This window comes from Oryctolagus cuniculus, chromosome 12 (assembly GCF_964237555.1).
Source record: "Oryctolagus cuniculus chromosome 12, mOryCun1.1, whole genome shotgun sequence".
Taxonomy (NCBI): Eukaryota; Metazoa; Chordata; class Mammalia; order Lagomorpha; family Leporidae; genus Oryctolagus; species Oryctolagus cuniculus.
Genome location: NC_091443.1, coordinates 113,512,733 through 113,584,821, shown reverse-complemented (window position 1 = coordinate 113,584,821; position 72,089 = coordinate 113,512,733). Strand labels below are relative to the sequence as shown.

The 72,089-nt window shown below is 42.1% G+C and overlaps 1 protein-coding gene and 2 pseudogenes across 1 annotated transcript; all 3 read left to right on the top strand.

The window, feature by feature from the left end:
- The first annotated feature begins 5,951 nt into the window (after positions 1-5,951).
- Positions 5,952-11,742, top strand: LOC100342606 (CLIP-associating protein 2-like; annotated as a pseudogene).
- An 11,085-nt stretch (positions 11,743-22,827) lies between these two features.
- Positions 22,828-46,728, top strand: LOC100345552 (zinc finger protein 717). Its single transcript, XM_017339248.3, has 4 exons — positions 22,828-23,124; positions 42,169-42,295; positions 42,540-42,632; positions 44,604-46,728. Exons 1-4 carry the CDS (start codon positions 23,110-23,112, stop codon positions 46,562-46,564), a joined length of 2,196 nt encoding a protein of 731 aa, XP_017194737.3. The 5' UTR covers positions 22,828-23,109; the 3' UTR covers positions 46,565-46,728.
- Positions 46,729-63,636: 16,908 nt separating this feature from the next.
- LOC100343116 (CLIP-associating protein 2-like) lies at positions 63,637-69,289 on the top strand (annotated as a pseudogene).
- The last annotated feature ends 2,800 nt before the right edge of the window (positions 69,290-72,089 follow it).

Genomic DNA, 72,089 nt, shown 5'->3' with positions numbered 1-72,089 from the left:
GGCACATGGTCTTCTGGCCACCTGACCCATGCTTTCCCACCAGAATGCCCCTCCATGTAGCTGGCTTCTGGTGCTTGGTATGAACCCATATTTCCCTTTCTCTTTTAGATAGGGCCCTCACTCTCCTATGCATTTCTCTCACTAAACAAAAAGCTTAAAACTTCACATGCTGCCTGTCCTGCTTTCAATACATCTCTGTTTGAATGCATCTGGGAAAGCATCACAATTTGGCCCAAGTACTAGGAACCCTGCCACCCAAGTGGGAAACCCAAATTGAGTTCCTTCCCCATGGGTTTGGCCTGGTTCACTGGTTAACTTCCCACATGGCTGCAATGGCTAGGGCTGGGCCAGGCCAAGACCAGGAGCTAGGAGTGTCTTCTTACATGCTGTCAGAGGTCCAAATACTAGGGCCATCTTCAGCTTCCTTCACAGATGCATTAGCAGGGAACTGGATAGGAAGTGGAACAGCCAGGACTCAAACTGGCACCCATATGGGATGCCAGTTTCACAAACAGTGGCTGAAACTTCAATGCCACAACACTGGCCCCAGAAGATAATCTTGAATCAGGCATAAATCATGGCTGACACTGGTGTAGTGGGTGAAACCACCACCTGCATCCTGTCATCCCATATGGGCACTGGTTCAATACCTGAATGCTCCACTTCTGATCCAGTTCTCTGCTGTGGCCTGAGAAGGTAGTAGAAGATGGCCCAGATGTGTGGTCCCCTACACCCATGTGGGATCTAGAAGAAGCTCCTGGCTCCTGGCTTCAGATCAGCCCAGCTCCAGCCACTGAAGTAATTTGGTGAGTGAACCAGTGGATGGAAGATCTTCTCTCCCCAACCCTGTCTCTGCCTCTATGTAACTTTTCCTTTCAATAAATAAATGAATCTTTAAAAAATCAGGTGCACCCTGGTAAGTTGCATGAACTAGCTTGGCCTAGGTCTGGAAGGACTTGGTGCCTAAATCTAGGAAGGAAATTGGTGATACAGGTCTTTAAAATATGCACTACATTTAAAGAAATAAGTAAATAAATAAGTGAACATTCTTGAGAGAAAGATGTGAAATGGCCATGATGGACCAAATTGAGGCACAGATAAGACTTTACCTTCAGGAACATGGATGGGACCCTCTTCAAGAAAAGAGAACAAAGCTCTGTAATTATCTGAGTTTAGAATCCACTTCAAGCCTACAAACACACATATATAAGCAGGTGCTGTGAAGCAGGAGGCACTAAATTTCATAATGGAAGTACCACGTGATTATGAGAGTTCAGGTGGGCATGCAATGAATGTGTGTGCAATTGTAGTCTCATTTCCTACTAAAGCATACTTGGTCACTCTAAGAGAAATAATGTGGTGTTTAAGAGAAATAATATGGTGTTTGAAAAAGTAGAGATGACTCTATAGCACAGGAAGGAGGTAGAAGCTGAAAAAATATGGCATGGGTGACTCCCAAATGCTATTTCCTTTCCCCCATACTTTCCTCCTTTGGACTTCTCCTTACCCATATCCTGCCTTCCAAGGCCTCAGAAGTCCTGATGCCAGTGCCCCAGTGGCAAGCCATTTCTTCAATGGAAAATAGGAAAGAGAAGAAGGGAAAAGTAAAGTCTGCTAAAGGTAAAATACACCACTTTTCCTTTTTTATATGTGTACTGATGTGGAACTGATTCTTTTATGTCACCTGAACTCTCCCTGGTTTATATTTTCTGTTACCTATTTTGTTTTCATTTAAAAAAATTTAGACAGAGAGAGAGAGAATTTTCCGTCCACTGGTTCATTTTCTAGATGGCTGCAATGGCCAGAGCTGGGCTGGGATTAAGCCAGGAGCCTCTTCTTGATCTCCTACAGGGTCTCAGGGGGCCAGGTGATTGGGCTATCCCAGGAACATCAGCAGAGAGCTGGACAGGAAGTGGAGAGGAAAGATCATGAACTGGCTCCCATATGGGATGCTGATTCCACATGTGGCAGCTTTACCTGCTACATCACAGAGCTGTCTGCCACTGTTCTACTTTTCTAAAGAAAGACCACAGAAAAATCAACCACAAGAAATGAGCCCACAAGAAGTGGCTTGAGGCACAGCCTGCAGTGCCAGCATTTCATATGGGTATTCTCCTGATTACTCTACTTCTGATCTAGCTCCCTGATTCTGTACTTAGGAAGGCAGTGGAGGATGGCACCATGTGGGAGACCTGGATGGAGTGACTGGCTCCTCACTTTGACATGGCTCAATCCTGGCTACTGTGGCCTTTTGGGGAATGAACCAGTGGATGAAAGATTCTCCCTCTCTCTCTCTCTCCCTCTCTCCCTCCATCACTCTCCTCCTCTTCTTTCCTCTCTCCTTTTTCTTTCTATAACTGTCTTTTCAACAAATAAATACAAATAAAAAAAGAAAGCTTTAAAAAATCTGAGCCCATTTTTCTTTGAAAGGTCCTATTCCTCCTGTCTCCCAAGTGCCCAATGCTGAGGTTCTCTTCTTCCCCTCCTGCTTTCTATAGAAACAGCCCCCACAGCAGCAGGTTGATGCAGCCCAATGGTGTAGGCCTGCAAGACAGTCATAGTCCTTAAGCCAGGAACAACCAAGGCATCCACACATAATAATGGCTGCAGTTGGCCTCATAGTAAACACCGAGCACTTCAGGATCATAGCATACATGCCTCCCTGCTGCCACTGCATGCTTCTAGGGGAACAACTGTATGAGGTAAAACGGTCTTTGAGCACAGTTAGATATAAGACAATAAGCAAGCCAAGAAAATTTCTTTTCCAACAACCAAAAATGTCCTTACTTAGGCTATCTAATGTTGTTCTCAAGAAATCATCCCAACTCCAGCTTTAAAAGAATCATTAGATCATCAGTTGTTATTGTTCAGAGATCCTGTGAGCTGGAAATGTGGAAAATGATTGAGTAACTGTGTGGTGCAGGGTCTTTCCTGCGGCTGAAGTCAGACATCCACTGAGCTGCAGTCATCTGAGTGCTTGACTGAGGCTGATGGACTCACTTAAAGCTCATTCACATGGTTGACAAGCTGTCACTGGACTTTGGCTATGTCCTGATTTCTACATACATGTGCCTCTCCACAGGGTTTCCTGGGTGTCCTTGCAGCATGAGAATTTCCCTCAGAGGAAATGATCCAAGGCAGATTGGAATGGTCTCTATCACAGCCTCAAAAGTCTCATTGTTGTACCTGAGTGAGTGTAAACAAAGGAGCACCACACATTGATAAAATTTGATGGTCCTTTATTGCCAGCATGGAGAATGGGTGCATGCCCTAAAGAACTATCGACCCTGCAGCGCAAAGCCACAGGGTTTATAAAGGCAAAAAATGCAAAATTGGGAGGGGAATATATGGTTGCTAGGATCAGGGGGGAATACATGGTTACTGGGGTCAAGCTGAACTAAAACCTATGTGAAACTAGTGTCAATTACAATCTTGACAATACCAATTACAATCTTAACAATTCCAATTATAATCTTGACATTAATCCAGGTATTGGTTTTAATCATATGTAGGACATAGACAAATTACATTTTTATCAGTAACCCAGGTGCAGCCTATCCACTTCCAAGCTTGAGCGATCATGCTAGGGGGTTTTTATGCTCTGCCAGGTGTGATGTAGTGAACTGCTATTGTCCAACTGTTTTAGATCATAGTTTCAGACCAGAGTCTCATGGCGTGGGGGGTACTTTCCCAGAATGGAGTCTCAGGTTCTCCAAAATAGAGTCCCTACTATCAAGGTGTTACTTCAACATGTCATTTCTTCCATAACATACTACTGTTTCTATGGGGCTATCTCAGATTCAGTGAGTGTGCAAAGGGTGTGAATACTGATAAGGATCATTGGGGATCATCTTGGAGATAGCTGCAATAGCACTTAAAAGAACAAGAAGCATATAAGAAAAGTAGATAGGAGGGAAAGAGAGAGAGGATGGAAGAGAAGCATATGTTCCAATTCATAAAAGCTGAAAGCAGAGAGAAAAAAATGCACCCAGTTCTTCCTTGAGACCTCTGAGCCCACTGTGATGTCTATTCACCCTAGAATGCCTGAAGCAGGTCCAGATTCCAAAGTAGACTCCAGATAGTTCACAAAAAGCTAGGATGCAATGAGAAAGCTCCTCTGGGTCTCAGGAATCACAACTGCCCTCCCTCCATCTTTGCGTACCTCAACTTTATAGAAGCTATGATGTGACAGCTACCTGAGGATGAATTTGTGGCTTAACATGCATGATCTCAAAATCTAAAAAGTGGTGATGCCTCTGAGGAGGGAATGATGCTATTGTCACCATGGATGCATCAATGTAATGGACATCAGCATTCTAGTGAATTTGGAGCACTAATCTTGAACAGAACAGGGAGGAAATAAGTGGGAACTTAGAACTTTCCTTGCTCTTGAAAGTAAATACAAGGAAAGGGAGTTGCTATATTCTGTGAGGATGGTAGAGTTTAAAACAAAGATGCATCTAAAACTTTGGGGAGGAAAGTAAAGATGAGAAAGCCTGGCCACTCCTCCAGTACTGTGTCCACTGTGGCCCTGTCCTAACTAGTCTTCAGTAATGCCCTTGCAACATTTCCATCTCCCATGTTTCTGCCTCCCTCTTCTAAATCACAGTACTTATTACTGGAAGTTCAAAACCTTCATTCCAGTACCTGATGTATTATTACAGCTCTGAGTCTCCCAAATCATTTTCAAAACTGCATGCAACTCTGGCCTTCAGTTGTAGATGGAGTGCCGAAGCTCAAAAGAGAGAAGGTTGAAAAATCTGTGAACATTGAGTGGCCATTGTTCACACTAAAGCTCAGGGGAACAGACCAAGGCTCTTCGCTCAGCCTCATTACTGATCCCTCGCCCCTGGCATTCCTGTCTCAGTTTGGACATCTCTGCACAGCCTCTTCCCTTCTCCCAGTGTGAAAACAATGTCCACCACAGGGGAGTTTGCTCAGGACATTCTGGAAATTTCCCAGCCCCCTACACAAGGAGCTGACATGCTGGGGGACTGAACAAGGCCTGGAGAGCACAGGTGACCATAGCCTTAGGCTTTTCCATTGGCTGCCTTCATTCAGACTCACTCTCCCCAGAGGCCCTGAATGACTATAGGACTTTTTAACTATGGAAAGAAAGAAAACACAAATGCAGTAGTAATGGGAGCATTGCTGAAAGTCTCAAAAAAATTTTAAACATGTGAAATAATTATTTTCCCTTGACACTTTTTTTATGAAATTTGCTAGATGTCTGACTTTCTGAAGCCTAATTAAATATAAAAATCAGGGGCTGGTGCTGTGGCACAGCAGGTTAAAGCCCTGGCCTGCAGTGCCAGCATCCCGTGTGGGAGCCAGTTCTAGTCATGGCTACTCCTCTTCCAATCCAGCTCCCTGCTATGGCCTGGGATAGCAGTAGAAGAAGGCCCAAGTCCTTGGGCCCCTGCACCCACATGGGAGACATGGATGAAGCTCCTGGCTCCTGGCTTCAGATCGGCACAGCTCCAGCCATTGTGGCCATTTGGGGAGTGATCTAATGGAAGGAAGACCTTTCCCTCTCTCTCTCTCTCTCTCTCTCTCTCTATCTGTAACTCTACCTCTCAAATAAGTAAATAAATAACATCTTTTTTAAAAAATCAAAGTTTAAAGTTAACTTACAAATAAATCATTTCAAAAAATAGAAACAATAAAGGCAGCGATGTTGTACCTTTCCCCTTTTTAAACCCAACACCTACAGTTCAAGCTAACTCAAACTTCAAACAATAAATTTCACTGCCTAGCACAGAAATGTCTCAGAAGTGGGATGGAGCTCAGCAGGTGCAAGTTTGACTAGTTTGGGGGTAGCTGCGCACCTGGCACTGCTCCCACCGCCTGCCTAGCGCCAGGAGCCACACCTCTGTTGCACTTTCTGTGGGTTCCCAGTGCCTACCCACACTGGAGGCTGGGCAAAAGTTGGCCCCTCACTGGCTGCAGCCATGGAACCCCATAGCATGGAGTATTTCAGTGCCCAGGTGTTGCAGAAGGATGTTGGCAGCAGGTTGCAGGTCATCCAGGAACTCCTGCTGTATCTCAATACCCCCAGTGCCATCTCAGACCTGGAAGATGACCAGAGCCACCTGGCCAAGATCATTGATGCGCTCATTGGCTGGGTGAGATCAAGCAATGATCAGGTATCATTAACGGGATTGGCAATTTAAGTGCCTTTTTCATAAATTTTCAACACAATTTAAATCTTATATAGCAAAGATTATTGAAATTTTAATAGAATGGGAGATGTCAAAAATAAGGTTTGAGATGAAGCTCAAATAGTGATATTGAAGTTTATGAATGAAGTAGCACCACCTATGTGTGTAATGGCACTGTTGGTTTCTATTTTTTTTATAGGCAGAATGGACAGTGAGAGAGAGAGACAGAGAGTAAGGTCTTCCTTTGCCGTTGGTTCACCCTCCAATGGCCGCTGGTGCGGTGCAGCCGGTGCAGTGCGCTGATCCGATGGCAGGAGCCAGGTACTTATCCTGGTCTCCCATGGGGTGCAGGGCCCAAGTACATGGGCCATCCTCCACTGCACTCCTGGGCCATAGCAGAGAGCTGGCCTGAAAGAGGGGCAACCGGGACAGAATCCGGTGCCCCAACCAGGACTAGAACCCAGTGTGCCGGCGCCGCAAGGCAGAGGATTAGCCTAGTGAGCCGCGGCGCCAGCCGACTTCAGTTTTTAAACACGAGAATTTTCTATCTCAACAAGGTATGTGTCTGTGTCTTATTGAAACATTAAACAATTTTGGGACTCAGCCATTAGTCCTCATCAAGTTGGTATAACATTGTGTGTACTATTTGGAGATTCTAATAGTCAAGTGAGAGAAGCTGCAATATTGGTTATAGTGGAGATTTATAGACATGTGGGAGAGAAAGTGTGAGTAGATCTTTAACAAGAGGAATTCCTTCTGCTAGATTAAAAATGATCATTTCTAAATTTAAAGTAGTGCAAAATCCAGGTGGTATGATTTTTGAGTGTCTGCAAACATAAACGCTTTGATGATGAAAAAAATCAGGGGATGGAAATAGACCATCATCAGCTGCTTCAGCCTTCAAGGTTCCTGAACCTAAAATGTCCAGAAATCCTGTTAACAGTGCAAGGAAACCTGGTTCAGCAGGTGTCCCTTAGCTTGGAGACGCTTCAAAAGGAGGTGTTGGAGCCATTGACAAAGATGATTTTGTGGTTTTTTTTTTTTTTTTTTTTTTTTTTTTTTTTTTTTTTTTGACAGGCAGAGTTAGACAGTGACAAAGAGAGACAGAGAGAAAGGTCTTCCTTCCCTTGGTTCACCACCCTAATAGCCGCCATGGCCAGCATGCTGCACCAATCCAAAGCCAGGATCCAGGTGCTTCCTCCTCGTCTCCCATCCAGGTGCAGGGCCCAAAGACTTGGGCCAGATGAGGATGATTTTGTAAAAGCTTTTACAGATGTCCCTTCTATTCAGATCTATTCTAGTCAAAAACTTGAAGAAACATTCAATAAAATCAGGGAAAGTTTGTCAGAGGACAAACATGACTGGGATCAGTGTGCCAATGCACTTAAGAAAATCTGGTCACTGCTGGTTGCTGGAGCTGCACAATATGATCACTTTCTCCACATTTATGCTTGTTGGGTGGGTCATTTAAACTTGCAGCTAAGGATTTTAGATTCCAAGTGGTTCAGGAAGCTTGCGTTACCATAGCTGGAACAGTCATGGCAACTTCTGGATGTGCAGCAATCATGTTCATCATTCAGAATACACATGTGTCCAGACTTGTGCCTTTAATAATATGCAATTGCACATCAAAATCAGTCTGTGAGGATAGGTTCATTTGAATTTTTAGATTTCTTGCTGCAAGAGTGGCAGACTCATTCCTTATAAAGACATGCAGCTGTCTTGGTCAAAAAAATTAAGAAGGGGGACTGGTGCCATGGCGCACTTGGTTAATCCTCCACCTAAAGCACTGGGTTCCCATATGGGCACCAAGTTCTAGTCTCAGTTGCTCCTCTTCCAGTCCAGCTCTCTGCTGTGGCCTGGGATAGTAGTGGAAGACGGCCAGAGTGCTTGGGCCCCTGCACCCTCACAAGAGACCAGGAGGAAGCACCTGGCTCCTGGCTTCAAATTGGTGCAGCACCAGCCATAGCAGCTATTTGGGGAGTGAACCAATGGAACGAAGACCTATCTCTCTGTCTCTCTCTCTCTCACTGTCTATAATTCTACCTGTTAAACAAAAATTTAAAAAAACTATTAAGAAGGGAATTCATGATGCTGATGCTGATGCTGAGGCAAGAGTGGAAACAAGAAAGACTTACATGAGTCTTAGAAACCACTTTCTGGTGAATCTGAAACATTGTATAATTCCCTTGAACCAAGTATCAGAAGAGTATTCATGCCTACTTAAGAAGTTCCAGCAGTGTCGAATCTCTTCCACAATCAGACAGGTCCTAATCTAGCTCACAAGAAAGTTTCAATTACCCTTTTTCTTCCAAATGGTCTACAGCAAATCTGTCAGCTGTGGCTGGAAGAGTATCAGCAGGTAGCAGCAAAGCCAGTTCCCTTCCAGGAAGTCTGCAGTGTTCATGAAGTGACATTGATGTGAATACTTTTGCTGGTGCCAAGGCACATCATGCTTCTGGGAAGTCTGTGAAAGTGGGCAGTTGGGTGCAGGTGGGTGCAGGTGCGCTGAATCCAGGTTCCTATGCTCCCTAGGGCAGGTGAGAGCAAAGCTTTCAGCACCGCATTCTGGCATGGGAAATGCCAAGATGGACTCTAGAGGACAAAGCTGAATGAAAATGGTCTCCAAATCACAGCCTGGTAGCCAGTCGGGGTCTTCTGGAAGAGTTCTGTCCACAATAGCTCTCTATACTGTGAGCTCTGGTGTTCAAAGAGTCCTGGTCAATTTTGCCCTAGTGCAGAAAAGAAACAAGGTACCAAGTGGCCAGGGTTGTAGCAGAGATGCTAGCCCATCAAGACTCTGAGTTGCCCAGAATAGTCACATTCCATGACCAATGTGAGTCAGGGATGCAGCTGGGGAGAAAATCAGGAGAGCAACCAGGACACAAATCCTGTTTGATTTTTCAACCCCTGGGTCTGGGGTATGGGATCAGTCAATCAAGCTGACCGTCATCTTCAGTCAGTGATATGAGAGTCCTGAACACAGGTTCCAATGTGGAAGAGGCAGTAGCAGATGCCCTGAAAAAACCTGCTCAAAGATATGAATTATATGGAATGTTTTCAGATGATGATGCCAACAGCAATGTGTCTAGTTCTTATTAAGAAGGCTTATATAGTTCTCAAAATGGTAGTAGTCCAACATATATGAGGCAGATGGAAGATGCTGCAAAAGTCCTTAATAGATGTGCTAGTTCCAACTGGTCAGAAAGGAAGGAAGGACTCCTGGGACTGCAGAACTTATTTAAAAAAAAATCAGAGACCCTTAAGTCGAGTTGACCTGAAAAGATTATGTGAGATTTTCACAAGAATATTTGCTGATCCTTATGGCAGGGTGTTCAACATGTTTTTGGAGAGCCTAGTGGATCTGATACAGGTCCACAAGGATGATCCTCAAGATTGGTTATCTGTGCTGCTCACACAACTAATAAAAAAAGAAATGGGTGCTGACTTGCTTGGGTCTGTTCAGGCAAAAGTTCAGAAAGGCCCTGATGGCACCAGAGAATCTTTTCCAATTGATCTTCAGTTTAATATTCTAATGAGATTTACAGTTGGCCAGACCCAAACACCAAGCTTCAAGGTGAAGGTTGCTATACTTATATACATAAAAACTATAGCCAAACAGATTGGCGCAAGAGATTTTATAAATTACCCTGAAACTTGCCTGGCAATGTCTCAAGTTATCATTTGGACAACAGAACCCAAATGTTCTGATGTTCGGAAGGCAGCACAATCAGAGCTGATTTCTTTATTTGAACTCAATACTCTGGAGTTTACAATGTTATTAGGAACTTTACCAAAATCTTTTCAGGATGGTGCTACCAAGCTTCTTCATAATCACCTTTGAAATACCAGCAACAGAATGCAGAATTCCATGGGGAATCCTTTGATGAGACCAACACCATGATCGCCAGCCAACTAGTCCATTCCTCTTACTTCTCCTACCAGTAAATCACAGAATACATTATCTCCAAGTGCATTTGAGTATGATTCAGAAAATATAAACTCTGAAGATATTTACAGCTCTCTTTGAGGTGTCACTGAAGCAATTCAGAATTTCAGTTTCTGTAGTCAAGAAGATATGAATGAGCAATTGAAAAAGGATTCCAAAAAGGATGATGGTGATTCAGTGTGTGGTGGTCCTGGTGTTGCTGACCCAAGAGCAGGAGGTGATGCTACTGACTCAAGCCAAACAGCTCTTGATAATAAAACTTCATTGCTCCATTTGTTGCCTGCTCACTCCTACCTATGCTCTCAAGACTATAATCCACACCATTCTTGAGATAGCATCAGTCCCTTCAACATTTCTACACTCAAGGAACCCATGTTTGATGATGATTGTGGGGAGCAACTGGGAGCAACTCGGACTAGACTAAGTTACTGGAATTAAGACTTATTCTATGCATCTGCTTTCCCACAATATGGCGCTGGGAGAGGAGGAAACAGCTTCTACCCAGCTGCCTCTCACCAACTTGACAAGCTGCAGGACCTGCTCCTGATTGGAGGAGAGCAGTGTACTCGGCGTGTGGGTAGCAGAGTTGGGATTGGTGGAAGAGGACTATAAAGGAGGAGAGAGACAACATGCACCAGGAACATCTAAGGGGAACATCTATCTAAGGGAACACCTGTGCAGCCCCCAAGAGAGCCGGCCAGCGGTGTGCCGCTCCCCCACGGAAGTGGGGAAAGTGGCTAGGGGGAACCGCCCTTCCACGGAGGTGGAAGGGTCGGTAGCCAACCTGGGAAGAACCAGCAGCAAACCCGGGAAGGGCCGAGCAGACAAAAGAACAGCGCAGGGTTTAGTGTCGTTCCTCCATGAAGAGGGGGAGCGACAGATGATTCTGCTCAATTTCCTGATGATCCTTCCTTAGAGCATTCTGACCTAGTTGCAGAATTATTGAAGGAGCTGTCTAATCACAATGAACGTGTGGAAGAAAGAAAGATCACCCTCTAAGAACTCATGAAAGTGGAATAGGAAAAATCTTTCAGTGTTTGGGATGAACATTTCAAAACAATATTGCTTTTATTGCTTGAAACCCTTGGAGATAAAGAGCCAACAATCAGGGCTTTGGCATTAGAGGTTTTGAGAGAACCTAAGGCATCAACTAGCAAGATTTAAAAACGATGCAGAACTGACTGTAATGAAAACATTGGAAGCACATAAAGATCCTCATAAGGAGGTGATGAGATCTGCTGAGGGAGCTGCATCAGCACTAGCTACTTCCATTACTCCAGAGCAATGTATCAAAGTGCCTGGTCCTATCATCCAGACTACAGATTACCCAATTAACATGGCTGCAATCAAAATGCAAACAAATGTGATAGCGAGAAAGTCCAAGGAACCCCTTAACCGACTTTTGCCAGAAAGTATGCTAGGCCTAATACAGGGTTATGATCACTCAGAGAGCAGTGTTCAGGAAGCTGGTGTCCTCTGTCTGGTGGCTGTTCATGCAGTGATTGGTGATGAGCTAAAACCACATCTCAGCCAACTCACCAGCAATAAAATGTTTGTCATCTTTGCATCAAAAGTGCACAGAGAGGTTCAGGAGGAATTGATCCCACTACTGATATTTCTGGACAAAGTTAATGAAGCTCATCAAAGTGAACCAGGTCTCTACTGAAAAGGACAGACTACCCTCATTAGTGAAAAGGAACACTCAAAAACATCTTTTGGAGCTTAACCGTTGTTTCCTAGTTTTAGAATTTCATTTTGTTTCTTTTTTCTTTTCTTTTTTTTTTTTTTTTGACAGGCAGAGTGGACAGTGAGAGAGAGAGACAGAGAGAAAGGTCTTCCTTTTGCCATTGGTTCACCCTCCAATGACCTCCGCAGCCAGTGCGCTGCGGCCGCTGCACTGTGCTGATCTGAAGGCAGGAGCTAGGTGCTTATCCTGGTCTCCCATGCAGTGCAGGGCCAAGCGCTTGGGCCATCCTCCTCTGCACTCCTGGGCCATAGCAGAGAGCTGGATTGGAAGAGCAAAAGCTGGGACTAGAACTGGAACACACATGGGATGCCAGCACTGCAGGAGGAGGATTAACCTATTGCGCCACAGCGCCAGCCCCAAAGCAGTATAAACATCAAAAAGTACAAAATAATTTGTTTTTATTTGACAGGTAGGGAGTTTATTTGACAGTGAGAGAAAGAGACAGTGAGAAAGGTCTTCCTTCCATTGGTTCACTTCCCATATGGGATGATGGGGCTGCAAGGCGGAGGATTAACCAAGTGAGCCGTGGTGCCGGCCCCAGTACAAAGTAATTTTTAACCTAATTCATCATTTCACATATTTGTAGTTCTTTGTCTTCCCATTAACCTTTGCCAATTTTATGATTATATAATTTTTTAAAATCCTGGTTAAACAGGAATGCTTAAAGCTTTAAAAATTAACACTTTTAAACATTTTTTGCCTTTATTCCACTGCAGAATAATATTTTATTCCTACTTTCTAGTTTTGTTCTGTATCATGTCCTATGCTAGAAATACTTAAATGATGTGAAACAGTGCAGGACTGTATTGAACTTCAACAGGCCTCTGTTTGTGATGGTGATACATGTCATTAGTTGCCACTTCTTTAGGGTGATCTGTAGTTTGAAAACTAAGACCTCAAAGAGAAATGTTACAGAATCATCTAGTTCTGTGCAACTGATATTGTTTGTTGGTTATTGATCTTGCCATTTTTATTTAAAACCGTGTCCTCTCTATGATCTCTTAAGAAAGCTGCATCAAATCATCCCCCTTTTGTTTTCTTGATACTTTTGAAAATAGGTTTTATTGCAGGGGGTTTTCACTTGTATCTTTGTTATGAATGATACCTTTTTGTATTTATTGATATCAAATTCACTTATGAAGAAACTTGATCATGGAAACAGACAAAAATAAATCAAGTGTATGCGTGTCCTTGACCATGTTCTGTTTCATATGTAATAGACTAATTGTTGAGACATGGGAGTTGACCAGCACCTTTTCATTCAGTTATGGAATCTGCTTTCCTGTTACCATGAAATTGTCTTACTTGAAAATGTTGATCCTGAGGAGAGAGAAGATGGTGCCAAAGCTGTCTTCAGATAATGTGCTCAAATTCTCTACCTCTTCAGAGCTGATATTTCTAACTGGACTGCTGCCTATAGTATCTTTTGGAAAGCTACTTTAAAGGTGATTTCTATTAATTTTTAACAAATTTTTTAATCATGTCCTGTGACACCTGTTCTTTTCATGTGTAGCAAAACTTCAGAAATTACCAGTTTTGATGAAAGGCCAAATTATGTCACTTGGAACCAGGATGATAATGGTTTCTCATCTTGACTTTTATTATTTTTGTAAATCCTAACATAAAGCAAATTTGACTTGCAAGGCAAGTAGCTATTAGGGAAGCAATTTGACATTGTTACAGAATTATCTGTACTTCATTTAATTGAAAAAATGTAGAAACATACGTAAAGAATTTAGACATGCGTACTGAATGGATGACATCCTAGGCTTTTCCCTCTCTTTGTTTCTCTTTTAGCAGCAGGAAAAAAGTTTCTCTATGTCCTCTCCCATTACCTGTAACAGTTTTATTCTCTAATGTTAATTACATGGTACATTTATAGTTCTAAGCTTACTGTTGAGCATATATTGACAATAATACTGTGCATAACATTACTTGAAAATTTAATAATGTGTCCCAGCTGTTTTTTCTGTCTTACTGTGAAATATTTTTAGTAGAAGGTCTTATAGCAGTGGTGCTCCCATGAATTTTTAAGTGAATCTGGGGAGAAAAGATTCACCAGGAGCACAACTACAATCCAGTGTACATAGATGGCTGTATACATATGCACATGTTACACCTTATCTTTAGGAAGAAAAGATATTTTAAACATTGAAACATTATAAACATGTAAACTCAAAATTGCTTCATGCACCATGATCTCTGCTGTATTTTACATTCATTGTAAATCAAAATATTGGTTTAATTTTAACCTCTGCTTTAGGATTCTTCTTTAACTACTGTTGATAGTTCAGTAGAGTGACTCAAGCTGGATGATAATTCTGCCACTGGATCAAGCACCTGGCAGTGAATAGCAGACACTCAAGAAGTGGGTGAACTATGTAAAAGAAAAGTATGGTTTAAAGTGTCTAAGTGAAAGCTAATTTATATAAGCATTAAAAATAATGTTTAAAGTTACCTATTTTCAGTTGATAAGGCTATGATAAAGTTATTGCTTATTCAGTTCACCCTGTGCAGTAAACCCTTACCTTGTTCATTCTAGAAGTGATGTCAGCTATCAAAGAATTATCAGAAAAAACTGCTGTTTAAATTTTTCCTTCTTTTTCTCAGCCAACCTATTTCAATGTCATTCATTTACTGCACTGCTCAAAACTAATTAAAAGCATGCCATTCCAGGCTGCTTTGTGTTTCACTATGGAATCTCCAGGAGAGGCAAAAGGCCAACATCACTTTGAAAGACAGATTGCAAAAGAACTATACATCACCCACTGTTGAAAGTTGGCTGATATGGGAGACACCAGGATTCTTAGATTTCTCATTCAAGGTGGGGAAAAAAGTCCCTTGGGCCTCAAATTCTTCTCTAGCTCCATCAATTTAAGTCATGTGTAATAACTTTTGAAAGTTTTCACCTTCCTCATTGTGCAGAGCCTATACAGAGTATGTACAGTCAGCCAGACTCTGACACATCCAACTAAAATTAAGCATCATCATTAAAGAATCCTTCCAGGTTTAAATGGTGGTTTTGCCACTTTTTACCAATAGCATCTTGGGCAATCTGTTCTTCTTCACCTGTAAAATTATGATAATAATGATACCTACCATTTAAGCAAGAATGAAATAGGGCAACACGTTTAAAATGCTAAGGACCATATCTGGCTGGTAATTTCTCAGTACTAGCTTGCCTTTATTATGACTACTGTCCCATCAGGCTAAGTCCAATGGGCCACACTTGAGTTCCCATACTCTGAGCCTATAAAGTGCAATCAACACATGATGCAGTCTCAGACATAATAATGTCTCCTGTATCCCCAGAGTGCTCTAGACCTCACATAGAGTAAACTATACCCAAAGGATTGTAAAAAGTGCACAGGAGAAATGGAGTTAAAAGGTAAGTTACTGTTGGTACAATTTTTAAAAATCAGTATCTAGTTTTTCCCTTATACACATTTTTTAATGGAATTCTTGAAGACTCCCCATGCACCCTAGTGTCGCTCCCCCTCTTCGTGGAGGAGCAACACAGGACCCTGCGCTGTTCTTTCGTCTGCTCGGCCCTCCCCGGGTTTGCTGCTGGTTCTTCCCAGGTTGGCTACTATCCCTTCCACCTCCGTGGAAGGGCAGTTCCCCCTGGCCACATTCCCCACTTCCGCAGGGGAGCGGCACACCACCGGCCGGCTTTCTCGGGGGCTGCACGGGTTCCCTTAGATGTTCCCCATAGATGTTCCTGGTGCATGCCGTCTCTCTCCTCCTTTATAGTCCTCCTCCGCCAATCCCAACTCGGCTGCCCACACGCCGAGTACGCTGCTCTCCTCCAATCAGGAGCAAGTCCTACAGTTTATTAGTTGAACTGGAGGCAGCTGTGCGGAAGCTGTTTACTTCTCTCCCAGCGCCATATTGTGGGAGAGCAGATGCATAGAATAAGTCTTAATTCCAGTAACTCAGTCCAGTCCGGATTGCTCCCCACAGATCCCCCTTTCTTTTTATTTTTTGGCGTTGATACACGCCTGTCTTCGGTGTCCCGCGGCACACACTCTGCTCTACTTGCTAGAGTTGCCACAGGCTCTTACAAGTCCTATCAATCAGGCAAACCGAATCCGGGTCCTCTCTTCGCCATGTTGTGAGGAGGTTTTTAGGCGCTGATGCGTGCCTGTGTTCGGTGCCCTGCAGCGCATGCTCTGCTCTGCCTGCAGGGGCTTACAAGCCCTATCAGGCAAACCGAATCCAAGCCTTCTCATTGCCTTTTTGTGGGGAGGCCTTACTGATGTTAATTCGTGCCTGTCTTCGGTGACCTGCGGCGCATAAGCTGCTAGCTGCCGCAGGTGCTCATCGTGCTCATCGCCTCACTTAATCAGGCAGACCGAATCCAAGCTCTCACATTGCAGTGTTGTAGGGAGGCCTTTCTATTTCTCTATTTCTCTATCTCCGGGCATTCCTATTTCTCCCATTTTACTTCTATCTTCCAGCATTCCTATTTCTCTCACTTTACTTCTAAACTTCTGTTTCTCTTATCCCCGCAGCTTCCCGCTGCCCGCCCCGAGGCTACTTCTCGGCGGCTTCCCGGCTGAGCCGCTTCAGCCCGCGCCTCTCTCATCTGCGCAGCTTCCCGGCTTTGCGCGGCTTGGCTTCGCGCGCTCCGCGGTCTCCACGCCCTTCGCGTCTGCACCACGGCCTCGCGCCAGCCCCGTTCCCTATCTATTCACGCCCCGTGCTCTCTCTGCACGCGGCGGCTTCCGCGAGTCACACAGCGTAGCTTACGTGTCCGCCACTAGCATTCAATCTAAGTTCCCCGGGCTAGCCTGGCGAATTCAACCCAGCATACGTCTCCGCCCCACGGTTTGGCTTCCCGTCCTTTGCTCCCCGGGCTAATCAGACGGATCCCAATCTGGCTTACGTTTCAGCTTCTGGTTTCAACTTTTCGCCCCCTATTCCCGGGCTAACTTGAGAATCCCAAAGTGGCTTTCGTGTCCGCCTTGGCCTGCCCCCCATGGCTTCAATTTCCCTAACATTTTTCTCTACCCGGTATGTTTCCCCAAGCTTTTCTCCAACAATATTCCTCCCTCATTTCTCCTGGCCTCTCCCCACAGTCCGCGTCCGAGTCTGTTTATTCTAGCTTTCACTTTCGCTTTCGACCTTAGAGATTTCTCCCAGCTTCCCCCCGTAGTCCGTATCTGAGTCTATGCCTAGGCTTTCAATAGCTTCTTCCGGCACCTTTTTCGTCCGGCTTTTCCCTAGGCTGTTTGCTAGTCTCTCTCTCCGATATTTTCCCTAGGCTGTTTGCTAGTCTCTCTCTCCGATACCTTCCCAGTTCTTCCCGTTTCTTCCCTCCTAAGTTTCATATCCGTCCTAGGTTTCCTATCCGAGTCACGGCACCATTATGTCGCTCCCCCTCTTCGTGGAGGGGCAACACAGGACCCTGCGCTGTTCTTTCGTCTGCTCGGCCCTCCCCGGGTTTGCTGCTGGTTCTTCCCGGGTTGGCTACTATCCCTTCCACCTCCGTGGAAGGGCAGTTCCCCCTGGCCACATTCCCCACTTCCGCAGGGGAGCGGCACACCACCGGCCGGCTTTCTCGGGGGCTGCACGGGTTCCCTTAGATGTTCCCCATAGATGTTCCTGGTGCATGCCGTCTCTCTCCTCCTTTATAGTCCTCCTCCGCCAATCCCAACTCGGCTGCCCACACACCGAGTACGCTGCTCTCCTCCAATCAGGAGCAAGTCCTACAGTTTATTAGTTGAACTGGAGGCAGCTGTGCGGAAGCTGTTTACTTCTCTCCCAGCGCCATATTGTGGGAGAGCAGATGCATAGAATAAGTCTTAATTCCAGTAACTCAGTCCAGTCCGGATTGCTCCCCACACCCTAGTCTCCACTATGGACAATATATTGATGGCCAGAGTCCTCTTGCTTGCACATTAACCTTTCTCATCTGATTTCACTTACATAAAAAAGCTGTAGGAAATCATGGGTAGCCATTAGGAGGTCAGGCCTCCCAACAGTCCCTGGGTTCCACACTCCCCTTTCTTAACACAACTAAATTCTAAGTAAAGGGAAAAAGCATAGTTCTTAGTCTTCTCTTCCTGAAAACTTCACTTTCAAAACATTAAGTGAAGTCCTCTTTAGAAATTTCAAGTTGGAGTAAGAACACAGCTAAGGTCTATAACCTAGATAGCTGATTATTTTCAGCATCTTTGAGTAGGAATTGTTAATGAGCTTTTAATCTGAAGAGCTTAAATCTCCAAAGTGTTAAAAGCTTTAGTGAAGTACCACAGAATTCATAAAGGAAACCTCATCCATCTCTTCCCAACTGTTAGGAAAATGGCACAGTTTTATCTATGGTGCAATCTACACTCTGATTTACATCCTAGGCCCTAGTCCCCACCACCATTGCCAAAAGCCAGGTAGCCACATGGCCCAACCACCTGTGTCAGCCCCACCCCATCTTAATGGGATTTGCAACTCCTGCTTCCCTGCCCACCCTCCAGCAAAGTTTTAAAAGGACCTGTTCCTGAACACGTGGCTCTCTTCGCTTCTTCTCTTCTCTAGCTAGCTCCTCTTCTCCTCTCTCCTCTTTCTCTCTTATTCTCCTTTTCCTTCTTTGCCTCTTCCCTCCAGTCTGCTAGGTTTCCCCCAAAAAACCTTTCCCTTACTCTGGTGTTTGGTGTGTTTTGTGGTGGCATAACACCAGCAACTCCCTTCCTGACACCCACCTCCCAATAAAAGCAGCCAAGAGAATTTCTTAGATCATAGAAACACATCAGTAGTGTTAAACTCCAAGTCCTTGTTTATAAATTGGCTTTTTTTTTTTTTTAACAGGCAGAGTTGGAAATTGCAAGAGAGAGACAGAAAGGTCTTCCTTCCATTGGTTCACCCCCTCAATTGGTTGCTATGGACAGTGTGCTGTACCTATCCAAAGCCAGGAGCCAGGTGCTTCCTCCTGGTCTCTCATATGGGTGCAGGGCCCAAGCACTTGGGTCATCCTCCACTGCCTTCCTGGGCCACAGCAGAGAGCTGAACTGGAAGAGGAGCAACTGGGACAGAACCGGTGCCCCAACCGGCACTAGAACCCAGGGTACCAGTGCTGCAAGCAGAGCATTAGCCTAGTGAGCTGTGGCACTGGCCATAAATTGGCCTTTAAATTGTAGGAGATTGAGGTAGTATACTTAAATCTCCAAACACAAGCCCTCAAAACAAGACATGCTGTGAGTTAGGAAAGAGGAGAAAGCATGAAGCCACAGTCAGACCAGTTTTATTTGGAAGACTAAAACCTGGGAGGGGCTCCCTCTCAGGTGAATTCATGAAAGAGAGTTGCCAGTGAACACATAGCAAAAAAAAAAAAAAAAAAAAAACACACCCTCCCTTGCAGACTAGTGGTTTATATAATACAAAGGGGCTGGAAGGGACTTGGAGGTTTGAGCCAAAGCTGGGGGCTGCTGAGACAGAGGAAGAGTTTGGGCTAGTTTTAAAGGTCCTTTGAGATAACAGTGTGAGATGGGAGGGGTTTAGACTGAGGCTGGACTGTGAGGCTGATCTGAGAAGGGGGAGACAGCTTGGGAGGAGATGGAGAGCTCTCAGACTGATATGAAGAGTCTTCAAATAGTGTTGTGTCCAATAGGCCAGGTAGGGCAGGAATAATCAATGGGAGGTGGGATTGTATTAGCAAGGTAGAGAAACAGGGGACTGCTTGTTATGTAAGTGAGAGGTTAACATGGATTTAAGGCTTTTTGTCCTGGCTCCATCACTGTGCATGAAAAAGTCAGAATAAAACAGACTTTGATGAAGGCAAGCTCTGGTAGAAACTTTGTAATGAAAATTTAGCCAATTACAATCTATTGCAGTTCAGATAGATTTTAGTCTTTAGCTAAAGAGATTCATGTTTGGTGCCTTTCAGCTGGGAACCTGAGGAAATGACTAACAAAGGTAAATGCAATAGGAGTGGCCAGAGACTCCAGTAGACACAGTTTTGTGCTCCACCAGAGGCAAAATCCAGCCCTAATGATGAAACTACAAATCCCAATGAGTGGCCACACACATAACATGTTTCAAGTCTGCAAGGAGTACTTATATTTTGCAAGAACTTTCTGTAAAGCCTCACACTATGTGCATGCTTATGTTTGTTTTAAGGAAATATTATTTGCTGGACCTTTTGCAGGAAGGACAGGCAGAATGTTAGCCACATTAGTCCCTTCTTCACAACTTCAAACATGACTACTACCACCAATTCAGATTTAAGACGTCAGCTGCTAATCTTGGCTGCGCATCTTGGGGAAGGGGCAAATGGGATGTACTAACTGCCATCTCTTTGCTCTGTTTCTAGCCTGCAAACCTCTCCTCCCCTTCTCTAGTAGTCCCAGCTAAGAAGTCAGCCAGTTCACTCACTCACCAGTCTGTCTTGCCAACCCTATGCCCTACTTTCCCTGTGTCAGACCCTCAGATCATGCATGTGGGTGAGCACATTGGCCAACACCTAATGTTGCACATACTCTGTGCACTGTGACTCACAGCCTGCATACATTAACCAGAATCTCATCTGGTGGCCTCTCAGCATCACCCACCCAGATTGTTGTGCTCAACCCAAGCAAAGCTTAGAGGAGCATAAGAGAAAGGACATAGGATCAGGAGATCAGCCCACCTTCCCAGGGCCCCTGCCACATCACCCCCTGAAAATGCCATTGCTATGGCAACTCTCCAACCTTGCAGCAGTGCTTCCTCCTTCCTCTGACTTTAGGTCTCCACGTATCTGTTGGCCTCAGCAGGCACTCCAGGTGCCTAGATCTATCAATACACCACACAAAGGATTGCTCAATAAATGCTTATTAAATAAATGAATGGAATGTCTTGCATAGCTAGAGTGAACCTTTAAACTGTGTGGCCCTGGATGATCTCTGTTTATGCTTTTCAACCCTGTGTACTGATTTATATGTCCCTTTTATGATCAAATTTGTATCAGAACAACAAATTATATATCCACCTAATTGTGGCAGTCATCAAATAGACTTGAATCCTTTACTAGACAGTTTTTGGAGGTCAGAAATCTTATTTGTTAATTTTTTATATTTTCAATTATTCATTCAATTAAGAGACTGTCAAGATGCTGAGTTATAATATCAATGCAAGCACATTTCTTGTCCTCATGAAATTTTCAATTTGGCAAGAAAGAGGAATCTACTGAAAGAATATTGCCTAGGGTAGTAAATACTAGTGTGAAGCAAATGGATGAACATTTAAGCATTCCTAATCCAGCAACAGCCTAACCCCATGGACTATAATGGACAGAAGTAATCATAAACATAGAACTCCATGTCATCCAGTTATCCAGTTACATTTTTACTTAAAAACTTTTTAAAAAAACCCACACATATTCTTAAGAATACTTATATGTTCTTCCTTGATATTAAACCTAAGAAAAATGACCATGGAATAATAGCAACTTTGAATCTCCTTCCTTTTTTAGACAAGTTATAATTGTTGGTGGTTCTCTATAGTGTAGATTATTTCTCACTGTTTTTCCAGATGAGAAATCTGGGGTTTTATAAACTAAGCCCCAAGACAAAACAAAGATTTCCTAAACCAGTAGTAGATTTTGGTTGACCTTGAACCCAGATCTTTTAGTGATATCACCATGGGTAAATGCTGAACTCTTTGTACCTCAGTTTCTTCTTTGTAAACTCCTGATGATACTGTCTCCAGAATTAATCTAAGGTATAAATGATATGATGTAAGGCATTTAGTCTCTTAACCCGGCTCCTATAAGACACACAACAATGTTAGTTCTGTATCCAGTTCCCTTGTTTGTTTCTGTGCTTGGTGCATTAAAAGATGGTGAAAAATAATTTGAAGCCGGCGCCGTGGCTCAATAGGCTAATCCTCCACCTTGCGGCGCCGGCACACCGGGTTCTAGTCCCGGTTGGGGCGCCGGATTCTGTCCCGGTTGCCCCTCTTCCAGGCCAGCTCTCTGCTATGGCCAGGGAGTGCAGTGGAGGATGGCCCAGGTGCTTGGGCCCTGCACCCCATGGGAGACCAGGAAAAGCACCTGGCTCCTGGCTCCTGCCAGGATCAGCGCGGTGCGCCGGCTGCAGCGGCGGCCATTGGAGGGTGAACCAACGGCAAAAGGAAGACCTTTCTCTCTCTGTCTCTCTCTCACTGTCCACTCTGCCTGTCAAAAAAAAAAAAAAAAAAAAAAAGAAAAATAATTTGAAAAGAAGTATGGGGCCGGCATTGTGGTGTAGCATGTAAAGCCACTGTCTGCTGTGCTGGCATGCCATATGGGCGCTAGTTCGAGTCCAGGCTGCTCCAGTTCCTATCAATTTCTCTGCTATGGCCTGGCAAAGCAGAGGAAGATGGCCCAAGTACTTAGGCCCCTGCATCCACGTGGGAGACCTGGAAGATACTCCTGGCTTCAGATAGGCTCAGCTCCAGCCATTGCAGTCATTTGGGGAGTGAATCAGTGCATGGAAGACCTCTCTCTCTCTCTCTCCCTCTCTCTGTCTCTCTCTCTGCCTCTGCCTCTCTGTAACTCTGCCTTTCAAATACATAAAATTCTTTAAAAACTAATCATAAACATCAATAAAACACATATAAAAATTGTATTCTCAAATTTGGATGTTAAACTATGCCTTCCACATCTCTTCAAAAAGTTATATTGTATTCGTAGTTATTTATTATTTGAGAGAAATTTCCAGGGACAAAGCAGCAAATAAGACTTTTCCAGAAGAATGCATTTTATGAAGGAGTAAAGATTTGGGTATCAGTTATCAGCAGCGGGTGTCACTCGTTAAGATTTTTGTTCAGGAAAGGAAGCATACCAACTGATCCTTGAGATTCTGAGGTGAGAAGGAAGAGAAGGAGAATGTAAACAAAAGCAAATGCCCTCTGAAGCCCTTGGGGAGAGCCAGATGCCCCAGCCTGGACTCCATTTCCCAGAGTCCTCAGGTGTCCCCACGTATTCCCTTTTAGGAAAGAATCTGCGCGTGCGCATTCCTGCCCAAGCGCCTCTGAGTTAGGAACAGAGGAAGCTCATTCAGTACCGTGAGGCTGCTCTGACTGCTCTGATCCTTCCCACACAGGCACTGCCTCTAGCTCCACACTGCAATCCCAGGCAGTTTGCAAACACACACCCAGAGCCTCCCACCCGCTGCTGCTGCGCCTCTTCATTTGCTGCCTGTGGGTCCCACGTGCTGGGGACTTTCTCTGCCCCACACTCTACTTTGCTCCTCTGTGCCCGGAAGAAAGAGGACGTGCTCCCTGGACTTTCCACAGCAAGTATGGAGAATAAGAAGGTGCGCGGATTCGTGTCGGGGGAAGGGGTGGGTGCTAGGGCGGCTGGCGGCTCCCAGATATGGCTCACTTGCTTCTCAGTGATCCTGGCAGCTTTTCCGTGCAAAGTCAGGGCTGGAATCCGGGCTGTCCCGTCTCCCATAGCCGCTTGCAGCCTCCCAGCGCAAGAACAGTGGCAAGCTACCTCGCCCAAACTTTCCTTAACGTGCTTTATTTTAGAGTTATAAGGGGAGGGTTAGCGGATTGGGGAGCTGCACAAGTAGGACAGGTAAGAGCACAGCGAAGATCAGCAAGATTCCTTTTCTCTAAATATTTAAATATATTTATTTAAATATAAATAAGGCCAGTTCTCACTTTGAGTGGATAGACTATGCCATCTGGTCGGGCCTCCTGCTATATCCAGAGGCCATTCCAGCAGGGGGGTCTTGATAGCCTTCAGCAGAGAGCCCGAGGGGGAAGGGGGTTGGAGAAGGAGGATCAGACTAGAATCTGCTCCACGGCCTGCATCCTGCGCTCGCTGGCCCGGTGGGGTCCCTGTGGGCACAGCTGGCAGCTGGTACCCTAGTGTTCAGTTTTCCTTTTCCAAGCCAGAGCAGTATGAAGGGTGTGCTGAAGCTTTGTGGATTCACCTCTCTTCCATGTTTAGTGGACACACTTTCTTTCAATCTTGAATTTGAGGCCATGAAATCATAGCTGTTGCTTTATTTGGCTGCTTTTTAATGTCTGTCTTCAGCCCTTCTTTCTGTTAGCAAGGATGTCAACTGTTATTACTGTTAGGAAAAGAGTTGCAGATTGGTGCCTCCTCACACAGGGCACCACAGTGTTAGGAAAAGAGGTGCAGAATAGAGAGCAGGCAGTGTGTGGATTTACAGCCAGACCAAATTTATTCAGAGAAAATAAATTTGTAGAGGTGTGTGACCAACTGCCTTCATGTACATTGATGGACTATGTGGCAGGATGCCCGGATCCCCAGGGGCTGTAACTTTTATATTTTAGGAGGGATTGGCATGGGAGTGGAGATAGGGGGCTGCAGGTGGAGGGGAATTCCTGGACTGGATGGGGCTTTGGGTACTTGGAAAAGAATGCAGGGTGGGGTATGAGGGCCATAGGGTGTGAGACTCAATTGAGATTCAAGGGCAAGGAATACATTCCAATGTTTTTTTTAAAGATTTATTTATTTGAAAATCAAAGTTACAACACAGAGGGGGGGGGCCTTCCAAAAATGGCCAGAGCTGCAGCTGCCCGGATCCAAAGCCAGGAGCCAGCAGTTTCCTCTGGGTCTCCCAGGCAGGTGCAGGGGCCCAAGGACTTGGGCCATCTTCTACTGATTTCCCAGGCCATAGCAGAGAGCTGGATTGGAAGTGGAGCAGCTGGGTCTCGAAAGGCACCCATTTGGGATGCTGGCATTTCAGGCCAGGGTGTTAACCCACTGCACAGAGCACTGGCCCTGTGTTGATCTATCTTTTGAGCGATGAGCAAGAATGGCTTATATCCTTGTTCCATCAATTACCTGCCACTGATCTCTTTGCAAAGTGAGCTGAAATTAACACAGTCTATCTACTGTGTGGGTTAACTGGAGCTATTTTAATCTGGAACTGCATAAAGTGGAGGACCATAAAAGCATAAATATAGAAAAGTAATACTTTTTCTCTGCCCAGTTCTTTATAGTCACCCAATGATCCTCCAAGCTGATTATCTTACAGTCCATACAGTTTTAATGAAGAGCGGCCATTACTTGCCTTGTTTGGGGTTCCATGTTTAAGCCTATGACATTTTTGACATGTGAGGATATTAGTTCTATAGTTTCATAATGACTGTGGTCTGTGGAAGCATCTATACAAGTTGTTAATGTGAGGAAGGGTAAGAAAGAAGAGAGATGACAAATAAGTGCATACCTCTCTACAGAGTTGCCTGCATAGTGGAGTAGAAGGTGTGACATTGAAAACTATTTCTGACTTTCAGGATAATGAAGTTTTCACATGCATAACTGTGTTTCAGTGATTCATGTGTTGTGGTGTTTCACGGATTAGTAATTGTTGAGCACAATGAGGCCATCTAGGAAGTAAAAATAGAAAGTGAGTCCTGGATAGTGTCCTTAGCTCAGTTGGAAAGTGAATCCTGGATACAGCCTGGAACACCTTTTGGGAATCCTATGTGGGTGGCAGGGACCCAAGTTATTAGGTTTGGAATAGCTCAAGTTCTGGCCTTTTGTACCCTCAGAAGGAGAGATAGGAAAAGGAGACAGAGACTGACCTCAACAGAGACAGTTTGCTTTCTTGGAAGCAAAGGGGGGTGCAGCCCATCTCAGGAGAGGGCTGTTAGCAGGTGAGTCAGGACAGCAGGATTTATCTAGTGAAGAGGGAATTTTTCACTAAAAGGGGTGGGGAGGTATAGAAAGCAATTGGGGAAAAATGGATGTCTAGCTTTTCTGTTTCACAGGATGCTCTGTGCCACTTATCAGCTTTGCTATTTGCATTGCAAGGAGACATGAAGTGTTGGTTTGGCAACTTGGGTCTCCACAAAGTTGAGGAAGTGGGTTAAGAAAAAAGAGAGGAAAGGATAGGTGGGACAAGTCCTAAAGGACTTTTGGGATATCTGCTGCCTTTCCCAGGCCTGTTCATAGAAAACTGGGATAGAAGTGGAGCAGCTGAGACTTGAACTGGTGCTCATATAGAAAGGTTGTTTTGCAGGAGGTAGCTTAAACCAGTGTGCCACAGAACTAGGTCATCCACAGACAATTTGAAGTGGAAGTGGTGGCTATGAAAGTGCACTCTAGAATTACAAGGGAAATGGAAAGAAGTTTCTTCTAACTCCAGTAGGTTCTAGGGGCCTTTAGTGGACATTGGCTCTGTCTTGGCCAATAAGCAAAGTAAAAGAAGTCAGAACTTTAGCTAACATTTTACTTTAAATCAGAGGTGGGAAACAGCCAGTCCATGAAATCATCTGTTCTGGCCCTGCCAAGGCAATTGCATGTGGCATTGGATACTCAATCTACAGCATATAATTTTTAATTTGGTAATTTTGTGTGATCCATGAATGATGTCATAAATATACAAATGATCTTGGCAGGAAAAAAAACATCCCCACCCCTGTCAAATGTTAATGGCATATCCAAGGCAGTTTACAAGTCTGTTTAAGTGGGAATGAATGGCTGCAATTACCAATCCTGTGGAAGACAGACACTTCTAGACAACACATCCCAAAGACATCAATTCTGTTTCTACATACTGTCAAAGATGTCAATCATGTGGTTGAAAATGTCTTTATTACTTCCCAGAAAGAGAAATACGAATCCTGTGTGATGAGAAAGGTGTGTGTATCAAAAATAATGTTGCTACTGTTGGCTTCAGAACCTGGTTCTGGAACAGTCTTAAGTGACATGTGGAGATGCATGTTTATGGCCAGTGTGCATGAGGTATGCATGTGCACAGTTTGTACAACTCATGTGTACAGATGTGCTTTCCTAGATGTGCATGATGTGGAGATTCTTCAGTGTCTGGTCTTTGTTGGGGTAGATGAAGAGAGGATGCATATGTGGGAGGATTGTAAAACTCAAAACTGGTCTCTGAATATCAGGGCTATCATGAATGGCATTTCTTTAAAATATGGATTCCCCCATCTACTCTATTGGGTGACTTAGCTTTGCAAAGTTCATTTCCAGTGAAATACTGTATTTGAAGGTTTTTGTAAGTCTTTTTCTTTACTTGATTCAGGTGCATTTCACCTGGATTGTGTACAGACCAAAATCGGCTTTGTATAGACAACAGGAAGCTGTCTGTTGATTTTTCTGAGTGACCATGATGTGCTGCTGCCCCCCAGTGGCTCCTAAAACCTGTGGTGGCTCTTGTCTGAGCATCTGTAAGCCAGAAAGATGGAGTCTCCACAAATTGAGGTTTCCATTTTTTTCTTCCCTAACTTTCTTCTCCACTTTTTCTCTTTGCTGTTTCTGCTGGTCTGCAATGGGGATGATGGCCCAGCTACTTGGCCTCTCCTTGGGAAGACTGCTTCCCTGGAAAGACTCTTTCCTGGGAAGACTGGTGGACTCACATTGGGCACCTTCAAGTAGACAAACTTGTCTTACCTTCCAATGTTTTGGCAGTGGAGTGAATGCCACTATGTTAACAAGTGTAGGTTCCTAGGGAATTTGATGGAGAAAAAGGGGTGAAGAAACTCATCCATCCCTCATTTCATTGCTTTTCTCATGTTTCTTGACATGATTTTCTAGCTTTTCCATTGATTCACATCTGGTAGACTACATGTAATTCTGTTTTCCTAACTGTCAGCCCTTGTTTTTCAGAGAAGGACGAAGGTGTTATTAGTTACCATAAAGCATTTCAAGCAGCTGTGTTTTCCTTGTGACCGCAAGGCTAAAAAGCTGACTTCTCTTGGGACCTAACAGGTTTGCTGGGTGATTATTCTGGGGCTCGCATTGAGTACTAGACATAGATGTCCTGTGTGACTGGTTCACAGTCATGTTTCATCTTGGAAGAGCTTTGCTCATTCTCTGAGTTCCTGGTTGGGTTACACCTGCCCATAATGGGAACTATACCATTGTTTGGCTCACATGAGCAGTTTTCCTGGATCCTGTTGAGAACTGATGAATTGATGTTTTTTTCAACCCACATTATAGTTTGAGATTTCTTTTCTTTTCTTAAGAAAACTCTCTCTGAGCTTTTCTGCCCCTCTTCTGAAATTGGTGTGCTTCTATCCTCTATAATCACAGACATGAGTACCTTCTTCCCTTCTGTTTAGGATGTTGAGAAGAGTAACAGAGACATTTCAGCTATCTCCACTGTCAGCACATCTTGGCTGTTTCCTTAAAGTAGGCACTGGGTTCACTTGGTTGCACTAAAAGGGATCTGCCTATTGATAGTGTAACTTTACAATAAAAGTCATCTTAAAATCAACCTGCCTTGTAAACCTGTCCTCTGTTATTTTGAAATATGTTGTAAGTGTGACTTTTATGTCAGTGTCTGTAAGCTGGAGACTTCCCACTTAAGACAGAAGGCTGCTGAGGGATTGCACAAGTGTAGCTTTGCTCTGTTATTTGTATGTGGCTCCTCTTTTACCCTTTTCCTTTTCTTGTAAGAATTAAGCATTTTATTTTAAAGGCAGGTTTACAGAGGAAGAGGGAGACAGAGAAGGATGAGGATCTTCAATTTGCCAGTTCACTCTTCAAATGGCCACGATGAACAGGATTGAGCCGGTTGAAAGACTGGAGGCTGGAACTCCATCCAAGGCTCCCATGTGGGAGCAGGGGCCCAGATACTTGGATCATCTTCTGCTTCTTCCCCAAGTGTATTAACAGAGACAAATCAGAAGTGGAGCAGCTGTGACTTAAACTGGCACTCACGGGGGGCAGCATTTTGGCATCATGGGCTAAAACCACTGCCTATAATTCTAGCATCTCAAATAGGTGATGCCTTATATCCCTGTTGCTTTACTTATGATCCAGCTCCCTGCTAATGGTCTGGGAAAAGAGTAGAGGATGGCTCCGGTGTTTGAGTTCCCCCCACCATTGTGGGAGATCTGGATGAAGCTCCTGGTTTCTTATTTCCACCTGACTCAGCCCTGGCTGTTGTGCCCATCTGGGGAGAAAATTAGCAGATGAAAGATCTCTCTCTCTCTCTCTTTCTTTCTTCTAGGATATATTTATTTATTTGAAAGGCAGAGTTTCAGAGAGAGAGGGATCTTCCCTCTACTGGTTCATTCCTTTGATGTTTTTTATTTATTTATTTTTTTATTTATTTGACAGGCAGAGTTAGACAGTGAGAGAGAGAGACAGAGAGAAAGGTCTTCCTTTTGCCATTGGTTCACCCTCCAATGGCCTCCGCAGCCAGTGCGCTGCAGCCAGCACTATGCTGATCTGAAGCCATGAGCCAGGTGCTTCCTCCTGGTCTCCCATGCATGTGCAGGGCCCAAGTACCTGGGCCATCCTCCACTGCCTTCCTAGGCCACAGCAGAGAGCTGGACTGGAAGAGGAGCAACCAGGACAGAATCTGGTGCCCCAACAGGGACTAGAACCCAGGGTGCCAGCCCCACAGGTGGAGGATTAGCCAAGTGAGCCATGGCACTGGCCCCCCTGATGGTTTTAGTAGTGAGGGCTGGGCCAGGCCCACACCAGGAGCCAGGAGCTTCATCCATGTCTCCCACATGGAGGCAAGAGTCCAAGTACTTGGACCATCTTCTGCTGTCCTCAGCCCATTAGCAGGCAGCTGGATCAGAAGTGGAGCAGCTGGGACATGCACTGGTGCTTATATGAGATGCCAGCAATGCAGGTGGCAGCTTTACCTGCTATACCACATTGCCATCACCTCTCTGTCTCTCTCTCTCTCTCTGTATAACTCCAACTTTCAAATAAATGAATAAATCTTCAAAGAAACTGGCATTCATATGGGATGCCATCATTTGAGGCTGTGGTGGTTTAACCCACTGTGCCACAATACCAGCCCCATCATTTCCCTTTTGTTGACTTGTGTGTCAAGATTTTGGAGATGCCTACTGAACAGGTGTCAGCATTGTGTTGGGCTGTCATTTGTTGAGTGGGAGATAGTGATGAAGGCAAGCTGTAATGCGATCAGTGGCTAAAGATGCTATGTGTTGGGACTGAACTGGATCAATCTTTTTATTTCCTCAAAAGTAAGTACTAAATGAAATCCTCTCAAGGCTAATGTGATACAAAGTAACTATTAGAAACCAATATTCCTTTCTTCTTTCCTAACAGATTCAGCTGGTTTTTGTGTTTCTATCTTTTAATTCAAATCTGTATCAGACTCCTAGAGCAGGGAGAAGCTTTTTAGTCCAGTCAGAACCCATAGATGTTACCCATTCCTCTCAGAGCATCAAAGCCACAGCTCTGCTAGTAGCCTGGCTTTCATTGTGTGGTGGTGCCATGCCCACATGAGGATGCATTCTTCACACAGGAATACATCTGAGGGAGAAAACGTCAGGTAGTCTCTTTCTTGAACTGAAATGCATTTGGATCAGCACATTCTTAGATTGTGGTCAGCAGGGTGGAGAAATTTTGTATAACATGCTCCTGCCTTGTGGAGTGCTCTGTGTTGTGCTTCCAGTGTACACACAGGGAGCCAATGGCAATGTCTGTGATTGACTGAAGGTGTTTGTGCAGCTCTGCTGTGTCTGAAGTTCGCCTTGTAACCATTTCCAATTAGAAACCAAGGTGCAAAGTAAGGAGGATCCTGTCACCCTGAAACCATCCTGGGTTTGTGCCCTTGCTCCTATTTTTTTCCTTCAATACCGAAGCAGCCCTAAACAGTGTTATACTGGGTTGCACTGGTACCTTTGGTATTTGGGTGCTTGGAAAGGAAGAGAAATGATTTTTCTGCAGGAAAGCATTAGGAGGCACTAGACAAAGTTAGCAGTAGCTTTCTTGGTTCCATCATATGTCAACTTGAGTCATAATATTCATGACCAGCTTTTTTTTTATTTTATAAAACTTTTTTTTTTTAATCAGAAAGGCAGAAAGACAGGAATTGTGTGTGTGTGTGTTTGTTTCTTTTTAATTTTATTTTTTATTTTATTCTAGGAGTGATGTTCCATCAGCTGGTTCACTCACCAAATAGGCAGAACAGCCTGGGCTGGGCTAGACTGAGGCCTAGAGCCCAAAGCCAGATCCCTGTTGTGTCTGCAGAGGCCCAAGAATTTGGGCCATCCTCTGCTGCTTTCCCAGACCATTAGCAGAGAGTTGCATGGGAATTGGAACCACCAGGAAATGAACTGGTACCTATAAGGTATGGTAGTTCTGCAGACTATGATTTTAACTTGCTGTACCACAGTGTGAACCCTTTTTTAAATTACTTTTTTTTTTTTTTACTTATTTGGCAGGTAGAGTTAGAATTGGATAGTGAGCGAGAGAGAGAGACAGAGAGAAAGGTCTTCCTTCTGTTGGTTCACCCCCCAAATGGCCGCTATGGCCGGCGCTATGCTGATCCAAAGCCAGGAGCCAGATGCTTCCTCCTGATCTCCCACACAGGTGCAGGCACCCAAGTACTTGGGCCATCCTCCACTGCCTTCCCAGGCCACAGCAGAGAGCCGGACTGGAAGAGGAGCAGCTGGGACTAGAACCCGGTGCCCAAATGGGATTCCAGTGCTGCAGATGGAGTATTAGTCATGTGAGCCACGGCGTTGGCCCCTAAAATACTTTTTTAAGACATATTTATTTACTTGAAAGCCAGAATTAGAAAGAGGGAAAGACACCCACACTCTCACCACACACAGAGATAGAGAAAGAGAAAGAGAGAGAAGTGAATCTTCCTTCTACTGGTTCACACCCTCTGTGGTCACAACAGCCAAGGCTGGGCTGGGTCAGAGCAGGAGCCAAGAGATTCATCCAAGTCTCCTGTGAAGGAACAGGGCACAGACACTTGGGCTATCCTCTGCCACTGTACCAGGAAGCTGGATTAGAAGTAGTGTGGCTGGGACATGAACCACAGCCCATGTGGGATGCTAGTGTCATATGCAGTGGCTTTATTTAATATGCCACAATGCTGGCCCCACATATGCTGGAAATATAGTTAAGGGATATTAAAAGGCCTGCTTATTGCCATTAGATGCCATTCAGGCATGCCCTACAAAACCATTTTGAAGTAGGTAACATTTCTCACATGATAGACTGGCAGTCTACAAGACTGCTCCAAAGGCAGAGAGCTTCAGGGGCATGTGGGGCACTGATGTAGAAAGGGAGTGAGGGGTGAGGGAGGAGGGGAAAGCCAGAAGAGAGGTCAGGAGGAATTCAAAAATACAAAGAGGACACGGGTCATTTGTGTAGATTGCCAGAATTAACATTTTATCTTTTAGGGTTTTTATTTTTTTTAATGATTTTTTTTTTATTTTCTTGAAAGTCAGAATTACACAGAGAGAGGGAGAGGCAGAGATAGAGAGGGAGAGAGAGGTCTTCCTTCCACTGGTTCACTCCTCAGATGGCCGCAACAGTTGGAGCTGTGCCAATCTGAAGCCAGGAGCCAGGAGCTTCCTCCAGGTCTCCCACATGGGTGCAGGGGCCCAAGGACTTAGGCCATCTTCTACTGCTTCCCAAGGCCATAGTAGAGAGCTGGATTAGAAGTGGAGCAGCTGGGACTTGAACCGGCACCCATATGGGATGCCGGTACTGCAGGCGGCGGCTTTACCCGCTATGCCACACTACCAGCCCCAGGGATTTTTTGGTTTAAATAGTTTGATGTAGTTGACTCATTTTTCAGGCTTTATGTAGCTATTTTTATAAGCAGTAGAGAACTGCTGTAATTAAATGCAAAAAGACACTCCTAAATAAGCAGTTCACAATAAAGTTTTCATAAAGGGATGAATATGGCTGTGTGTGTGTGTCCCTTGCTAAGAGCAGAATTTTTATGACTGAATTTGAGGTCATTAAAATCAGTTTTATAATGGAAATGCTGACCACTTTTGCTGTGGTTACTTCTGGCTCACATTCTACTTCCTTATGCAGATAGTCCATATTTGAGTAGAGTGAAAAGGGGTGCAGACCTGGAATAATGTACATATGCCCTTTGCTTAAACCAGGGGACTGATGGACAAGTTCTTTGTTTCAGGTTGCATTTTTCTGTGGAATGAAACATAGCCATTTGGGTAAAGTGTCCTTTCTCCTAGAAGATGACTCCAGTGGTCTTGCTTGTCCATCCATCTGACATCAGAGGTGATTTCCAAGATAGTTGTTGGGCTATCTGGAAAAAAGGCTCTTCAGGGATGAATTATTTCCCCTGAATAAATAATACAAATAATAACAATAAAATGATGAAAATCATGAGCAATTGATTCCTATCCAGTACAGAATATAGAAAAAAAGATTCTGTTGTTTTTAAATGAAAAATTAGGAAAGTGGTTGTAAGAAGTAGGATGCAATATTCCCTAGGAAGGGGACTGAGACAATTCCCTTTAATTGCTCTTCCCTGAGGTAGTTCCTGATGATCATTGCTCAAGTACATACTAGTAATGATAATATTTATAGACCAATTGTAAAGGGCCCATGTGCGTCTTACATATTAGTTGTCTACAGATATGTTCCCCAAGCTGTTTACAATAAAAGTTTACAACAGAGGAGAACATTGGCATTGTCTGCTGTCTTGGGCTAGAATCTGTGCATTTATTACCCGCTTACCACCCTCACTCCTGTTGTGTACCCCTCCTTCTTTTTTGGTCACTCTTGTATCCAGATTCCTGTATAGGTGACAAAGTTTTTTTTTTTTTGTTTTGTTTTTTGTTTTTTTTTTTTTTTTTAAGATTTATTGATTTATCTGATAAGCAGAGACGGACAGGCATCTTCCATATGCTGGTTCACTCTCCAAATGGCTGCAATGGCTGGAGCTGGGCTGATCTGAAGCCAGGAACCAGGAGCCTCCACCAGTCCTCCAATACAGGTGCAGAGGCCCAAGGACTTGGGCTATCTTCTACTGCTTTCTCAGGCCATAGCAAAGATCTGGGTCAGAAGTGGAGTAGCCAGGACTTGAACTTGTGCCCATATGGGATGCTGGCATGACAGGGGTGGTTTTTACCCACTGCACCACAGTGCTGGCCCCTTGATGTGAGCTTTGGCCAACCTATTGGTCTGTTCACTCAGTCTAAATTGGAGTTGGCTAGTTCATGCACCCATTCCAGGGTTAAGGGGGCCCAGAATTGCCCATGACTGGCTCCTCTTTCTTGCTCACTCAAGAGATGGACTCTTCTCACAGGTCCCAAGTGTCTTTGCTTGGTCCTCTTTCCCTGGTTCACTAGTGAGCAGGCTGATTCTCAGGTAGGCAGGAAACCTGTTGGGTCACAGCAGCCTCTGGGTCAATGCTTTGCTCTCATCTGTGATGCAGTTAAAGTTTTCTCTTAGATCCCAAAAGCCTTCAGTAGGCGGTGTGATTTTATACTGCGATGTGTCTTTACAATGGCAGGTATCACTGAGGACTCTGTCCTCAGGAACAGCTGAACTCACCCAGGCCTGAATGGAGTTCCAGGATCCTGGCTTCAGGCTGGCACTTTCCCAGCTGCTGTGGGCACTTAGGGAGGTACCAGCAAATGGAAGAAATCTGTCTCCTCCCACCTCTCTCCTTGCCTTTCAAAGGAAATGAAAAAATAGTTAAAAATTAAAAAAAAAAATGTTTTGCCTTATGTCCAAAGGAAAAAAAATTACTGCTGCTGTATGTAGAACTCATTGTACACTTTGCAAATACTCACAAACCTCAGCTTAATGTCTGTGTGATCACTGCTGTCTGGGCTGCCCACTTTGGCTCCCATTCTGTGATCCATGCCTTTCCATCATCTGCAGTTCACTGTGAGTGCTCATAAATCACCAAACTGCCTCCCAGCTTTATATCCTTGTGTTCTTTATATCCAGCTTGGCCATAATCTCACTTTCTTCAGCAGCATGCTTATTTCCAAGATGCTTCATAGGCAAAGAGATTGTGAGGTCGTTGATTTTCTCTGAGCCTTCCCCCTAAGAGGTTTATTTTATGAAGCTGATTCTGGGTGATTGGTCACAAGTTGGGGTGCAGAGGTTGCTATTAGAGGAATAAGGCTGTCACTGCCCTTTGCACTCTGTCCCAACCCTGAAACCCATGCTTGCCTTTGAATTCTGCTTTTGGAGCACTGCAGTGATTCAATAAAAGAAGAAAAAGCTTTTAATGTTTAAACACTTATATTTATTAATATAAAGAGAGCAGATTCCATGTATTTAATGGATATAATTCTCAGAACATAACCATACTTCTTTGCCTATTTCCTCCTCCTTTCTTCATTTCTGTTTTTAATGATTTAAGAAGTTGGCTTTATTTCTTAACCTTATTTTTATTCTCTCTTCTCCAGTCTTCCTGTCCAATCTGGTACTTTTAGGTTTTTATTTTTTCCCTTTCTTTCTCATCCACTTTTTTGTCTATTCTGACCCCAGTTCCAAAGAAGCAATAGTGAATAAAAATCATGAGCTATTGATTCAAAGACAGGAATTCTATGTAGTATGGAATAAAGAAAAAACAGATTCCATTGCTTTTAAAGTTACCTTTATATTTTTTTCTTTTTATAATGTTTATTTACTTGAAAGGCAGAGTTACAGAGAGGGAGAGACAAAGGCAGAGAGAGAGATCTTCTATCTGCTGGTTCATTCCCCAAATGACAATGTCCAAGGTGGGGCTAGACTGAAGCCAGGAGCTTCATTCAGGTCTCCCACATCGGAGCAGGTGCCCGAGCACCTGGGTCATCACCTGCTGCTTTCTCAGGCTCATTAGCATGGAGCTGGATCAGAAATGGAGTAGCCAGGAATCAAACTGGCACCCCTACGTGATGCCAGCACTACAAGTGGCAATCTTTACTATGGCTATGCCACAGCACGAGCCCCAGATTCTATCTTAACAAAAGACAATACAAAATTTTTCTACATGCCTTTTCCCTGTGGCTATACCATTGGGAATTTATTTCTTCTTATATAATGTGACTCACATTAATTATTTCCATGTTTCCTGATTAACATTTTCTATTGGTTCTGGAGGCTGACAGGTTTGGAGGCCAGGGAAAGAGCACCTGTTTTCTGTTCAGTTGTGCTGAACTCCATGGAAGCTATATAGAAAGTTTGTGGGCAGGAAAAGTGAGATTGGAGGCATGAGAAAAGGCAATGAAGAGGGTGCGTATAGAGGAAATAGGTGCAGGACCATATTCACAGAGAAGTTTGGTAAGAAAACTAAGTGTGATCAGAGAGCTAAAAAGAAGAAAAGAAAGCTTGGAAATCAAAAGAGATGGTAAATTGGGAGCATCTGAGGGAATTCTGACTGATCACACATACATATATTGAAGGTGTGAGGAGACAGGGTCTTGCATTCATATGGGTGTAGAGTCTCTTTGGAGGAAAAATTTGATAGGCTAAAGCCAGGAGATTTTTCTGGGCCTCCCATGTGGGTGGCAGGAACCCTAGTACTTAGGCCATCTTCCTTTTCTCAGCCCATTGGCAAGGAGCTGGTTTAAAAGTGGAATAGCTGGGACTTGAACTGGCACCTATACAGGATGCCAACTTAATGAGTGGCAGCTTTGCCCATTGTGCCACCACACCAGATCCCCTCTGCCTTTCAAATAAGTCAATCTTTAAAAAAGAATAAAAAAGATGTAAAGTAGTAAAAGTCATCATGATTGAGCATTGGGGAATCCATTGAAATGATCTACTTTTTAAAAGATTTATTTATGCATTTGAAAGTGTCATAGAGTGAGAGAGGGAGAGATTGATCTTCTGATTTGTTCACTCCCCAGATGGCTGCAATGATTGTGGCTAGACTAGACTGATATCAAAAGCCTGGAGCTTCTTCCAGGTGTCTCACATGAGTGCAGGAGCCCAAGCATTTGGAACATCCTGTGGTTACTTTCCCAGACACATTAGCAGGGAGCTGGATCAGTTTGGAGCATTAATTTCTGTGATACTGCCCTTGCAGTTCAAGTATACAAAACCCACCTGGCACAATGTCCCATTTATGGGTAGGCCCAGTATAACAGTTTCCAACTCTCCAAGGTTTGGGCTAGATGGCCCAAATGGACTGTAAGATATTAGCCTTGTTTGTTCTTCACAATGTGTCAAATAGTGTCATTCAAGGAGGATGTTATCCATGTGATTTATGCTTGTATTCCCATTGAAAAAATTGTGTTTGCTGGCAAAATCAATGAGGTGCCCATGTATATCCTAGAAGTGTCCTTTCAAAGTGAAGGCAGAGACTGAGGGGCTTTTGGAAAAGCTTTGAATAAAAGTCTCCACACTTGTAATAGTTGAGACACATCATTTATCTAATGAGAGACATCAGATACATTGGTATTAGATATAAGGTACAGTAGACATATGGGTGGCACATAGCATTAAGATTTTAGTAATCTAACATGAGGTGCTATTTTTTTTTCCAGATTTAATGGATAAAATTGGGCTGCCACATAGGGAATAGTTGAAATAATCACCTTTTTGATAATTAAGTCTAGGGTAATAAATGTTAATGCTTGAAGACCTTGAGTTTTTTTTATAGGGCCATCTTAATTATTTTAGTTTGTGATCTATGAATTCTTATTTTCTCTAGCCAAGTAACTTACAAACTTTCTGTAACTCTGCCTCTTAAGTAAATAAATAAATCTTTAAAAAATTCTGCAAATATTTAAAAAAAAAAAGACTGACCTCCCTCAATTTGCAGAATAAAGTCACTGCTACCAGATTAGAGATGATACAGGAATTTGAACAGCACAATTATTACATTATACATAGAAAACTGACCAATAGCTGTGAGCCAAGAGTCAATGGCCTGTGACACTACCACTCAGATCCTCAAGAAGTTGATAATTTCAGCCCATCCTCATTTAGACAGGAAAAGGAGTAAAAGCAGGAGCTCCATGACATGATCATGTTTCTCTCTTTGCCTAGTTTGTGGAAGAATCCAAATTAAAAAAATAAATGAATAAATAAAGTTTTGTTCAATTTACACAAATAATTGGATGGAGTGATGAATCGATAAATTTCAGTAACTGGGTATAGAATTACCAGTTAGTTCAATTTTAAATATTCACATGCATTTCAGACAGCACTCACTCTGTTTTCCAGCCATATTAATCAACTTAATGTATTAGAATATTTTTCCTTATTGTGAAATATGATCCATTGATGGACCAAAATTAACTTAGTAGGTAAGGTCAATCATCATTTTAAAGGATTAAAATCCTTTTTTTCAGGAGTATTAATACATATGAATGTATTATGCATTATGTACATATGTATGTACATAATATTATGTATTATGTTAAAAAGAGTCCCTGGAGTTTTTTTTTTTTCCCTAAATATTTGTAAGAAAGACTCTGGAACCACAATTTAATTATGAGAATTAATAAATAATAAATTTCACAATTTCCAAAAATTATTTCCACATTTTGCCAGTTATAGTATGTTGCTTTGAAATGTATATCTGTCAAACCAAGAATTAATAAGGAATTGGAGTATTATGTGGGTATCTCATGTAGTTAGACAAGTTCTGTTGTATACTCTGTGTCACAGGAGGCTGATTTTCCAGTAAATATATGGGTCATCCTCACTGCTTCCTAATGGAGGTCTGCATTGCTTTATGGGAAATGTAGCCTCATCTGCCCATGATGTCAGTAGGACAGAACCATGGAAACTCTCCTCTGGCTTCCTTCTTAGTGTGTGCCGTTCCAACCACTACCACCATCCCCATAGAATTCCTGGTGCTGGGCTTCCCTCCTATTACTCAAGAACTGTGTGGGTGATTTCTGTGTCTGTGAATGTCAGTGTGGAGGTATAAGGGAACTTGGGGATCAGTACAGGTGCCTGTCTCTTGCTGGCATAAGTGACAGTCATGGATCTGAGGTGTTAGAATCTGTCATTCAGATCCACCGTAAAGATCTTGGCTGGTCCAGGAAGAGACACCAGTGGTAAATCCTCAGTTCTAGAGCTGGAGAAAGAGTGAATAAGGTTGGGCTTTCAAGGATTGTTTTTTTGTCAAATGATGCAGTGTGACTCCAGGTGTACAGAAGGTAGTTCCAAAGTTACTACAGACAATCTGTCTCAGCCAAGATGGCCACAGGATGGAGATGGGTTTTCAGACCATTTTAGCTGAAATGTGTATGGGCTAACTGAACGTAGATTGTACCCCTGTCACTGTTTACCCATCTGTAAGATGAAGTATATTAGTAGTACTAGTGAAATGTCCCCACATTTCCTGAGAAACCATTGTGAGATATGTGCAGGCTGACTTACACTATGTGACAGTTGCATTTGTGGGGCTTATGGTATATCTTCTCCAAATGAATTTTCTAGTTTCCTGCACTGTGTAGACTGAGCAGCACTACTCATGTGAGGCTATGGAAGTTTATACAACACCTAGTTTCTAGCAACATGGACTTTTGGGTCCTGGCTGACAGTCCTATTTCCTTTGGAAGTGAGTAGCTTTTATGATACTTGAAGAAGGGAACTCCAGGAATAAGAATCATTTCTGACAGAATATCACTTGATGCTCTCTGAGACAATACCTTACTACTTCAGAGCACAGCAAAAAGTCACTGAAATGCAAAGATCCTAGATTTGCATGATCCTAGCAGTTATTAATCATACTGACCAGAATGAATACGATTTAGTTGATATTACCTTACCTCATCCATAAGTTATGGAAGACTGGTGATATTGGCAGTTCTGGACCAGCCTTCAAAAAAAAGTTGTGTATGGATTAGAAAGAAGGCAAGGGCATAGCAGATGTTTCTTAAATGGTCTTGAGGATGTGGCCTGTGGTGGAGGGACAACCCCTCATGTCTGAGAGTCACTGTCTACATTGCTTTCTACCACATGCCCATTACTTCATTCTGCTATCATGTTTTTCAGAAATGGGGGTCTGTGAAACCTAGTCTGCCATACACTTGGTATCTAGAGCCATGCTGCTGCCCTCTATATTCTAGGAATTCATCCTGGTAGCTCAAGGAATGTCTGTGAGGGTCTCTGCATGTAAAAAGATGAAATAAATTATATTTCAGGAGATAGATGGATTGAGTAGTGTCAGATGATTTGTAGATGCCTGGCATCCTAACTTTTGGATGGTGATTTCTATTTTGCTACACTTAATTAAAAAACACATTTATTGGGGCCAGCACTGTGCAATAGCGGATAAAGCTGCCACCTGCAGTGCCAGTATCCCATATGGGCACTGGTTCAAGTCCCAGCTGCTCTACTTCTGATCCAGCTTTCTGATATGACCTGGGAAAGCAGTGGAAGATAGGCCAAGGCCTTGGGCCCCTTTGCCCATGTGGGAGACCTGGAAGAAGCTCCTGGCTCCTGGCTCTTGGCTTTGGATGAGCACAGCTCCAGGCATTGCAGCCATTTGGGGAGTGAACCAACAGATGGAAGACTCTCTCTCTCTGCCTCTCCTTCTGTCTAACACTGACTTTCAAATAAATAAATAAATCTGTTAAAAAAAGAAAGCTTTGATTTTTCAGATTGCTTTCAGAAACTCACCAATTTCAAATAAGTATTTCTTTAGAAGACTGCCCTGAGCATGCCTTTCCTTTTGATCTTGATGTTATGTATGGATTGTGTGACATTAAAAGGCGTATCAAAATTTTCCCACTCACTTTCAGTAATTTCTTCTTGAAAGTCTTGACCAATATTTAGTATTCATGCCGCTTCAGAAAATTACTGTGAGCTTTTTCCTATTTTCTGAATAGTAAAACTACGCTGACTCAGACTTCATGTGCTAATAAGTTTCTTAAAATATAACAAAAATATGACCACATATAAGCAGAAATGTGAAACATAAAGTTATGATCTCCAATGAATTCATTTGTGTGAATTTAAAAGTCAGAGTTACACACAGAGAGAGGGAGAGGCAGGGAGAGAGAAGATCTTCCATCCACTGGTTCACCCCAGATGGCCACAGTGGCTGGAGCTGTCCCAATCTGAAGCCAGGAGCCAGGAGCTTCTTCTGGGTCTCCCATGTGGGTGCAGGAGCCCAAGGATGCATCTCTGTTACTTTTCATATTTTGTTTTGAGTGAAATGGGAAAATGTTTTTATAGCTTAGTTTTCTTGGAGAAAATAAAGTTGGTATAATGGAATCTAAAATTTCCAGCAAAAATGGCTAGATTTCATTAGAAAATGTATCTTGTTTTATGCTTTTACATAATAGCATTCTAGTGGTAGTTATTATGGGTAAAGATTCCTTGTATTTTCAAAAGTTAATATCTACATGGTTCACAGATATTTTGCCCTCTTCCTCCCTTCTCCATTACCTTTTGAATTGAGGTTAAAACTTTCAAGGGGCACAAAAATTAAGTTGCATATTCAGTTGGTTCAAAAAATATTGTTGAGTACAAATATTGAGGGTTTTTTGTTAATCTTTTCCTGGAAAATGTGTCATAAATACAATCATAACACTTGGTAGCTATAAAAATAATTTCAAACACAGTAAATCAGAAAAGGCCCATGTGGTTTTTGCTGCTATTGAATTTGCTTTAGGATATCTCCTGTGGTGGTTACGATTTATGGAATGCTGTCAATATTATTGAGCACTTAACATCAAGCCATATGCTTTTCAGACACTCCTGTTTAATCCCCAACACACTCCTGGGAAATGGGTACTATCCCCATTTTATAGATGGAAATTACCACTTATGGAATGCCTATCATGTGGATAGGCTTTTTTGCATAGCTTCATTTCTCACCTTCAATAATTTTTCTGGATGTGGAAAAGATTGAGTGTCATGGGTCAGAGACTCACTCCAGCCTGACTTCACAAATTCTGTAAGGTTTTCATTGCATTTTGACCATGTTCCTGTTTACAAAGTGCCAATTACATTTTTAATTGGGGAGGCTGTATCTTGAGCAGTAGTCTAATGGCATTCTACCAGGACCACCACTGCTTCTAGGATCCCTAGGAGAGCTGTGAAATAAGCAATCTGCTTGTCTTCAACCATGGGCATCTACAGGATGCTGTTAGTCATTATGGGAAAGGTTCATTCTCTTGCATTTTTCTCCCCCTTTACTACTTCCTCTAACAGTGTTGTTTATCTTTATTATGATTCTCTGTATTTCTGACAGCTATCTTGCCCTTGTGCTTAAGATGTTTTTTTTTTTAATAAAAAAGTGAGGCATGTAAATTTCCTAACATAATTGACAGTAGTTTGTAAAGAAGTTAAGAGGTCTTTGTGTCCAGTTTTCAGATCATCTTTCTTTGCTCTAGAGAGTGAAATATTAAACTGATCTTGGGGCCAAAAAAAAGAGAGAGAGAGAGAGAGAGAAAGAAAGATTCAATATTGTCCTCCTTTCAGCCTGGGTGCAATTCCCCTTGAAATACATGGCCCTTTGTGACCTGAAACCCATGTTTTCTTCCAGTTGGGGCATTTTTCACAGCCTGTAGGCCATAGGTTTGACTCCCTGCTGAGTGCTTCTGTGTGGCTGTCCAAATGCTCAACAAGTCTAAAATGAAAGCACATCCTTCCCTCTTCCTTCATACCCATCTGTAAGGTAAAAACCACCAGTATTTGTTTTGTGACAGTTGATCTGTTGACCACTAGTGTTCTACTACAGGTGATGATAACGTTTGAAGATCTGGCTGTTTACTTTACCTGGGAGGAATGGCAGCACATGAACAAAGCTCAGAAAATCCTGCACAGGGATGTGATGCTGGAGACCTACAGCAGCCTGCTCTTCTTGGGTGAGTGGCACCCATCACATGTCTAATGAACACATTGTCTTGCTATTTGAAAAATAAGTGAAGACTTTATAAAGTTTAATCATGTGCAGTTAGAGAATTTGTGTCCATGAATAATCCTAAGGTGTATCATCTAGGAAAGGATCCAAATTGGAACATTTGTTGCATAGCTCCTGAAATAAGCTGTTTTCCTTTAAATAACTCAAGATAGTGATTTCACAAAGTCTTACATTGTTTGCATTAATAGGACACTGCATTACCAAACCCGATTTGATCTTTAAGTTGGAGCAAGGAGCAGAGCCATGGATGGTGAATGAATTCCTAAATCAGAACCTTCCAGGTCAGTACATACTTAATGGTGAGGGAGACCAAGGCAGAAAGATTGCAACAGATGTTCACTGATGCTCTTTCCATGACTTTTTCCCAAGTGTTACTCCTGATGATATCTGGTTTTGTGCATCAGACAAGGGATTCTAGAGTATCTAGGGATGCCATTTGATCTCTAAATCTCTGTGTTCTTGATAAAGGCATCCTTTCATTAAAAAAAAAAAGTTCCAATCCTTTTCTGATGTTACTAAGGTTTTTTTCTAGGTTAGATACATTCCCCAAATTCTCTATATTTAATACCTTTTCCCTCATGCATTTATTCTTTTCTTCATTTCTTGTTAGTTGGGCAAGTTAGAAAAACTTCTTTCACATGAGTTACCACTCATGGTTTTGGCCAGGCACAGAACTTGCTATTTTATGGATCTCATGACTGAACCAATAAATCTGATCTCTGTCTCTCTCTTTTCTCTTTCTCTGTGCTTTTCCAAATAAAATAAGAAAAAAGTAGGTTGTTAAAAACATTTGAGGAGAGAGCCTGTGGTTGGCAACCTTCTGTTTCATTCTCTCTGTGTGTCTCATTCTCCATCTCTCTGACTCTCAAGTATGTAAATAAATAAGGGAATGCTAAGAGATGGTCAGAAGTAAGCCTCTGTGCTGTGACATCAGAAGTCCTGAAGTAAGCAGGAACTTTTATAGAAACATGAAAATAAGTGATCCTAAACTCAACAAGAAAGTCTTGAGATTCTGAATCCCAAGGTCAAGTAACCTCATGGTTTTATGTTGATTGTCTCAAATATGTAGTTTGAAGTATGAATTCTGTCTCAAAGAAAAAAAGATAAGATAGGAATAGGAAATTAAGATTTCTTTGAATATAAGAGACAGCTGATCAAAAGCCTCCAGAAACTCAAATTATCACATATGAGTGTTAATAGAAAAACCTGAGGGGAGATAACCAAGACTAGTGATTTCAGAATGAGCTAGAAAATGTATTTCAAAGAAGGCAAACACACTCTGGGTTGCAAAAATAAATTGTTTCAGCTGTTAGAGAGTGTATACCCGAGGTGGTATATTGCAATGTTTCTGTACCTGTTGTAGTTCTGAGAAGCTGAAGATGTTAGATTTCCTTAGGAATATGGGGAAGCTATCATGGAGTGCGGATAAAAGCAGAGTTTCTCATTTGAAAAATCCACAAGTGTTCCCCTGGAAAGACTGATCATGAGAAAACTATAGATTCAAATCTTGGTCCTTACATGTGATACTGTTTAGAGTACAGACACATTTCACTCTTCTGCACCTGCAAGAAAATGATCCAGTAAAGCATTCCCATATTTATGTTTGAAATATCAGAGAGCACACAACATAAACTTTTTAATAAAATTAATTAAAGAAGAAGGAAAGGTAAAAAAGTGTTTGTTAGGCAATGGGGGAATATATTTACTAAATATTTATCCATTCTTTAAAATCTTATAGTTGTCTCATCATTGTTAAGGGTAGAATGACAATGAGAAGAGAAAGATCATTTATTAGCTCATTTCCCCAATGCTTGCAACAGTGAGATCTGACTAGTCTGAAGCCAAAAGGCTGGAACTTCATCTAGTCTAACCTGATTTATCACAGGTCCCAAGCACATGATTCATTATTTGCTGCCTTCTCATTTATATATGCAAGAGCTTTAATGGAATCAGAGTAGCCAGGGCTCAAACTGGCACTATGTTGGGATGCAGGCACCCTAAGCAGTGAATTAACAAATCTAACCAGGAAAGCCATTTGCCATACTTGAATAAAATTAAAGTACTAAACGATTGTACAGAGAAATCTATTGGTACAACCTAATATATCAATGTCTTAAGGGAAAAAAAACAAGCATAATGAGTGTCAATAAGTGTCTTCTACTGATTATGTTACAATCTTCATTCCCCTTACATCAGTATTCCAGAAGAAAGTAATTATATGTGATTCAGTGATTTTTTTTGTCTCATTTCAGTTGCCATGAAGAGTGATGACATTATTAGGACCAACCAGGAAATTCGAGAAAAAAATGTTAAGCAGAATGTTATTACAAATAATAAGACATCAACTCCCAGAAGAGTTGAATTAAATAAAAGACTTAATTTAAATTCAAGTCATGTTTCAAAGCTGATTAACAAAAAAAGAAATTATTCATCAATGAAACCTGAGGAATACAACGTGTGTCACAATGTGTATCCCAATTGTGGGACTGATCAGCTGCAAGCTAGAGAGAAACTTGATGCCGCTAAGGTACCTGGGAACTCTGCCCAGTGCTGTGAGCCTCTTAGTGAGTATCACAAGATTCAGACTGTGAAGCCTTCATTTGAACATAGTGGACAAGGGAAAGACTTCAAAAGGAAGAAGATATTCTTTAGATTTGGAACGGTCCATATGGGAGACTCCTGTAATAAGTCAACTGTCACTGTTGGAAAGACAACTCAAATAGAAAAAACTCTTCATAAAAATGCTAACCTCAGTAAGCATCAACAAATCAACACAGGAGAGGAACTCTATGAAGATATGGGATATGTGGAACCTCTTCTTTACAAATCAGATCTTTTAATAAATCAGAGACAACATATACAGAAAAAACCCTACGCATGTAAGCCTCGTGGAAAATCCTTCAGGTCTAAGTCCTGCCATACCATCATTCACAGTACTTCCTTACAGGAAAACTCGCAAGAGTGTAATGAATGTGGAAAAGCCATATACCCGAAGGTAGATGATATTAGACATCAGGAAGTTCATACAGAGGACAAACCTAATGAATGTAAAGACTGTGGGAAAGCCTTTGGCAAGAAGTCACATCTTGTAATGCATCGGAGAATTCACACAGGGGAGAAACCTTATGAATGTAATGAATGTGGAAAAGCTTTTGGCAAGAAGTCATATCTCATAATTCATCACAGAATTCACACAGGGGAGAAACCTTATGAGTGCAATGGCTGTGGAAAAGCCTTTGGACGAAAGGCACAACTCGTAATGCATCAGAGAATTCACACAGGAGAGAAACCTTATGAGTGCAATGGCTGTGGAAAAGCCTTCAGCAGTAAGTCACAACTCAAAATCCATCAGAGAATTCACACAGGGGAGAAACCTTATGAATGTAATGACTGTGGAAAAGCCTTTGGCATGAAGTCACATCTCATAACCCATCAAAGAACTCACACAGGGGAGAAACCTTATGAATGTCATGACTGTGGGAAAGCCTTTGGCTACAAGTCACAGCTCAATATCCATCATAGAATTCACACAGGGGAGAAACCTTATGAATGTAATGACTGTGGAAAGGCCTTCAACAGTAAGTCACAACTCAAAGTCCATCAGAGAATTCACACAGGGGAGAAACCTTATGAATGTAATGACTGTGGAAAAGCCTTAAGCAGTAAGACACAACTCAAAATCCATGAGAGAATTCACACAGGGGAGAAACCTTATGAATGTAATGACTGTGGAAAAGCCTTCAGCAGTAAGTCACAACTCAAAATCCATCATAGAATTCACACAGGGGAGAAACCTTATGAATGTAATGACTGTGGCAAAGCATTCAGCTCTAAGTCACAATTCAAAGTCCATCAGAGAATTCACACAGGGGAAAAACCTTATGAATGTAATGAATGTGGAAAAGCTTTTGGCAAGAAGTCACATGTCATAATGCATCACAGAATTCACACAGGGGAGAAACCTTATGAATGTAATGACTGTGGAAAAGCCTATGGCAATAAATCACATCTCATAGTCCATCAAAGAATTCATACAGGGGAGAAACCTTATGAATGTAATGATTGTGGAAAAGCATTTGTCCAAATGTCAGACCTGAAGAAACATCAGAGAATTCACACAGGAGAGAAACCTTATGAGTGCAATGATTGTGGGAAAACCTTTGGTCAGAAGTCACAACTCATAGTTCACCAGAGAATTCACACAGGAGAATAACCTCATGAATGTTATGACTACAGAAAAGCTTTTTGCTGTAAATCACAACTCATAACACCTGAAAGCTTCTTTAATAAGGCTGGGTGAGTGTTGACAAATTCAGTTTCTTTTTGTTTGATAGGTCTTTACTTCACATTCAACATAAATGAGTACTTTGCAGTGTATAGTATTCTCAGTGGACTGATTTTTTTTTTCTCTTAAGATTCACGCTATGTCTCTCCATTCTCTCATAGATCATAAACATTCTAATGAGAAGTCGCCTGTGAATCTAGTTGGAAATCCTTTGAAATTTAACTGACATTTCTGTATTGCACATTTTGGAATTTTTTGTTTTACTGTTAAAAGTTTGCAGTATCTTCTGGCAGCCTAGAAAGGCCTTCTCATGAACCTGAGCTGGTGAATCAAGGGAACATAAGGTTACATTTCCTACATGACACTGTAGCCATCCATAATTGAACAAGGAGGATGATCCCTATATTTTCTTTGCAGACAGCCCATCTTCCTGGAAAGCAGAGAGGATACAGCACAACTCTTGGGCAATTCTAACTTTTTTATTAATGTGTGGTTTAGTAAGTTCATATTTGAAATAAATGTGCTATGAATGAATACATTCAAATATAGAAAGAACATTTTGTATTTTCACTGACTTTACTTCTATATAGTTTTGATAATTATACTGTGGTTTGAAAACTCACACCAGATTATTGCTGATAATTATTGAGAGAAATGCTTGTTTGATGGATAGAACTGGGAATGCATGGAGACTGTACTGCAGATCCTTCAGTAAATCTCCATATATTTTTTTTTTTGACAGGCAGAGCAGATAGTGAGAGAGAGAGACACAGAGAAAGGTCTTCCTTTTGCCATTGGTTCACCCTCCAATGACCACCACAGCTGGCGTGCTGTGGCCAGCGCACCGGGCTGATGCGAAGGGAGGAGCCAGGTGCTTCTCCTGGTCTCCCATGGGTGCAGGGCCCAAGCACTTGGGCCATCTTCCACTGCCTTCCCGGGCCACAGCTGAGAGCTGGCCTGGAAGAGGGGCAACCAGGAAAGAATCTGGTACCCTGACTGGGACTAGAACCCAGTGTACCGGCGCTGCTAGGTGGAGGATTAGCCTATTGAGTTGCTGCGCCGGCCATATATTTCCATATGTGCAAGTTATGCTGCCAACTGTCCAAGATATATTTTCAAGAGAATATTTGCGTTTCTTTTTTTCTTTAACCAACTCAATATAGACTCACTTTAGCATTTCAGAAATTTACCAATAACTAATTTCTAGTCAAATTTAAAGACTACTACCCTTTGGACGTGAATTACACAGAGAGAGGAGAGTCAGAGAGTGAATGAAGTCTTCCATCTGCTGGTTCACTCCCTAGGTGGCCGGAACAGCCAGAGCTGCGCTGATCCGGTCCAGGCTTTAGCAGTTTCTTCCTGGTCTCCCAAGTGGGTGCAGGGGTCTGAGGTCTTGGACCATCTTGTACTGCTTTCCTACGTGATAGCAGAAAGCTGGAATGGAAGTGGAGAAGCCAGGTCTGGAACTGACACCCATATGGGATGCCAGCGCTTCAGGCCAGGGCATTAACCCACTGAGCCACAGCGCCAGCCTCACTTGAATGTATTTTTAATTTTTTATATATTTGAGAGCTAGAGAGACAGATTGACCAAGTGAGAGAGACAGGCATGTACAAACAGTTCTCATCTACTCCTCACTCCCTAAATGCCCAGAGCAGCTGGAATTAGATGAATACTGGCCCAAGTCACCCAAATTGGGGCACACTCTGCTAGACTACAATGGTCTACATGATCAGGAAAGTGTAGTGAGGAGCTGGAAGAGGGAATCAAACAAAACCTCTCTGATGTGGAACCAGGGCAGCTTAACTAGCATCTTAACTACTATGCTACATGCTTGTCCCATTTTAAACTCTTTGCCATTTTTGCAACTACTGTCCATGATTTTCTCTTGGCAATTCTTCTTCATTAGTTTCTACCAAGAACTAACTGGTGTTATGCTCTTCCATGGACTCCTCAGCGACCTTCATTATATGACCCACCTAATGCTATATGTAGTTTCTCATTCATTCCACCCCCTAATTCACCATGACTGATTTGGCCATCTGTTGCTCCAAAGAATATTGTAAATTCACCTTTTTTGTACCAGAAATTTTGCTTCTTCCCAAAGCTAAATTTAGGATGTGTTAGCACAATGATGAGACTGAATCTATTTTGGGCTATGCTAGTAGCCAGAAAGTGTGATAACAGCCCTGGGAGTGAAAGAATTTATGAGTTAATGGTTATCATGTGAATAAGTGTCAAGATAAAGGTCCACAAAGAATAAAGAACAGGGATTCTATCCATAATTTTTATTGATAAAAAATTATGCTTTTCAAAATTAATTTTATTTAAAGGAAAAGAGACAGAGAATCTTCCAGCTGCTGATATACTCCCCAGTGACTGCAATGGCCAGGGCTGAGCCAAGCCAGAAACAGAAACCAGGAGCTTCATCCATGTCTCCTATGTGTATTCATGGGTCCAGACACATGAACTTTTCTCGGCTTTGTTCTCAGAGATATCAACAAGGAGCTGGATCAGAAATGGAACAGCTAGGACATGAACCAGCACCCATCTGAGATGCTGGCATCCTAGATGGTGCCTTTAGCACAGTGACAGCCCCTAAAATTATGCTTCTATCCAAAAATGACTTTTCATGCTTTCAAACTTTTAATTCTATTCTTTTAGTCACTTCCACATGGGTATGGGACAATGGATGTATGTATTAATCATATTTATGACTATTATCTAGAACAGTGGTCAATAAAGGTCACAGTTGTTATTGTTTTATATAAGTATGTGTGCCTAAATGTGGCACTTAAACCATGTGAAGTAAACATTTAAGTGGCATTAAATACATCATACTGCTTTGCAACCATCACCAGCATCCCTCTAAAGAATTATTTTTATGTTTTTCGTTACATGCCCTACAAATAACTGCTCTACTTTTTCTGTATGAATTGATCTATGCTAGAGCCTCATATATGTCAAGTAATAACATATTTGTTTTCTTATTATTGGCTTATTTAATGTAGCATAATGTTTATGAGTTTCATTTATGCATTTGTTCACATGTTCTTGTTAAAGCTCAGTAGTTTTTTTCATCATGAAACTAAGATACTATTTAATAAAACTTTCTCACTTCAGTCTTTTGTGCAAAACACAAAGCCACACACGAAGAGCAACTTGTTTCCTACCTTGTTTGCTACCTTGTTTTTTCCCTGTTGGAGCTCTCTCTCCCTAAGTCATCAACTGTTCTCTGTGAGACAGGTACCTGGAATGTCAGGCTCTTATCACTCACAGATTCACTATCTTTCATAATCTGCACAGGATTCTGAGAGGGGGGTATCTTTCCCATGTCTGAGTGCTTAAGAGCAGCATGGCATGCCAACTCTAGCCAAAGGAAAGACACGCACAGCACTGCTGCCATAACAAAGCAAATTCCTAGCACCTCTGCTGTTGATGGCATTTTGAGGAGGTTTCCCTGTGTTAGACAAACAGATAGTGGTGTATCAGATCATATGTATGTCCTGTGCTTAGTGGGGGACTTCCTTGATTCGTTAGGTCAAGACCATATGCCCACACGGTGTCTTTGGAGCGTCTTCTCTCCCAAGTGAGGGAAGATGACTTTCTCTGAAGGGAGTATTTGGTATTTATTCCCATTGCATTGATTTTGGCTCATTTATTTTTTGTTAATGAATTAATTCATCTAACATTATGTGTCAAATTCCCTCCAAATTCTGCATTCTTTTCATAAAGACAAGAAACCCATGTCTGTTTTGTTCCTGAGACCTCAACATCTGAGATAGGATCCAGCCTATATTAAGCAACAATGGCTCATCTCATCATGTTAAATATTTACCAAACAATCATGGAAAAGACAACATCTTCATTCAAATCTGTTTTCTTTTTTTCATTTTTTAAAGATTTTATTTATTTTGGAAGGTAGAATTGCAGAGAGAGAGAGGGAGAGATATAAAGGGCTTCCAATTGCTGATTCACTCATGAAACAACTGCAATGATTGGAGTTAGGCTAATCTGAAAATAGGAGCAAGGAGCTTCTTCCCAGTCTCCCATGTAGGTACAGGGGACCAAGCATTTGGGACATCTGCTTTCCCAGGCACATCATCAGGTAGCTGCTGCGACTTGGGCCAGAGGCAATATTGGATGCCAGTGCTTCAGCTTTTAACATGTTCATGTACATTTTTCCTTGCAAGCTCTGGGAAGGCTGATAATGCCATTTTCTTATTAGCTACACTTTCCTGATTCCCACTTCAAGATGCCTAGTAAATGGGGGATGTGTACATTGTGTGTATGCACATGTGTGTGTGTATTATTTCTCTCACCATTTACAAAATTCAGTGAAATACACACATACTGTCTTGAATTTACTCTTGGGGAAATGGGTTTTATTTGAGAAAAGAGAAACTCAAAAATAACTTTTTTTGATGGGAAAAATAGAGAAGGTAGCAGGCCTTCTGTATCTAATCTTCAGAAATTATGAAAAAGGCTTTTTTACTGATTGGAAAGGGAGAGTGACATAAAGAGGAGGGGAAAAAGGGCCATCTATAGCCTGGTTCACTCCTCAAATACCCACAACATCCATGGTTTGCTCACATTGAAGTCAAGAGTTAGAAATTGCATATGGTATTCTGATGGGGGTGTCAGGAAACCGAGTACTTGGATCATCACTGGAAACCTTCAAGGTTAATAACTAAGAAGTTGGATTACAAGCACTGGGTATTTTATTTTATTCTCCCTAAGTACCAATTATTGTAAATGATCTTTGCCCTAACCAATCACACCCTGTTGCCAGGCAGTTTCCAAAGCCATCCAATCACAGCCTGTTGCCAGTCCGGCTGCACTGTCATGTGGTTTCTGAAGCCATCCAATCATGGTCTATTGCCAGGCAGTCTCCATTGTCATGTGGTTTCTGAAGCCATCCAATCACAGCCTGTTGTCAGTCAGGCTCAGCTGTCATGTGGTTTCTGTAGCCATCCAGTCGCACCCTGTTGCCAGGCAGTTTCTGTTGCCAGTGGCCATCTTGGCATGGCCTTCTCATTCCACCACAGCTTGTTTATTTGTTCTTTGCAAAAGATAATGTTTTGGGGAAGGAAGCAAATATTTTACCAACAAATTCCATTGGGATCCCCTACATATTCAGCCATATGACTCCTCACATTCCTACCTCCTGAAGATAGAAACCCTAACATCTGTTAGGGGGAGCTGGGCAATGATCACTCTGGATTCTTCATGCTGAAAAGGGGTTTCTTTGGGAAGGGATGTCAAGACAGGGTTTCAGCAGGAGGTGTCTTCTCAGCAGGAGGTGGCTTTTCCAGAGGAATGCAGTGCCAGCTTGCAGAAACTGCTTCCACTGGATGTTTCATGTTCATGGCCACCTAGAATTTTTCTAAGTCTGAAGAAAATGAATCTAACAAGCAGTGTAAACTCACAGGATCTAAAGCTGAGGACAGAGTCATTATTTGAGGCCCTAAGAAAAGTGTCTAAATCATGAGCAAGTTTTTTCATTGAGAGGCTAATACAAACTGACAGAAAGGGCTTGAAAACAAACAGGTAGGCTTTCAGGCCTTATCAATTATGAGGCTCAGACCTATCTATATCTCTTTACATGTGGTACATCATAAAGGGGGTACCCTGTTGACTTCCATTACCTAGCTGGCTGGGGAGGAGAGCTGGCTCAAGGAGAAAGTAGGCAGCTTTCTAAAAGGAAAACATTTTTAGTTAATATACAGTTCTGCCTGCAATGTTGTTGACCTTACTTGACCATCCCCCCAACAGCAGTTGTTACTTTGGAAGCTGGGCTGAGTGGAGGGCTTTTCAGCTTCAAGAGACTAAGGCCTGTGGCTCTGACCTGAAGCCCTTCGACTCCAGGGCAGGTCAGTTTCCAGTGACCCAACTCTTGGCTGGCATAGCTGCCAGGGCTTTTCATAAGCTGACTTCTGCTGAAGCCCTGGCTTTCCACATCAAAAACCAATGTAGTGGACTGGCCTGTTGGGTCTCTTTGATGGGAAATTACTGTGTAAAGCAGCCATTAATTGGCCTGCCACTTATCTTTATATTGCTTCTGCAGCCTAGCTTCCTCTTGGGTTTTGTTAACATAGACCAAATTGAATCATTGATACAAAATGATTACTCAAATGCTTTAAAATAAGCACATATTTAAACAATGCATAGCTCTTAGTTAAAAAAAATCAACTGTTTTTAAACAATTAGAACTTAACAGAGACATTAAGAGAACACAATACATTACTTCAACAGAACACAAAATATATTTTTGTTCATCCAAAGAATCGCAAATAAAACAAAATAGTTAGCACATGGAATTATAAGAAAGCTTGGAACAATTTTAACAGAGTTAGAACTAAGGAAGAGAAAATAGTGTACTGGAGCTAGTTAGAAAACTGACAGAGTCACTAATTTAAAAAAAAAACTATTAAAAAATATAAAAGGCAGTTTTAAAAATAGATTTTAGGGCCAGTGCCACAGCTCTCTAGGCTAATCCTCTGCCTGCGGCACTGGCACTCCAGGTTCTAGTCCCAGTTGGGGCACCTGATACTAGTCCCAGTTGGACCTATTCCAGTCCAGCTCTCTGCTGTGGCCCGGGATGGCAGCGGAGGATGGCCCAGGTGCTTGGGTCCCTGCACCCAGATGGGAGACTGGGAGGAAGCACCTGGCTCCTGGCTTCAGATTGGTGCACTGCTGGTTGTATCGGCCATAAGGGGAGTGAACCAACAGAAGGAAGACCTTTCTCTCTCACTGTCTAACTCTGGCTGTCAAAAAAAAATAAATAAACAAATAAATAATAGATTTTAACACTATTTCAGAATACATACTAACACTATTTAAGAATATATAATAATATATACAATGCAAAAACCTCATTGGTTTAACAGGTTTTTTTTTTTTTCAGAGTTAGACAGTGAGAGAGACAGAGAGAAAGGTCTTCCTTTTCCATTGGATCACCCCCCAAATGGTCGCTACGTGCTGATCCGAAGCCAAGAGCCAAGTGCTTCCCAGTTCATAAACTCCACACATTCATTAGGTCTTAACCTCCTGTTATTGCTCCCCATCAGAGTCAGGTTTTTCTGTTTGGCTGAGAGCTGGCTCAGCCCTGAGCTGGTGCAGCTGTTACGTATGTCCAAAATGGTGCCTGCTGTATTGTTTTCTCCACTTTTGTAAGGTGAGTAGAGAGAGAGAGAATAGTGTCCATACGGGTCCATTTATTTATTTATTTCTCTCCTCTAGTTAGCCTGGTGAACTTTTCCCCATGGGGCTTCAACCCTCATTCTCTCTAGACCCTTCCTGCTGCTTTTCCTCCAGTCTCTTGAGCTACTGCCTCACCTCCCTTTCCGCGCTGGTGCATAGACTTGGTGACTGGGGACCCAAGCCATTGGCATCTGTGCCCTCCACATAGGTCCACCATGTCCCACTAGTTCTGGAAGTTTCCTCTGCTCTTTTTCCTCTAACTCTTCCCTGAGACTACAGTATCTCCACTTTTATTAAACTATCTTTTCTTAGACTATCAGTGTGCTCCCTCCCTAATCCACCATCTTGGAGCACTCCCCCAATAAACATTTTTAACACAGGTTTCCAACAAAGCGAATGAATGAAAACATCACACATTTTGATGAAAAAACTAACATATTAATGAAACTTATGTAATCAAGCAAGACAAAAAAGTAACCACATAGAGACCCAAACTGGTCAGACTATAGATTCATGTAACTGTTAACATTGCTGGTTTGCTCCTTAATTGTTGTGTCTCATGGCTTGTAGATTTTCCTGTGACTGCTAGCATTTATAACACTCTGTTGGGCTATGTTTTAAGGAAAGCCAACATATTTACCTTTCCTTCCTACTGAATTCCTCCCAAATTATCGGAATTTCTGATTTTCATGACAATGTAATTATTTTTAAAACTTTATTAAAACAACATGTTCTGTTCATAATAAAATACAATTTAAAATATTGATATGTCTAAAACTATACAGAAAACACTTGATTTCAAGGCCTTCCAGCCTTTCAGTGAGTAAATAAAAATGATCATTTCATAACAGCTCTTATACTTCTTAACAGCTTTTAAAAAATCTAAGAGTTTCTTGCTTCAGCTTGCTCTGTTAAAGCAGTTTCTAATTCTGAGATCAAACTAAAAGAAATCAACTTTTCCTACTGACTTTGGAGGTCCAATTTAATATGACTAGAGTTACATTTTTTTATGTTTTTTTTTTTTCCTGGTACAAACTTGATTGGTTGTACTGTTGTTAGTCTGTTGTGTTTTTTATTTGGAGCTTCAGGCAGGTCACCTGTCAGCTTTCTACAAACTCCCAATTCAAAGGCAGACAATTCTGGCTTGATGTTTTGACATGATGGCACCTGCCCACCCAACTGAGTAAGTTAATTTGAGAAACTGACTGGGGAATAGTCTATGTTATGTCCTAATTTTTTTCTGTAGCATGCACTGCTGTTATGTCCTTGGGATGCAAGGTTCCACTCCACATTTTGTACTCTGCACCTCACACTTAGGTACTTCTAGAAGTGGAGGCACACATACCTTGTACAGTGAGGATACCAGAAATGGCAGAATGTTGAGAAGCTGAACATCAGAAGATGAAGGTATCAAGTCCCCACAATTTACGCCCTTAACCCTTTATCTGCTTGTCTCAAATTGCAATGAATATCCTGATAACCAACAGGTCCACTGGCTTGGCTTGCTGTCCAACACCCTGTTTTTTAATGACTTGTTTCCAGATGACTTTTGTCTATAAACATATATATGGGGGGGGAGCCAAGATGGCGGAATAGTGAGGGCACGCACCAATAGTCCGGGAAAATTTAGTTTAATAAAAGGGGAGTTACGGTAGCCTCAGAAAAAAGAACCAGGAAAATATTGCAGAGGAAACACTTCTGGATCCAGTGGCTGTGAATCGGAGGACCTACTGGGAGAACAAGGTCGCCCACCGTGCGGAAGCCGAGCCGCGGAAGCCGAGCCGCGGGACCGAGCTGCGCAAGCTGCAGGGTCTGCGCGCCAGTGCTCGAAGGGGAGTGTGTGCCACACAGACAACAGTGGGGAGACTTGGGACGTCCAGGGCTCGGAGTCCACACATCAGCGCTGGAAGGGGAGCGGACCTGCGTGGAGAGCGTGGGAGCCCACAGTTCGGGACACCAGCGGCAGACTCAACACACCAGCACTGGAACGCGAGGTGAGCCGAACCTCAATAACCCGAGACACCAGCAGGCAAGCGGAGAGAGGAGACTAGAGGGAACGACCCCCGGCGGGGGGGGGACTTCACCAAGCTAACTGGAAGAGAGAGAAAAAAAAAAAAGGTGACTGGTACGGACACGGGTTTCTCTCTCTCCACTCACCTCTCAAGGGCGAGCAAGACAAAGAGCAGGCGCCTTCTTGGACATACGTCATAAGCAGAGCGACCTCAGGTCTGCACCAGCCCTGAGCCTAGCAGAAAAACCTCACTCTGGGCGGGGAGAATTAACAGGAGATTAGGACCTAGTAAATTTGTGGTGCTACTGAACTGAGACTGTGAAAAAAGAGACGGTGGGGGAGAGAACTCACGGAATTCACGTGAGCACTCTCCAGAGACGCTACAATTCCATAATTTTGGCAACCCAGTGGGAGACTGAAGGAGAATTTGAGCCCACTCTGAGGGCCAAACAGATTCCCTGTGTGGTCCTTGGGAAAGAGCTTCCGATTTCTGGCTCCTGCGGGTATATCATTTGCCTGCTAACTACCTCCAACTTCATTCAGCTGTGCAGAATAACTTCCCTTTTGAATCAAAAAAAAGAGAGAGAGAGAGAGAGAGGTTTACCACGCCTAACCTGGGAGTGTCACCTTTGGCACACCAAACAGAGCTCTCAGGCCACACCCATCTCAAGCCCTAAGGCTCCATCAAAAACAGATAGTCCACTTAATCTAGAGTCATAGTATAACAAGAAAAAGCACCACAGTGAAGAAACCAAATATCTCCAATATGCCAAATAACAAATGCAAAAACCAAGGTAATAAACACAAGGAAGTCACGATGAAGCCCTCAAATGAAAAAGACACCCCAATTCAAGATTATGAGGATGATGACATAGAAGAAATGCAAGAAGCAGATCTCAAAAAATTGATAAGAACATTAAGAAGTTCTCAAAAACAAATTCTTGAACTACAGAAATCCTTAATGGACAAGATAGAAAATCTCTCTCGTGAAAATGAAATATTAAGGAGGAATCAAAATGAAACGAAACAACTAGTACAACAGGAAACTGTGATAGTGACTGAAGTGAAGAATTCAATAGATCAAATGAAAAACACAATAGAGAGCCTTACAAACAGAATGGGAGAAGCAGAAGAGAGAATATCGGACTTAGAAGACAGAGAACAGGAAAGGATACAGTCAAACCAAAGAAAAGAAGAGGAAATTAGAAATCTAAAACATATTGTCGGGAATCTTCAGGATACTATTAAAAAAAACCAACATTCGGGTTCTAGGAGTTCCTGAAGGCATGGAGAGGGAGAAAGGATTAGAAGGCCTTTTTAGTGAGATATTAGCAGAAAATTTCCCAGGTTTGGAGAAGGACAGAGAAATCCTAGTACAAGAAGCTCACAGAACCCCTAATAAACACGACCAAAAGAGATCCTCACCACGACACATTGTAATTAAACTCTCCACAGTGAAACATAAAGAAAAGATCCTAAAATGTGCAAGAGAGAAACGTCAGATTACTCTCAGAGGATCTCCAATCAGACTCACAGCTGACTTCTCATCAGAAACTCTACAAGCTAGGAGGGAATGGCGAGATACAGCCCAGGTACTAAGAGAGAACAACTGCCAGCCCAGAATATTATATCCTGCTAAGCTCTCATTTGTGAATGAAGGTGAAATAAAGACTTTTCATAACAAACAGAAATTGAAAGAATTTGTTGCCACTCGTCCAGCCCTGCAAAAGATGCTTAAAGATGTGTTACACACAGAAACACAGAAACACGGTCATCAATATGAAAGAAGGTAAAGGAAGGAGACCAAGGAAGGAAAGCTCACAGCAAAAGATCACAGGGAATTCAAAGCATATATTAGAACTTATCTTTGGCAAATGGCAGGGCAAAGTTACCACTTATCATTAGTCACATTGAACGTGAATGGCCTGAACTGTCCAGTTAAAAGACACCGATTGACTGATTGGGTTAAGGAACAAAACCCATCTATTTGCTGCTTACAAGAAACACATCTTTCCAACAAAGATCCATACAGACTGAAAGTGAAAGGCTGGAAAAAGATATACCATGTCAACAGAAATGAAAAAAGAGTGGATGTAGCCATCTTAATATCAGACACCATAAACTTTACCACAAAAACCATTAAGAGAGACAAAGAGGGACACTACATAATGATTAAGGGATCAATTCAACAGGAAGATATAACAATTATCAATGTATATGCACCTAACTACAGGGCACCGGTTTATCTAAAAGATTTGTTAACGGACTTAAAGGGAGACTTTGACCCCAATACAATAGTACTGGGGGACTTCAATACTGCACTCTCAGAAATAGACAGATCAATAGGACAGAAGATCAACAAGGATACAGTAGATTTAAATGACACTATAGCCCAAATGGATCTAACAGATATATACAGAACTTTCAATCCTACAGCTAAAGATTTTACATTCTTCTCAGCAGTACATGGAACCTTCTCTAGGATTGACCACATACTAGGCCATAAAGCAAGTCTCAGCAAATTCAAAAGAATTAGAATCATACCATGCAGCTTCTCAGACCATAAAGGAATGAAGTTGGAAATTAGCAACTCAGGAATCCCTAGAGCATACACAAACACATGGAGATTGAACAACATGCTCCTGAATGAACAATGGGTCATAGAAGAAATCAAAAGAGAAATCAAAAACTTTCTGGAAGTAAATGAGGATAACAGCACAACATACCAAAACTTATGGGACGCAGCAAAAGCAGTGTTAAGAGGGAAGTTTATATCAATAGGTGCCTACATCAAGAAATTGGAAAGGCACCAAATAGATGAGCTTTCAATTCACCTCAAGGATCTAGAAAACCTACAGCAAACCAGACCCAAATCTAGTAGGAGAAGAGAAATAATTAAAACCAGAGAAGAAATCAACAGGATTGAATCAAGAAAAACATTACAAAAAATCAGCCAAACGAGGAGCTGGTTTTTTGAAAAAATAAACAAAATTGACAGCCCATTGGCCCAACTAACTAAAAAAAGAAGAGAAAAGACCCAAATCAATAAAATCAGAGATGAAAAAGGAAATGTAACAACAGACACCACAGAAATAAAAAGAATCATCAGAAATTACTACAAGGACTTGTATGCCAGCAAACAGGGAAACCTATCAGAAATGGATACATTCCTGGACACATGCAACATACCTAAATTGAACCAGGAAGACATTGAAAACCTAAACAGACCCATAACTGAGACAGAAATTGAAACAGTAATAAAGGCCCTCCCAACAAAGAAAAGCCCAGGACCAGATGGATTCACTGCTGAATTCTACCAGACATTTAAAGAAGAACTAACTCCAATTCTTCTCAAACTATTCAGAACAATTGAAGAAGAGGGAATCCTCCCAAATTCTTTCTATGAAGCCAGCATCACCTTAATTCCTAAGCCGGAAAAAGATGCAGCACTGAAAGAGAATTACAGACCAATATCTCTGATGAACATAGATGCAAAAATCCTCAATAAAATTCTCACCAATAGAATGCAACAACACATCAGAAAGATCATCCACCCAGACCAAGTGGGATTTATCCCTGGTATGCAGGGATGGTTTAATGTGCGCAAGACAATCAATGTGATACACCACATTAACAGACTGCAGAAGAAAAACCATATGATTATCTCAATAGATGCCGAGAAAGCATTTGATAAAATACAACACCCATTCATGATGAAAACTCTAAGCAAACTGGGTTTGGAAGGAACATTCCTCAATACAATCAAAGCAATCTATGAAACACCCACAGCCAGCATCCTATTGAATGGGGAAAAGTTGGAAGCATTTCCACTGAGATCTGGTACCAGACAGGGATGTCCACTCTCACCACTGCTATTCAATATAGTTCTGGAGGTTCTAGCCAGAGCTATTAGGCAAGAAAAAGAAATTGAAGGGATACAAATTGGGAAGGAAGAACTCAAACTATCCCTCTTTGCAGATGACATGATTCTTTATTTAGGGGACCCAAAGAACTCTACTAAGAGACTATTGGAACTCATAGAAGAGTTTGGCAAAGTAGCAGGGTATAAAATCAATGCACAAAAATCAACAGCCTTTGTATACACAGACAATGCCATGGCTGAGGAAGAACTTCTAAGATCAATCCCATTCACAATAGCTACAAAAACAATCAAATACCTTGGAATAAACTTAACCAAGGACGTTAAAGATATCTACGATGAAAATTACAAAACCTTAAAGAAAGAAATAGAAGAGGATACCAAGAAATGGAAAAATCTTCCATGCTCATGGATGGGAAGAATCAATATCATCAAAATGTCCATTCTCCCAAAAGCAATTTATGGATTCAATGCAATACCAATCAAGATACCGAAGACCTTCTTCTCAGATCTGGAAAAATTGGTGCTGAAATTTATATGGAGGCACAAGAGACCTCGAATAGCTAAAGCAATCTTGTACAACAAAAACAAAGCCGGAGGCATCACAATACCAGATTTCAGGACATACTACAGGGCAGTTGTAATCAAAACAGCATGGTACTGGTGCAGAAACAGATGGATAGACCAATGCAACAGAATTGAAATACCAGAAATCAACCCAAACATCTACAGCCAACTTATATTTGATCAAGGATCTAAAACTAATTCCTTGAGCAAGGACAGTCTATTCAATAAATGGTGCTGGGAAAATTGGATTTCCACGTGCAGAATCATGAAGCAAGACCCCTACCTTACACCTTACACAAAAATCCACTCAACATGGATTAAAGACCTAAATCTACGACCTGACACCATCAAGTTACTAGAGAACATTGGAGAAACCCTTCAAGATATTGGCACAGGCAAAGAGTTTCTGGAAAAGACCCGGGAGGCACAGGCAGTCAAAGCCAAAATTAACTATTGGGATTGCATCAAATTGAGAAGTTTCTGTACTGCAAAAGAAACAGTCAGGAGAGTGAAGAGACAACCGACAGAATGGGAAAAAATATTTGCAAACTATGCAACAGATAAAGGGTTAATAACCAGAATCTACAAAGAGATCAAGAAACTCCACAAAAACAAAACCAACAACCCACTTAAGAGCTGGGCCAAGGACCTCAATAGACATTTTTCAAAAGAGGAAATCCAAATGGCCAACAGGCACATGAAAAAATGTTCAAGGTCATTAGCAATCAGAGAAATGCAAATCAAAACCACAATGAGGTTCCACCTCACCCCGGTTAGAATGGCTCACATTCAGAAATCTACCAACAACAGATGCTGGCGAGGATGTGGGGAAAAAGGGACACTAACCCACTGTTGGTGGGAATGCAAACTAGTCAAGCCACTATGGAAGTCAGTCTGGAGATTCCTCAGAAACCTGAAGATAACCCTACCGTTCGACCCAGCCATCCCACTCCTTGGAATTTACCCAAAGGAATTTAAATTGGCAAACAAAAAAGCGGTCTGCAGCCTAATGTTTATTGCAGCTCAATTCACAATAGCTAAGACCTGGAACCAACCTAAATGCCCATCAACGGTAGACTGGATAAAGAAATTATGGGATATGTACTCTTTAGAATACTATACCGCAGTAAGAAACAACGAAATCCAGTCATTTGCAACAAAATGGAGGAATCTGGAACACATCATGCTGAGTGAAATAAGCCAGTCCCAAAGGGACAAATACCATATGTTCTCCCTGATCGGTGACAACTGACTGAACACCAAAAAGGAAACCTGTTGAAGTGGAATGGACACTATGGGAAACAGTGACTTGATCAGCATAGCCCTGACTGTTAATGAACAACTTAATACATTATCCCTCTTAGTAGTTTTTTTTGTCTGTTCTACTTAATATGACTGGTTTAATTCTGTAATTAATACACAGTTATTCTTAAGTGTTGAAATTTAACTGAAATGTGATCCCTGTTAAACATAAGAGTAGGAATAAGAGAGGGAAGAGATATATAATTTGGGACATGCTCAAGCTGACTTGCCCCAAATGGTAGAGTTAGAAACATACCAGGGGACTCCAATTTAATCCCATCAAGGTGGCATGTACCAATGCCATCTCACTAGTCCCAGTGATCAATTTCAGTTCACAATTGATCATAATGAAAGGACTAAGAGTCAAAGGGAGCACATAAGCAAGTCTAGTACCTGCTAACACTAACCGATAGAATAAATAAAGGGGAGAGTGATCCAACATGGGAAGTGAGATACTCAGCAGACTCATAGAATGGCAGATGTCCTAAATAGCACTCTGGCCTCAGAATCAGCCCTAAAGGCATTCAGATCTCGCTGAAAAGCCCATGAGAGTATTTCAGGCATGGATAGCCAAGACACTCTGGCAAAAGATCTCTGTGAGTGAGATCCCAATGGAAAGAACAGGTCTTCAAAGAAGGAGGTACCTTTCTCTGAAGGGAGGAGAGAACCTCCACTTTGACTATGACCTTGTCTAAACAAGATAAGAGTCGGAGAACTCAGAGGGCTTCCATAGCCTTGGAAACTCATGACTGGAGCATAGGGAGATTACTGATGCCATAGACAGGAGTGTCAATTGGTAAAGTCAACAACAGGAGTCACTGTGCACTTACTCCTCATGTAGGATCTCTGTCCTTAATGTGCTGTGCATTGAGATTTAATGCTATAACGAGTACTCAAATAATATATTTCACTTTGTGTTTCTATGGGGGTGCAAACTGTTGAAATCTTTACTTAATGCATACTAAACTGATCCTCTGTATAAAAAAAAAAAAAAAAAAGAAAAGAAAAGAAACTATCAACTCCCAACTTGACTCTCACTGGGATTAAACATGACAATAGGTCTGATCTGATTTCATCATTAAAAAAAATCATCTATTATTTTTCACTTTATGTTTCTGTGTGGGAGCAAACTGTTGAAATCCTTACTTAATGTATACTAAGCTGATCTTCTGTATATTAAGATAATCGAAAATGAATCTTGATGTGAATGGAAGGGGAGAGGGAGTGGGAAAGGGGAGGGTTGTGGGTGGGAGGGACGGTATGGGGGGAAGCCATAGTAATCCATTATTCGTACTTTGGAAACGTATATTCATTAAATAAAAGTTAAAAAAAAAAAAAAGAAAAAACAAAAAACAAAAAAAAAAAAAAAGAAAGTAAATACAAGGAAAGGGAGTTGCTATATTCTGTGAGGATGGTAGAGTTTAAAACAAAGATGCATCTAAAACTTTGGGGAGGAAAGTAAAGATGAGAAAGCCTGGCCACTCCTCCAGTATTGTGCCCACTGTGGCCCTGTCCTAACTAGTTTTCAGTGATGCCCTTGCAACACTTCCATCTCCCATGTCTCTGCCTCCCTCTTCTAAATCACAGTACTTATTACTGGAAGTTCAAAACCTTCATTCCAGTACCTGATGTATTATTACAGCTCTGAGTCTCCCAAATCATTTTCAAAACTGCATGCAACTCTGGCCTTCAGTTGTAGATGGAGTGCCGAAGCTCAAAAGAGAGAAGGTTGAAAAATCTGTGAACACTGAGTGGCCATTGTTCACATTAAAGCTCAGGGGAACAGACCAAGGCTCTCTGCTCAGCCTCATTACTGATCTCTCGCCCCTGGCATTCCTGTCTCAGTTTGGACATCTCTACACAGCCTCTTCCCTTCTCCCAGTGTGAAAACAATGTCCACCACAGGGGAGTTTGCTCAGGACATTCTGGAAATTTCCCAGCCCCCTACACTAGGAGCTAACATGCTGGGGGACTGAACAAGGCCTGGAGAGCACAGGTGACCATAGCCTTAGGCTTTTCCATTGGCTGCCTTCATTCAGACTCACTCTCCCCAGAGGCCCTGAATGACTATAGGACTTTTTAACTATGGAAAGAAAGAACACACAAATGCAGTAGTAATGGGAGCATTGCTGAAAGTCTCAAAAAATTTTTAAACATGTGAAATAATTATTTTCCCTTGACACTTTTTTTATGAAATTTGCTAGATGTCTGACTTTCTGAAGCCTAATTAAATATAAAAATCAGGGGCTGGTGCTGTGGCACAGCAGGTTAAAGCCCTGGCCTGCAGTGCCAGCATCCCGTGTGGGAGCCAGTTCTAGTCATGGCTACTCCTCTTCCAATCCAGCTCCCTGCTATGGCCTGGGATAGCAGTAGAAGAAGGCCCAAGTCCTTGGGCCCCTGCATCCACATGGGAGACATGGATGAAGATCCTGGCTCCTGGCTTCAGATCGGCACAGCTCCAGCCATTGTGGCCATTTGGGGAGTGATCTAATGGAAGGAAGACCTTTCCCTCTCTCTCTCTCTATCTCTCTCTGTAACTCTACCTCTCAAATAAGTAAATAAATAACATCTTTTTTAAAAAATCAAAGCTTAAAGTTAACTTACAAATAAATCATTTCAAAAAATACAAACAATAAAGGCAGCGATGTTGTGCCTTTCCCCCTTTTAAACCCAACACCTACAGTTCAAGCTAACTCAAACTTCAAACAATAAATTTCACTGCCTAGCACAGAAATGTCTCAGAAGCGGGCTGGAGCTCAGCAGGTGCAAGTTTGATTAGTTTGGGGGTAGCTGGGCACCTGGCACTGCTCCCACCGCCTGCCTAGCCCCAGGAGCCACACCTCTGGGGCACTTTCTGTGGGTTCCCAGTGCCTACCCACACTGGAGGCTGGGCAAAAGTTGGCCCCTCACTGGCTGCAGCCAAGGAACCCCATATCATGGAGTATTTCAGTGCCCAGGTGTTGCAGAAGGATGTTGGCAGCAGGTTGCAGGTCATCCAGGAACTCCTGCTGTATCTCAATACCCCCAGTGCCATCTCGGACCTGGAAGATGACCAGAGCCACCTGGCCAAGATCATTGATGCGCTCATTGGCTGGGTGAGATCGAGCAATGATCAGGTATCATTAATGGGATTGGCAATTTAAGTGCCTTTTTCATAAATTTTCAGCACAATTTAAATCTTACACAGCAAAGATTATTGAAATTTTAATAGAATGGAAGATGTCAAAAATAAGGTTTGAGATGAAGCTCAAACAGTGATATTGAAGTTCATGAATGAAGTAGCACCACCTATGTGTGTATGGGGACTGTTGGCTTCAGTTTTTAAACACGAGAATTTTCTATCTCAACAAGGTATGTGTCTGTGTCTTATTGAAACATTAAACAATTTTGCGACTCAGCCATTAGTCCTCATCAAGTTGGTATAACATTGTGTGTCCTATTTGGAGATTCTAATAGTCAAGTGAGAGAAGCTGCAATATTGGGTATAGTGGAGATTTATAGACATGTGGGAGAGAAAGTGTGAGTAGATCTTTAACAAGAGGAATTCCTTCTGCTAGATTAAAAATGATCATTTCTAAATTTAAAGAAGTGCTAAATCCAGGTGGTATGATTTTTGAGTGTCTGCAAACATAAACGCTTTGATGATGAAAAAATCAGGGGATGGAAATAGACCATCATCAGCTGCTTCAGCCTTCAAGGTTCCTGAACCTAAAATGTCCAGAAATCCTGTTAACAGTGCAAGGAAACCTGGTTCAGCAGGTGGCCCTTAGCTTGGAGATGCTTCAAAAGGAGGTGCTGGAGCCATTGACGAAGATGATTTTGTATTCTTCCTTTTTTTTTTTTTTTTGACAGGCAGAGTTAGACAGTGACAAAGAGAGACAGAGAGAAAGGTCTTCCTTCCCTTGGTTCACCACCCAAATAGCCGCCATGGCCAGCACACTGCACCAATCCAAAGCCAGGGGCCAGGTGCTTCCTCCTCGTCTCCCATGCAGGTGCAGGGCCCAAAGACTTGGGCCAGATGAGGATGATTTTGTAAAAGCTTTTACAGATGTCCCTTCTATTCAGATCTATTCTAGTCAAGAACTTGAAGAAACATTAAATAAAATCAGGGAAAGTTTGTCAGAGGACAAACATGACTGGGATCAGCGTGCCAATGCACTTAAGAAAATCTGGTCACTGCTGGTTGCTGGAGCTGCACAATATGATCACTTTCTCCACATTTATGCTTGTTGGGTGGGTCATTTAAACTTGCAGCTAAGGATTTTAGATTCCAAGTGGTTCAGGAAGCTTGTGTTACCATAGCTGGAACAGACATGGCAACTTCTGGATGTTCATCATTCAGAATACACATGTGTCCAGACTTGTGCCTTTAATAATATGCAATTGCACATCAAAGTCAGTCTGTGAGGATAGGTTCATTTGAATTTTTAGATTTCTTGCTGCAAGAGTGGCAGACTCATTCCTTACAAAGACATGCAGCTGTCTTGGTCAAAAAAATTAAGGAGGGGGGCTGGTGCCATGGCGCACTTGGTTAATCCTCCACCTAAGGCACTGGCTTCCCATATGGGCACCAGGTTCTAGTCTCAGTTGCTCCTCTTCCAGTCCAGCTCTCTTCTGTGGCCTGGGATAGTAGTGGAGGATGGCCAGAATGCTTGGGCCCCTGCACCCTCACAGGAGACCAGGAGGAAGCACCTGGCTCCTGGCTTCAAATTGGTGCAGCACCAGCCATAGCAGCTATATGGGGAGTGAACCAATGAAAGGAAGACCTATCTCTCTGTCTCTCTCTCACTGTCTATAATACTACCTGTTAAACAAAAGTATTCATGCCTACTTGAAGAGTTCCAGCAGTGTTGAATCTCTCCCACAATCAGACAGGTCCTCATCTAGCTCACAAGAAAGTTTCAATTGCCCTTTTTCTTCCAAATGGTCTACAGCAAATCTGTCAGCTGTGGCTGGAAGAGTATCAGCAGATAGCAGCAAAGCCAGTTCCCTTCCAGGAAGTCTGCAGTGTTCACAAAGTGACATTGATGTGAATACTTTTGCTGGTGCCAAGGCACATCATGCTTCTGGGCAGTCTGTGCAAAGTGGGCAGTTGGGTGCAGGTGGGTGCAGGTGCGCTGAATCCAGGTTCCTATGCTTCCTAGGGCAGGTGAGAGCAAAGCTTTCAGCACCGCATTCTGGCATGGGAAATGCCAAGATGGATTCTAGAGGACAACGCTGAATGAAAATGGTCTCCAAATCACAGCCTGGTAGCCAGTCGGGGTCTTCTGGAAGAGTTCTGTCCACAATAGCCCTCTATACTGTGAGCTCTGGTGTTCAAAGAGTCCTGGTCAATTTTGCCCTAGTGCAGAAAACAAACAAGGTACCAAGAGGCCAGGGATGTAGCAGAGATGCTAGCCCATCAAGACTCTGAGTTGCCCAGAATAGTCATATTCCTTGACCAATGTGAGTCAGGGATGCAGCTGGGAAGAAAATCAAGAGAGCAACCAGGACACAAATCCTGTTTGATTTTTCAACCCCTGGGTCTGGGGTATGGGATCAGTCAATCAAGCTGACCGTCATCTTCAGTCAGTGATATGAGAGTCCTGAACACAGGTTCCAATGTGGAAGAGGCAGTAGCAGATGCCCTGGAAAAACCTGCTCAAAGATATGAATTATATGGAATGTTTTCAGATGATGATGCCAACAGCAATGTGCCTAGTGGTTATTAAGAAGGCTTATATAGTTCTCAAAATGGTAGTAGTCCAACATATATGAGGCAGATGGAAGATGCTGCAAAAGTCCTTAATAGATGTGCTAGTTCCAATTGGTCAGAAAGGAAGGAAGGACTCCTGGGCCTGCAGAACTTATTTAAAAAAAATCAGAGACCCTTAAGTCGAGTTGACCTGAAAAGATTATGTGAGATTTTCACAAGAATATTTGCTAATCCTTATGGCAGGATGTTCAACATGTTTTTGGAGAGCCTAGTGGATCTGATACAGGTCCACAAGGATGATCCTCAAGATTGGTTATCTGTGCTGCTCACACAACTAATAAAAAAAGAAATGGGTGCTGACTTGCTTGGGTCTGTTCAGGCAAAAGTTCAGAAAAGCCCTGATGGCACCAGAGAATCTTTTCCAATTGATCTTCAGTTTAATATTCTAATGAGATTTACAGTTGACCAGACCCAAACACCAAGCTTCAAGGTGAATGTTGCTATACTTATATACATAAAAACTATAGCCAAACAGATGGGCACAAGAGATTTTATGAATTACAGTGAAACTTGCCTGGCAATGTCTCAAGTTATCATTTGGCAACAGAACCCAAATGTTCTGATGTTCGGAAGGCAGCACAATCAGTGCTGATTTCTTTATTTGAACTCAATACACTGGAGTTTACAATGTTATTAGGAACTTTACCAAAATCTTTTCAGGATGGTGCTACCAAGCTTCTTCATAATCACCTTTGAAATACCAGCAACAGAATGCAGAATTCCATGGGGAATCCTTTGATGAGGCCAACACCATGATCGCCAGCCAACTAGTCCATTCCTCTTTCTTCTCCTACCAGTAAATCACAGAATACATTATCTCCAAGTGCATTTGAGTATGATTCAGAAAATATAAACTCTGAAGATATTTACAGCTCTCTTTGAGGTGTCACTGAAGCAATACAGAATTTCAGTTTCTGTAGTCAAGAAGATATGAATGAGCCATTGAAAAAGGATTCTAAAAAAGATGATGGTGATTCAGTGTGTGGTGGTCCTGGTATTGCTGACCCAAGAGCAGGAGGTGATGCTACTGACTCAAGCCAAACAGCTCTTGATAATAAAACTTCATTGCTCCATTTGTTGCCTGCTCACTCCTACTTATGCTCTCAAGACTGTAATCCACACCATTCTTAAGATAGCATCAGTCCCTTCAACATTTCTACACTCAAGGAACCCATGTTTGATGATGATGCTGCCCAATTTCCTGATGATCTTTCCTTAGAGCATTCTGACCTAGTTGCAGAATTATTGAAGGAGCTGTCTAATCACAATGAACGTGTGGAAGAAAGAAAGATCACCCTCTAAGAACTCATGAAAGTGGAATAGGAAAAATCTTTCAGTGTTTGGGATGAACATTTCAAAACAATATTGCTTTTATTGCTTAAAACCCTTGGAGATAAAGAGCCAACAATCAGGGCTTTGGCATTAGAGGTTTTGAGAGAACCTAAGGCATCAACCAGCAAGATTTAAAAATGATGCAGAACTGACTGTAATGAAAACATTGGAAGCACATAAAGATCCTCATAAGGAGGTGATGAGATCTGCTGAGGGAGCTGCATCAGCATTAGCTACTTCCATTACTCCAGAGCAATGTATCAAAGTGCCTGGTCCTATCATCCAGACTACAGAATACCCAATTAACATGCCTGCAATCAAAATGCAAACAAATGTGATAGCGAGAATGTCCAAGGAACCCCTTAACCGACTTTTGCCAGAAAGTATGCTAGGCCTAATACAGGGTTATGATCACTCAGAGAGCAGTGTTCAGGAAGCTGGTGTCCTCTGTCTGGTGGCTGTTCATGCAGTGATTGGTGATGAGCTAAAACCACATCTTAGCCAACTCACCAGCAATAAAATGTTTGTCATCTTTGCATCAAAAGTGCACAGAGAGGTTCAGGAGGAATTGATCCCACTACTGATATTTCTGGACAAAGTTAATGAAGCTCATCAAAGTGAACCAGGTCTCTACTGAAAAGGACAGACTACCCTCATTAGTGAAAAGGAACACTCAAAAACATCTTTTGGAGCTTAACCATTGTTTCCTAGTTTTAGAACTTCATTTTGTTTCATTTTCTACTTTCTGTAATGGAGGACTGCCCTCAGCCTGCATGTAACTTTTAGAGTAGTAATTACAGATTCATGAAGAAGCAGTATTTTTTTTAAGATTTGTTTTATTTATTTGAAATACAGAGTTATAGAGAGAGGCAGAGACAGAGAGAGAGGTCTTCCATCCACTGGTTCACTCCTCAGATGTCCACAATGGCCAGAGCTGCGCTGATCTGAAGCCATGAGCCAGGAGCTTCTTCCACGTGGATGCAGGAGCCCAAGCACTTGGGGCATCTTCCACTGCTATCCCAGGCCATAGCAGAGAGCTGGATTGGAAGAGTAGCAGCTGGGACTAGAACTGACACACACATGGGTTGCCAGTAATGCCAGAGGATTAACCTACTATGCCACAGTGCCAGCCCCAAGAAGCAGTATAAACATCAAAAAGTACAAAGTAATTTGTTTTATTTGACAGGTAGAGTTATAGACAGTGAGAGAGAGAGAGGAAGGTCTTCCTTCCATTGATTCATATCCCATATGGGATGGCAGCGCGGCAAGGTGGAGGATTAACCAAGTGAGCCATGGCGCCGGCCCCAGTACAAAGTAATTTTTAACCTAATTCATCATTTCACATATTTGTAGTTCTTTGTCTTCCCATTAACCTTTGCCAATTTTATGATTATATAATTTTTTAAAATCCTGGTTAAACAGGAATGCTTAAGGCTTTAAAAGTTAACACTTTCAAACATTTTTTGCCTTTATTCCACTGCAGAATAATATTTTTATTCCTACTTTGAGTTTTGTCCTGTATCATGTCCTATGCTAGAAATACTTAAATGATGTGAACTAATGCAGGACTATATTGAACTTCAACAGGCCTCTGTTTGTGATGGTGATACATGTCATTAGTTGCCACTTCTTTAGGGTGATCTGTAGTTTGAAAACTAAGACCTCAAAGAGAAATGTTACAGAATCATCTAGTTCTGTGCAACTGATATTGCTTGTTGGTTATTGATCTTTCCATTTTTATTTAAAACCATGTCCTTTCTATGATCTCTTAAGAAAGCTGCACCAAATCATCTCCCTGTTGTTTTCTTGATATTTTTGAAAATAGGTTTTATTGCAGGGGGTTTTCTTTGTATCTTTGTTACGAATGGTACCTTTTTGTATTTATTAAAATCAAATTCACTTATGAATAAACTTGATCATGGAAACAGACCAAAATAAATCAAGTGCAGGCATGTCCATGACCATGTTCTGTTTTGTATGTAATAAACTAATTATTGAGACATGGGAGTTGACCAGCACCTTTTCGTTCAGTTGTGGAACATGGTTTCCTGTTACCATGAAATTGTCTTACTCGAAAACGTTGATCCTGAGGAGAGAGAAGATGGTGCCAAAGCTGTCTTCAGATAATGTGCTCAAATTTTCTACCTCTTCAGGGCTGATATTTCTAACTGAACTGCTGCCTATAGTGTCTTTTGGAAAGCTCCTTCAAGGGTGATTTTCTATTAATTTTTAACAAATTTTTTAATCATGTTCTGTGACACCTGTTCTTTTCATGTGTAGCAAAACTTCAGAAATTACCAGTTTTGATGAAAGGCCAAATTATGTCACTTGGAACCAGGATGATAATGGTTTCTCATCTTGACTTTTATTATTTTTGTAAATCCTAACATAAAGCAAATTTGACTTGCAAGGCAAGTAGCTATTAGGGAAGCAATTTGACATTGTTACAGAATTATCTGTACTTCATTTAATTGAAAAAATGTAGAAACATATGTAAAGAATTTAGACAAGTGTACTGAATGGATGACATCCTAGGCTTTTCCCTCTCTTTGTTTCTCTTTGAGCAGCAGGAAAAATGCTTCTCTATGTCCTCTCCCATTACCTGTAACAGTTTTATTCTCTAATGTTAATTACATGGTATATTTATAGTTCTAAGCTTACTGTTGAGCATATATTAATTAATTAATTAATAATACTGTGCATAACATTACTTGAAAATTTAATAATGTGTCCTAGCTATTTTTTCTGTCTTACTGTGAAATATTTTTAGTAGAAGGTCTTATAGCAGTGGTACTCCCATGAATTTTTAAGTGAATCTGGGGAGAAAAGATTCACCAGGAGCACAACTACAATCCAGTGTACATAGATGGCTGTATACATATGCACATGTTACACCTTATCTTTAGGAAGAAAAGATATTTTAAACATTGAAATATTATAAACATGTAAACTCAAAATTGCTTCATGCACCATGATCTCTGCTGTATTTTACATTCATTGTAAATCAAAATATTGGTTTAATTTTAACCTCTGCTTTAGGATTCTTCTTTAACTACTGTTGATAGTTCAGTAGAGTGGCTCAAGCTGGATGATAATTCTGCCACTGGATCAAGCACCTGGCATTGAATAGCAGACACTCAAGAAGTGGGTGAACTATGTAATAGAAAAATATGGTTTACAGTGTCTAAGTGAAAGCTAATTTATATAAGCATTAAAAATAATGTTTAAAGTTACATATTTTCAGTTGATAAGGCTATGATAAAGTTATTGCTTATTCAGTTCACCATGTGCAGTAAACCCTTACCTTGTTCATTCTAGAAACATACTTCGATGTCAGCTATCAAAGAATCATCACAAAAAAACTGTTGTTTAAATTTTTCCTTCTTTTTCTCAGCCAACCTAA

Bases quoted from the DNA above. Each gene is read 5' to 3' on its own strand.
- LOC100345552 (XM_017339248.3), top strand. The intron at 42,296-42,539 runs GTGAGTGGCACC...TTGCATTAATAG, and splicing joins CAGCAGCCTGCTCTTCTTGG to GACACTGCATTACCAAACCC. The intron at 42,633-44,603 runs GTCAGTACATAC...GTCTCATTTCAG, and splicing joins CCTAAATCAGAACCTTCCAG to TTGCCATGAAGAGTGATGAC.